This window comes from Dryobates pubescens, chromosome 7 (assembly GCF_014839835.1).
Source record: "Dryobates pubescens isolate bDryPub1 chromosome 7, bDryPub1.pri, whole genome shotgun sequence".
Classification (NCBI taxonomy): Eukaryota; Metazoa; Chordata; class Aves; order Piciformes; family Picidae; genus Dryobates; species Dryobates pubescens.
The window spans coordinates 2,645,372-2,717,460 of record NC_071618.1 but is presented as its reverse complement, the minus strand read 5'-3'; the positions used below and the strand labels follow the sequence as shown (position 1 = coordinate 2,717,460).

General features: G+C 42.5%; 2 protein-coding genes across 2 annotated transcripts; both read right to left on the bottom strand.

The window, feature by feature from the left end:
- Positions 1-15,972: 15,972 nt before the first annotated feature.
- LOC104310023 (interleukin-1 receptor type 1) lies at positions 15,973-33,776 on the bottom strand. The gene is made up of 10 exons (XM_054162966.1): positions 33,713-33,776; positions 28,177-28,420; positions 27,427-27,613; positions 26,468-26,630; positions 24,885-24,950; positions 24,225-24,345; positions 19,242-19,390; positions 18,800-18,943; positions 17,290-17,451; positions 15,973-16,824 (listed from the first exon to the last, which is right to left on the bottom strand). The coding sequence occupies exons 1-10, from the start codon at positions 33,774-33,776 to the stop codon at positions 16,433-16,435; spliced, it is 1,692 nt and encodes a 563-aa protein (XP_054018941.1). The 3' UTR covers positions 15,973-16,432.
- A 10,982-nt stretch (positions 33,777-44,758) lies between these two features.
- LOC104310045 (interleukin-1 receptor type 1) lies at positions 44,759-69,000 on the bottom strand. Its single transcript, XM_009911444.2, has 11 exons — positions 68,666-69,000; positions 66,454-66,593; positions 63,866-64,100; positions 62,508-62,697; positions 61,249-61,423; positions 59,339-59,404; positions 55,490-55,610; positions 50,275-50,420; positions 47,668-47,811; positions 46,510-46,674; positions 44,759-45,341 (listed from the first exon to the last, which is right to left on the bottom strand). Coding segments are annotated over exons 1-11 (1,761 nt in total). The 5' UTR covers positions 68,668-69,000; the 3' UTR covers positions 44,759-44,964.
- Positions 69,001-72,089: the final 3,089 nt, after the last annotated feature.

The window sequence follows — 72,089 nt, the reverse complement described above, 5'->3', positions numbered from 1 at the left end:
GCAGTTCAAGTAGGGACAGGCATCTTGAGAATAGTACATGGATGCTGCCTGATTGTGCAGCATGGCTGAAGCTGAGCTTGGCAAGGGATGAGAAGAATGACAAGAAGGGCTTCTCCAGGTTTATTGATGATCTGAACAAGGGGATTGAGTCTGTTATCACTAAGTTTGTAGATGATACCAAGCTGGGGACAGGTGTTGGTCTGTTAGAGGGTAGGAGAGCTCTGCAGAGGGACCTTGACAGGCTGGACAGATGGGCAGAGTCCAACAGCATGAAATTTAACACATCTAAGTGCCAGGTTCTACACATTGGCCACAACAACCCCATGCAGAGCTACAGGCTGGGGTCAGAGCAGCCAGGCAGGAAGGGACCTGGGGCTACTAGTTGATAGTAGGCTGAACATGAGCCTGCAGTGTGCCCAGGTGGCCAAGAAGGCCAATGGCATCCTGGTCTGCATCAGGAACAGTGTGGCCAGCAGGAGCAGGGAAGTCATTCTGCTGCTGTACTCAGCACTGGTTAGGCCACACCTTGAGTACTGTGCCCAGTTGTGGGACCCTCAATTTAAGAAGGTCATTGAGACACTTGAAGGACTACAAGACAGGAACCAGGGGCACAAAGTCCATCCGACTGTAAGTGAAGACAAGGTTTGTGATTCCCTGAGGAACATGTGCAAGCCTATGGGACCTGATGAGATGCATCCCAGAGTCACAAGGGAACTGGATAATGTCCATGATATTTGAAAATTCAGGGCAGTCAGGTGAAATCCCTGGTGGCTGGAAGGGGGAAAACATTACACCCATTTTAAGAAGGAATTACCAACCTGTCAGCCTCACTCCTGTGCCTGGAAATATCATGCAACAGATCCTCCTAGAAGGTCTGATAAGGCACATGGTGGAAGAGGAGGTGATTCAAAACAGACAGGATAACTTTGGTAAAGGCAAGTCCTGCCTGACAAATCCAGCAGCTTTTTTACAACAGAGCAATTACATCAGTGAACAAAGAAGGGCAATGGATGTCATCTATCTGGACTTCTGCACAGCCTTTGGCACAAGTCTCCCACAGCATCCTTCTCTAAGAATAATGAAGAGGTGATTATGTGCAATCAACACGGCTTCGCCAAGGGCAAATCCTGCCTGACAAACTTGGTGGCTATGGCAATGTCACAACATCAATAGACAAAGGGAGAGCAACTAACATCATTTATCTGGACCTGAGCAAAGCCTTGGCCACTGTCTCACACAACATCCTCGTCTCCAAGTTCAATATGGGTTCAATGGATGGACCACTCAGTGGATAAAGAACTGGCTTGACATCTGCACCCAACAGGTGGCTGTCAATGGGGCCATGTGTCAAGTGGAGTCCCTCAGGGATCAGTACTGGGACCAGTCTTGTTTAACATCTTTGTTGGCAACACAGACAGTGGCATTGAGTGCACCCTCAGCAAGTTTCCTGATGACACCAAGCTGTGTGGTGCAGCAGACATGCTGGAGGGAAGGGATGCCATCCAGAAGGACCTTGAAAGGCTAGAGAGGTGAGCCTGTGACAATCTCATGAGGTTCATCAGGACCAAGTGCAGGGTCCTGCATCTGGGTTGGGGCAATCCAGGCACCAATATAGGCTGGGCAGTGACTGGCTTGAGAACAACCTTGAAGAAAAGGATTTTGGGGTGCTGGCAGATAAGAAGCTCAACATGAGCCACCAGTATGCACTTGCAGTCCAGAAAGCCAAACAGATCCTGGGCTGAATGAAGAGAAGTGTGGCCAGCAGGACAAGGGAGGTGATTCTCCCCTTTTATTCCATTCTGGTGAGACCCCACCTGGAGTACTGTGTCCAGTTCTGGAGCCCTTATTACAAGAAAGATATGAACATGCTGGAACATGTCCAGAGAAGGGCCACAGGGATGATCAGAGGGCTGCAGCTCCTCTCCTACAAAGACAGGCTGAGAGAGTTGGGGTTGTTCAGTCTGGAGAAGAGAAGGTTCCCAGAAAACCTTATTGTGGCCTTCCAGTATCTGAAGGGGGCATACAAGAAAGCTGGGGAGGGACTTTTTAAGGTGTCAGGTAGTGATAGGATGAGGGGGAATGAATCCAAGCTAGAGGGGGGTAGATTTAGATTAGCTGTTAGGAAGAAGTTCTTCACCATAAAGGTGGTGAGACACTGGAACAGGTTGCCCAGGGGGGTGATGGAAGCCCTATTCCTGGAGGTTTTTGAGGCCAGGCTGGATGTGGCTCTGTGCAACCTGATCCAGTGTGAGGTGTCCCTGTCCATGGCAGGGGGGTTGGAACTGGATGATCTTTGGGATCCCTTCCAACCCTGACAATTCTGTGATTCTGTGAATTTGGAAGATATGTGGATTTGATGGGTGGACAATAATATGGACATGAGCTGGCAATGTGCACTTGCAGCCCAAAAGGCCAGTTGCATGCTGGGCTGCATCAACAGAAGTGTGGCTAGCAGATTGAGAGAGGTGATTCTACCACTCTGCTCTGGTGAGACCTCACTTGGTGTCCAGCTCTGGAGCCCCCAACACAAGAAGGACATGGGCCTGATGACGAGGGGCTAGAGGAGAGCCACAAAAATTATCAGAGATCTGGAGCACCTCTCCTGTGAGGACAGGCTGAGAGAGCTGAGGGTTGTTCAGTCTGGAGGAGAGAAAGCTGCAGTGCAACCTTATAGCATTCTGCCAGTACCTGAAGGGGGCCTACAAGAAAGCTAGGGAACAACTAGGACAAGGGGCAGTGGTTCTAAACTAGAGAAGGGTAGATTTAGATTGGACATAAGGAAAGAGTTGTTTGCTGTAAGGGTGGTGGAACACTGGTCCCATCCCTGGAGACAAATTTTAAGGTCAGGCTTGATAGGACTCTGAGCAACCTGATCTAGCCAGGGATGTTCCTGCTTCAAATAACTCAGAGCTGATGATTCCTTCCAAGAATTGCCACTTAAGGAATTAAGCCATTAATAAATGACATGAAGAAAAGATAAAAAAGATGTGAAAGAATGTCAACAGTATTAGTAATGAACTTTGATGGAATAGCTTCATCCCTGTATTGCTTTTATAGTACAGTTCATAGAAACATGACAATAGTAAGAACTATTTAAAATATTAAGTGTAAGGACACATCCAGCATATACCAACATTCATTGTAACTCCACCTTAGTACTCTCCTAAACTCCAATTTCTTTCAGCACCAGGAATTTCCTGATTTTTGCCTGTTTCTTCATCTCTTACTGGATATTTCTTCCAAACTGTGGTCTTTCCAGGCACCTGTGTGAACTCCTGCTTCTTCAGTGTCCTCTAGCTGCCATGTCTTTCATGAAGGTTTATCATGCTTTTTTATTTAATGTGCTGAATGCCCAGCACTGAGATCATACTGATGCTTGATAAACTATTGGATAAAAACATGAGAAAAGTTGGGTTGGTTGCAGAAAATGTCCCTCATCAGGAGGTGGTATCTTCAACCATGCAGCTTCTTGTAAGACATGACCTTTTTCTCTCAACAACTTGACCAGTGCAACTGAAAGTCCATCAGATGCAATGCATAGGCAAAAATAAAATCTTTAAAACCCAAACAGGTGGCCAGAGAAGAGAGACATTTTCTCAGTGTGTTCCTCACCTCGTAGTGCAGTCTACAGAAGGGTCTTCAAAGGACCATACCTGAGTGCTGGAAAGAGTACAGCCACAAAAACACAGACCATCAAACACCTTACATAACAATGCTGTGCTTCAGCAGCAGTATTTCTCACACCACCCTTATTATCTCCTATTGCCTTCCCTGCCTCTACTATTCCAGAAAAAAACATTTTGTGTTCCTAGAGGATGGACAGTTCAGAAAACATCTGGCTAAGAAATAACTGACCAAGAAAGACAACAAAAGCACAGTTACATTTCACCTGGTTTGGTTCTTGAGCAGGTTTCACAAACAGGAAGCTAAGATGGTGCAATAGAAAAGGTAGCCTTGGAGTAGACGTGGGCAGACAGAGGGAGGACAGACTTTACTAGCCAGGACAGGGAATAAGCACCTGTCAGACCATGACAGAAGAACAGCACAAAAGTATCACAACTCTCCTAATATCCAACTGTACTGGAAGGCCACACCAGCATGATGCCTACAGACATTTCTCTGGTAGCTTCATGTTGTAAGAGTGTTTGCTAACCAAGAACTAATGAAGAATGCTGTTTTCTTCAGTAGAAATGTTGACTCCAAAGTCACTTTAATAAGGAAAGACAGCTCTTCTGTTTTTCTGGAAGAGGATATGGTTAATTGTGTTCTGCAGTAACAACAGACAAATTCAGCATGATTATATCTGAACAGAAATAAACTGCTCTGTGTGGTTTTCCAAGCTTACAGAAGAGTGTTTGGGTTCTGATACTTCATTCCAGGGACTTTCATTCCCACCAGCAGCAACAGACTTCACAGCAAACGCAAAACCTTCTTTTTCACTTTCAAGAGAGAAAGCCTGGCAGAATCTATTTTCTGAGTAAGCATGATAAAAGCATCTCACTGTAAATACACAACTTCATTTGAGACCTATTGCTACAAGCAGTGGCAAAATGCTATGAAATACTGGAACCACACAGGCTAAACAAGCTACACGAAACCCAGCAGGTTTCACATGGGTTTTTATTTGTTGCTACAGAAGGGGAAAGGAAGCAAAACAGTAAAGAAAAGTTCAGGGTCAGGCACCAGAATGCTATTCTGATCCCAGGGTTCCAGTGGAGCTCATATGAAGTTCAAAAAGGCTAAGCAGAAGGTCCTGCACATGGGTCAGAATAATCCCAAGCACAAATACAGGCTGAGTAGAGAATGGATTGACAGTAGTCCTGAGAAGGACTCAGGGTTGCTGGTTGAGGAGAAGCTCAACATGACACAGCAAGGTGTATTTGCAGTTCATGACACCAAGGTATCCTGGGCTGCATTGAAAGAAGTGTGGCTAGTGCTCAGGGAGGTGATTCTTCCCCTTTGCTCTCATGTGTCCCCACTTGGGAGTACTATGTTCAGCTCTGAGGAGTAGGCCTGTCGGAGCAAGAGGGCCACAAAAATGACCAGAAGGCTGGAATACCTCTCCTATGAAGAAAGGCTGAAAGAGTTGGCATTGTTCAGTGTAAAGCAGCGAAACTTCACTTATAGTAGCACATTGCTACCTAAAGGGGGCTGACAGAAAAGATGTAGAGGGACTTTTTCTAAGGGCAAGTAGTGATAAGACAATGGGTAATGGCCTTAAACTGAAAGAAGATTTAGATTAGATGTAATGAAGGTTGTTCACATTTAGATTAGATGTAATGAAAGTGGTGAGGCACAAGAGCACCTAAGTTGCATAGAGAGGCTGTGGATGCCTCCTCCTTGGAAGTGTTCAGGACCAGATAGGATGGGGCTTTGAGCAAGCTGACTTAGTGGAAGGACTACCTGCCCATGGCAGGGGGGGTTAGGACTAGATAATCTTTAAAGTATTTTCCAACCCAGACCATTCTATGATCTTTAATGCTTGACATAAAATCCATGTAGTCTACATTAGCCACGGTCCAGCAGCTGCAAGTGTGCATGGCTCCCTGTTGACATTTGTAGGCAAACAGGCAGAGGGGAGACTAAAGCACACTGAGTGTTCAGAGCATCTCAAGATCTTACTTGGGTTTTGTTCAACTACCATGGCAGCCTAAAATTTGTGATACTCAAAAAACAACAACCAGCCAGTCTTAGCTAACAGCTAGTGGAGACAAATCCCTTTAGCCTGCCAGCACAAGGCGTCTCTGCAACCAGTGCCACAGCTTTGTAAAGCCAGATCATGCAAGTCAAGAGACTTCAAGTGGGAAAATCTCTGGTCTCCAGTAATGGTTCTTTTTATAGGCCTGCTGTTAGCTCCATTCTGTGGCCTTGGGAGAATGCATGAGGATGTACTAAAGATCACGAGCCTAAAATCAGACCTTAGACACTGCACAAGCAGCCTACAGCATGGTCGTAATACAGAAGTGATATGGCCATAGCACAGGAGCCAAGCTGGGTTAAGCTGACAGCAACAAGAGGTGCAGCTGGAACCAGCTGCTTTGGGAGGCTGTCCATGCAGGTGCACCATCAGAGCAAGGGTGGTTTCAGCTTAAATGCCCCCCTGAGCCATCAGAATGTCATCCTTTTCCCATGGCAACAGAGCATCCTGCCAGAAGTCAGAGTGCATGGAGGATGGCAGTGTGATGAGAAAGTAGTAGCAACCTACCTGGCTGCTTCAGCAATTGGAGAGCCAGGCCAGAGGCTTGGGACAGCTGTTGAGATATCAGCTGGATTTTCAGCTGCTCTTTTCACTGTTGTTGAAGACAGGACTCCCAGCTCAGTCAGCTGCTGGCCTGACTCTGCAGAGCATTTCTCTTGCTCTTCTCAAGTGTTTACTGTTCTTTTCTTTGCCAGCAGCCCTCATAAGTAAACTTGGTCCTTTGGCTGTGAGACAGCATTCAGCCCTAGGATTTGGTCAGCTGGAGCTTCTGCAGCCAGCCTGTCTCCTTCCAGCCTTTGCAAACTCCTAGTTGGAGTAACATGCAGACTCACAGCATATGTAACTAAAGTTCATTGCATGTCAAAAGCCTTGTTTTCCTCCACAAGTACATGAGATCACCTGCAGGTGTATACATCCTGCACTTGGCTTTGAAATATAGGTAACAATTAAAAGCCTCCACAACTCAGTGCTTGGAAATGCTTTGCTGACTACCAACCAGGAGCTTTTAGAGGAGAAAAAAAAAATGCATCTAAGGCAAGGAAATTTCCATGACACCATATCTTGTGAGATGAACATATTGATCCAGGAGGTGGCCTACCTTGTGAAATCGAAGATAAGTCAGGCTAATTGGAGTTATCTTGAAAGAGAAAAGCCAAGAGCAGTGAAATATACCTTTAGTAAGTACATTTGTGGTTAGAGAGAGGAATATACAAAGATAAAATAGCACTTTGCTCCTTCACATGTTCCACAAGTAGCTCAGAACACTGCAGGTGATCTTAATCAGTAATTATGTAGAGTGCTGCTGGTTTTATTCGTTCTCACCTCCTCCATTCTTCTCTCCCAGGCCAGGCCAGGCCACAAAGACTTCTTAATGTTCTGTTGCTGATTGCCTGGGAGAAGAGACAAACTCCTACATAGAATACGTAGAATACATAGAATAAACCAGATTGGAAGAGACCTTCAAGATCATCGCATCCAACCCATCAACCAATCCAACACCACCCAAACAACTAACCCACGGCACCAAGCACCCCATCAAGTCTTCTCCTGAGCACCTCCAATGATGGCGACTCCACCACCTCCTCAGGCAGCCCATTCCAATGGGCAATCACTCTTTCTGTATAGAACTTTTTCCTAACATCCAACCTAAACCTCCCCCGGCGCAGACTGAGACTGTGTCCTCTTGTTCTGGTACTGGCTGCCTGGGAGAAGAGACCAACATCTGCCTGTCTACAACCTCCCTTCAGGTAGCTGTAGAGAGTAATAAGGTCACCCCTGAGTCTCCTCTTCTCCAGGCTAAGCAACCCCAGCTCCCTCAGCCTCTCCTCACAGGGCTGTGTTCCAAACCCCTCACCAACTTTGTTGCTCTTCTCTGGACTCGTTCCAGCAAGTCAACCTCCTTCCTAAACTGAGGGGCCCAGAACTGGACACAGTACTCGAGGTGCAGCCTAACCAGTGCAGTGTACAGGGGCAGAATGACCTCCCTGCTCCTGCTGGCCACCCTGTTCCTGATGCAGGCCAGGATGCCATTGGCCATCTTGGCTGCCTGGGCACACTGCAGGCTCATGTTCAGCCTACCATCAACCAGCACCCCCCGGTCCCTCTCTGCCTGGCTGCTCTCCAGCCACTCTGACCCCAGCCTGTAGCTCTGCATGGGGTTGCTGTGGCCAATGTGCAGAACCCGGCACTTGGATGTGTTCAATCTCATGCCGTTGGACTCTGCCCATCTGTCCAGCCTGTCGAGGTCCCTCTGGAGAGCCTCTCTACCCTCCAGCAGATCAACTCCTGCCCCCAGCTTGGTGTCATCAGCAAATTTACTGATGATGTTACCAGGTCTAAACACTTTTAAAGCACTACAAGGATTTTTATTATTTTTTTCCCAGTTAGCCTCTTACTTGAGGTATTATTCACTGCCAATGAAGATGAAACACAGTTGTGGGGGGGGATTAAATGTTTTATTTGACAAAATACACACTTTGATTTAACCTCCATTATGATATGGATAAGAATTCTCTTTTTATTTCACATCAAAGACCATCTCATACTATTGTAAGAGACTAAATCTTGTCTCTCTTGATGTGACTCAACAAAGATAAAATCACCTTTCTGCTTGCCCAGACAATAGCTGATGTGTATTGGGCAGCTGCCACTGGCTAACGACTCTCTGGAAGGTGCATAAAGATTGCTCACCAGACTGCAGCTACCCTGGAAATAATGGGAAGAAGCCACTGCTATCGATACTCCCTGGAATATACATACCTAAAAAACTGTATGAAAGATCTGAGCAACTACCGGCTCGGGAGAAGGAAACCACAAGAGAAGGAAAAGCCCGGGGTAATGCTGCTCTGAAGAAAAACAGAGAGAATACCGGGAAGGAAAAAATGACAGAGACATCACCATGTAGCCTGGAAGAAGCAGACCAAGAGGAACCCTCTCTCTATGTCCTAAGTTCTGCCTGCTACAACTCATGGAGCTGAAGAGGCTGCTCAGAGGACAGCACGGCCAACAAGGACAGCATCTCCTCCACGCCAAAGCTGCAGCACCCTTCCTCCACAGACCCAAACTGTCTTGGGGGTGAGGGGTGTGGTAATATAATTCCTTTCCTCTTCTCTCTCCCTCTTCTCTCACTATTTTCTCTCTCTCTCCTTCTGATCCATCCACTTTATTCTGTTAATAAATAGCCTCACTGTTGATATTTTGGCCTTGTTTGTACCTCTAGTTTCATAACATGGGAATATTCAAAAGAACTGAGTCTCTGTCCCTCTCTGGGTCAGGACAACTATCTGCCAAGACTCTACTCCATAAATGAAAATGGCCAGCACCCTGCATTATTCACATCCTTGAGAGAAATGTGACTCCCTTTTCAAGCACTCTATCACAATTCCAGCTAGGACCTGTTGTAACTCACTAGTGTGGGGGGTGTAATTAAGGTTCTTGGGTTTTGCAAGAAACAGAACAAGAGGTAGCCTGTTTTGGTGGGTTTCAAGGAAGAGAGAGAGAGGGAGAGAGACTGGAGAAACAAGTGCATGGCCTGACTTCTAGATTCTAGACTCAATTGCCTGAGCAGCACACAGTTGGTAACAGTTCTCCAGCCGTCACACATACCTGGATCTGCTGGAATGCAAATCTCAGATCACAGATTGATTATAAAAGTCTTTTCTATCACATCCAATCATTAGTCTGACAAGTCCTCAACTAAACCATATCCCTAAGCACTGCATCTACATGACTCTCAAATACTTCCAGGGATGGGACTCATCCCAGGGCAAGCTGTCTGATAGCCATTTCAGTAAGAAATTCTTCCTAAGACCCAACCATAACTTCCCTTAGTGCAACCCAAAGCTATGTCTTTCCTCTTATTCTGTCACTTGTTACTCGGTTGAACAGACCACCCCCCACCTCTCTACAATCTCCTTTCAGGTTGTAGAGAGCATTCTCCACTTCTGAAGACTAAACAGCTCCAGTTCCCTCAACTGCTCCTCCTAGGACTTGTTTTCCAGACCCTTCATCAGCTTTGTTGCCTTTCTGTGGATGCACTGTAGTACCTCAGTGTAGTGAGGGGCCCAGAACTAAACACAATATTTGAGATGCAGCCTCACAAGAGCTGAATATAGGAGTGAAAAAAAATCACTTCTCTAACCTCACTGTTCCTGGTACAGGCCAGCATGCTATTGGCATTCTTGGCCACTTGGGCACACTGCTGGCTCATGTTTGGACAGCTAGCAATCAACGCCCTCAGGTCCCTCCCTGCTAAGCAGCTGTCCAGCCACTTCTTCCCAAGCCTGTAGCACTGCCAAGGTTGCTGTGGCCAAAGTCCAGAACCCAGAATTTGAGCTTACTGAAATTCATACAGTTGGCCTTGGCCCATACATTAGATAGTCTAGATCCCTCTTCAGAGCCTCCCTACCCTCAAGCAGATCGACACTTCCACCCAGCTTGGTGTTGCCTGCAAACTTTCTAAGAGTGAAGTGGTCTCCATCCATAGTCTTTTTCTTGGAACAATCAACAGGAAGTGTTGCTCAACATAAAGCAGTCAGAGGTAACTGATATATGCTGGAGGCTAATAAAGAAACACAGCCCAGAGGACAACTCCTCCCTGTTTGCCAAAGGCCCCAAATCTCTTTTTCTACTAAATTCCCTGCTAGTTCCTACAAAAGATGAGGAAAACACTAAAAATAATAATTACAGTATAATTCAGAGCAGCAGTTGTCAGAATATCTTTTTTTCAACTCCCTCTTGGTGTATGGTAGGTTTTTTTAGCATTGTGGCTTGGCATTATTAGCAACAGAACTTTTATGATGGTCTTATGCACACAGCATGGCTTTCTGTAAAAGGGGACAACTTTAGTCCTAGACATCACTAGGTGGAGGCATTGCACAGTGCAATGCTCACGCAGCTCACTGATGCTGCTTCAGAATCTCCACAACCACTTCCCATGCCAGATGTTATTACTCCCTCACTCAACCTTCACCCTGGGACCCCTGATCTTTTGCCATCCTCAATTGTCTGCTCTCTTGGATGTAATCCTTTCCTCAGTAACAAGCCAGTTCGTCTCTAACTTAGGTACTCAACCAAGCTTACAGCCCAGCCCTCAAAAAATGTCAAACACTCTGAAGTTAGCAGTTTGTAAAAAGTGACAGCAGACAGTGCTGGCACATCCTTGGCTCATTTAAATATGTGCACCCAGCCATTCAGATCTAGGCTGAGGAGACATAATTTTGTGAAAAACTTGGCTTTTCTTGCAGAATTCAGCATGTGGTCTATTCACTTTAGTCTCTGAGGAGGATCAAGCCCCTTTTATTCTAAAAATACAGGAATCTGAGCCAAATATCAAGCAGAACCAGATGCCACAACCCAGAAGAGAGCATACACAGATGGTAGGAGGACATATGGCACACTAGTTCTTTCCCACTGTTAAGAGTCCCTGTCAAGACAGCTCTTTAGCTTTTTCACTATTTGTTCCTGTAGGCAATATGTAGGGGAATTAACTGCCAATTTTTTGTTTTAAAGGGGCAGATAAATACTATTTTTCTGTAGCTCCCAAATACCCTGCTTACTCACCATTTCAGAAATGAGAGAATTTATAGCCTTCTTTACCTGTCTGTACATGGATATTCCTACAAAGATGCATTTGTCCTGCCGCTCCTCTCATCATAGAATCACAAAATGGTCTGGGTTGGAAAGGACCTCCAAAGGTCATCTAGCCCAACTCCCTCTACAGTAAGCAGGGCATCCTCATCTACATCTGGTTGCCCAAGCCTGGTCAAGCTTCACATTGAATATCTCCAGGGATGGGGCCCCAAGCACCTCCCTGGGCAACCTGTTTCAGTGTTCTACCACCCTCATAGTAAAGAACCTGCTCCTTACATCCAATCTAAATCTACTCTTCTCTAGCTTGAAACCATTGCCCCTTGTCCTATCATACAGGCCTTTGTAAATAGTCTCCCTCCATTCTTATAGGCCCCATTTCAGGTACTGGAAAGCCACTATTAGGACTCCCCAGAGCTTACTGTTGTCCTGGCTAAACAACCCCAGCTCCCTCAGCCTGTCCTTGTAGCAGAGGTGCTCCAACCCCCTGATCATTTTCGTAGCCCTTCTCTGGACCAGCTCCATCAGGTCCATGTCCTTCTGGTATTAAGGGCTCCAGAGCTAGACACAGTACTCCAGGCAGGATCTCACCAGAGCAAAGTGGCAGAATCACCTCTCTGGATCTGCTGGCAGATCATTTGATGCAGACCAGGATACAACTGGCCTTCTGCTCATGTCCAGCTGCTCATCCATCAGCACCCCCAAGTCCTTTTCCAGAGAGCTGCTGTCACCTCATGCCCCAGTCAGTATTGGTAGCGAGGATTGTTCCAGCCCTAATATGATCTATTTGAAATGATAGAGCTGTGTCACATCCCCCCTAGAAAGTACAGACCTAGTTGATTACAGTCTGAGTATGAAGTAGGGCAAGATGTAATTTCCCAATCCAACTGTTCAAGTCATACACTTTCAGGGCACAGAAGAAACAGTTATGCTGCTCTATTCTACCCTGATGAGACATCACCTAGAGTCCAGCTCTGGAGCCTTCAGCACAAGGACACAAACCGATTGAAGTGGCTCCAGAGAAGGGCCACAAAACTGATCAGAGGGCTGGAACATCTCTCCTATGAACAAAGATTTAGACAGTTGGAGGTGTTAAGCCTAGAGAAGAGAAAGCTCTGAGCAGACCTGATTGTGGCCTGTCAGTACTTAAAGGTGGATTATAGGAAAGATGGGAACAGTCTTTTTAACAGGACCTGTTATGATAGGCCAAGTGGTAATGGTTTTAAACTAAAGGAGGGCAAATTTATACTTGATAAAAGGAAAGATTTTTTTGAGGATGGTGAAACACTGGAACAGGTTGCTTAGAGATGTGGTGGATGCCTCACCCCCAGAAACAAGCAGGGTCACGTTGGATGAGGCTCTGAACAACTTGATTTAGTTGAAGATGCCCCTGCTCACCCAGGGATATTGGACCTTTAAAGGTCCCTTCCAACCCAAAGCATTCTATGAATCTATATTTGAAAAACAGAAAAACAAACAACAGCATGGGTATTGAAACTATATCATCAAAGAGAGAAAAAATGCTTTAAGGACTTAAATGTGGCCCTTCCCATCTTTCAGAGAATTTGTTTATATTCACAGTATATAAACTGAGGAAGAAAGTGCAAAAGATCAAAATCATCATTAGAGAATAGAGGAGAGAGGAGGTAGCACTGGAGTGTGCTACCATGGGCAGTGTTTGAAAAGGAAGCACTCTCATACTGCTGGTGAGCTAAGGGAAAGAGAACATGGATTTCAGTAACTGCCAACAGAAATATAGTCCATCAAGGAACTGCTTATTAAAATGATGATGATGATAATAATAATAATAAACAATCTACTGGGACTGTTCAAAATTCCCCTTCTACTACAGTCACTACTGTGCTCAAAAAACATGAAGGACAAGACGAAATGAGTGTCTGGGGGCAAAAAATGAACCAGAAAAATAATTTACACAACTAAGTCACCTGATCTGGAGCACCAATTAAAAAATCATCCTCTCTGGAGCAGAAAATCCACCTTAATGACTTGGTGACCTTTCTACTTTTCTTTGGGGTGAAATATCAACTTGTGATTGTCACCATCATTAGCTCCAGCTATGATGCCCCAGTGACCCAGGTGCTCTCTCAGAAGAAGTCACGCACGCACTGTAGTTTCTAACTGTGCAACCAGTGCCCAGCAGACATCAGATTCCACTGTTCAGTCAGTTTGCACATGGAAGGCAATTTGAGTGGGCCGAAGGCACAAGTGGTTGGTACTACTTTCGAGCTCACTTTTAGTGACTAATATTCAGTTTGTCTCAACAAATGCACCAAGTCCTGGTTAGCATTGTCTTTTACTTGTATTCTGAAGCTCTACAGTGGAACACATCCTCAAGTGTTTCTAGACAAAAAAAAAGTTTCTCCTTAGCTCAGATTTTGCAAACATTAATTGCATTCTGCCTGCTCCATCTTCAAACTAACTACACCTATGGAAGGAGGTATAGCAGTTAAACTCCTATAGCCTCTGAACAGAAGGCAGAATGAACTTCATCTAAAACCTCAAGACACTAAGATAAAAAACTACATTTGGATGAAATTTGGAGGTAAATTAAGATGAAAAAAAAAAAAGGTGGGGGGGGGGGAAAAAACCTCTGTCAGGGCCAATCTGGGGACATCACAGAGGTTCCACCAGGTTATAACAACTGCTTGTGGGTTTGAGCTCAGAGGATTTGCTCCTCCTCCCCCATCACATAAGCCTCTATCCATGATGCGTGCATTAAGATAAGAAACTGGCCATACCTTGGCACTAGCTGCCGTAACAGTAAGAAAGTGAGACAAAGCAGGAAAATTATGAAAGAAGAAATGTCTCCCAGAAAAAAACCAGCCTCACAGTAAGGATGGAAAGATATTGTGAGATTAGAAACTTTGAAACAAGTTAATCACAGGGCAATAAGGGAAAGGGGCAATCTGTACTGCCAAATAAAGTTAATCACAGGGCAATAAAGGAAAGGGGCTATCTGTACTGCCAAATAAATTGACATGAACAAGCCAACAGAAGAAAGAGTATGGTGGCAAGTAAAAAAAACAGTGCAGAGAATGCTTTCAATGTATCTTACATGACTTACCATTCAGACTGCTTTCTCTGTCAGCATGGATAGACAACACATTGTAATATGTCTACCATGAACAAACACTTTTTCACAGACTACTATAGACTATTTGCCATTTCATTCTGAAGCTACCAAGTTTCTAGAAGCAGGTATCTGGCCAACTAATAATTTGTGGAGATTGTTTTTAATAAAGAGCAATCAGCAAATGTCTCTATGGGATTTATTCTATTGCACCACAAAATACAGCTTTTTTTTAAAAGAAAAGTCTTTTTTTTTTTCACCAAAAAAGAAGAAAGAGTTTTCAAAGGGATGAAAACAGAGACAAAATTCAGTTTCAAAACAAAGCCCCATGACAAAAAGATATGCCACTTCGTGTCATGCTACATTTAAGTGGTTAGCTAACAATAAACCACAATAACTGAAAGCTTTCTCCCACACTCATTTTCACACAGGAATACTAGAATGCCTGCATAATTATACTAAATGTGGTTGCTTAAAGCATCATGTAGAGAAATGCTGGCTCAAAATCATCTGTTTTCACTCACAAGAGTCTTTGGGAATCTCATTTATTGAGGAAATGCGTATCTTGAATATTGTAGCAAACCTTTCCTTCAAAGATTTTGTGAGCAATTCTAAGTCTGAACACAAGGCAAAAATCTGAAATGAGTGATTACCTAAACTCTCCAGGATCCTAAATTTATTTTTCAAAGGTTCCAGCCTAAATGTTATGCATTTCCAAAGAAGGCTGATTTAACATCTGTTAGAACAACAGTAGCTCATCTGACGGACCTATCCTGTTCTGAGTTGTCATGGTGACATCTTGTAAGTCTGTAGTCAATGGAGGCTATTGAAAACAACACAGCTGTGAGCCCCACAACCAGGACAATGAGACCCTGCTCATAAGAAGTATTTGCTAGTTTTTCTGAAAGAAAAAAATACCATGAAGCAATACCAAAAAGCTTTTGCTTTAAACATACATTCAATTCCTTTCTCTTCCGTCAATACAGCCCAATGTAGAGTATATTCCACAACACGCACACTTCTGAGAACCAGCTGAAAGGAGTTCAGTGGTAGATGCTATTCTATTAATACAGGTAATCTAAGAACAAACCAAAAAAAGGCAAACCAAAACAAAAAAAGCATCCAGAGTTCACATTTGCATTCAGACGGTGCTCTTCAAGGCTGAAACATGAAAACAACTGCCACATCAGACCTCCTTGAAAAGGAGCAGCTTGCAATTTGCTCATGGTGATACACACAAAACAATGACCTTGGCTCCAGAATACCAAACTACCTCCAGGCAGCTTAAGCCTCCAATTTTCTTGTTCACAAGTAGACAAAATATTATTTCTTGCCATTAGCACTGGGTCAGGTTTCAGAACTGGCCATTTCCTGCTCTCTTCAGGATATCCAGTCCCAGCAGTTATTTGATAAATTCTCAGTGAACTTTGATGCTTGAACTTCGATGCACAGCTGAGACACCGAATGAGAACATCTCTCTTCCAAAGTAGCAGCACAGTTTACAAAGCTGAAAGCTTCCAGCTTGCAAGTCATCCGAAATATTTTCAGTTTCCCATCCATTTCAAAAGATTCAGTTTAGAAACACCCCAGACCAGATATCACAAAATTATTCAACAAGTGTAGTAAAAAGCCATGGATCCCACTCCATGTGTCCATTCTATAAACACTTTTAGTACCAACTGTTGAACTGAAACACATTTAGTGTTGTGAGGCGTTTCAAATACACCTGCTACGTCATGTATTTCCACAACCCCTTTAAGAAGCTTCATCAGCGATACTATTAAATGGTTGTGGTCCACATAAATGTAGTCTACCACCATCAGCCACGTTTACTTCTCATATCTGTGTGAAACTAACACAGCAAACTGCATTACTATTCAAAACCCAGAAGAGAAATAAAGTCGTACTGAGTTTTTCTTTTAGTGTGTAACACGGGGAAGGGATGGGTAGTGTTCACTCCTTTAATAAATAAATTACACTCCTTGTCATATAAAGAATATGTGTGAAAACCCCACATTTCAGAATTACCTCCTCAGTGTTTTATTAAGAGCCTCTCAACTTCCCTTTGCTGCAGAATTGTTCAAAGTTAGGGGCAGCAGATGCACTTCAGAATAAGATGCTTTTTTCCTAGATGGCATTCGATAGCGCACATTCTTCCAGAATCTTGTATTTGCTGAACAAGATTTCTCTGAGAATTCCCCTTTCCACTGGATAGCTCCATGTTTTTCCTTAATGTATCTGATTGATTCTGGCAGACTTGTGTAGTCTTGTATTTCATCCATTTCTATAAGAATCACTTGAATCCCATCACAGATGAGAGCATTATACACTGCTAGTTGCTGTTCAGAGGTGTCTTCTAACAGGCAACAACAAGAGGTTTCCGACCCCAAAATAATCATCAGTCTTCTGCTTTGCTTAAGGGTTTCCTCAGCAACACTGACCACAGCTGCAAGAAAAAAAAAATAATCAAAGTCTCTATAGACATTTTAAAACTTTAAAATTGCATATATAGGGAGCAGTGGCTAGCTCAGAGTGGTTTAACATCTCCATACTGTCATTCATGATCCACTGCACAAAATTCCTGATAAGAGTTGTTTTCTTCAGTCCCCAAGAGCAAATATCATTCAAAAAAACCTCAACAGTATTATTAATGCTGCTGAATCCTCATGTGTTCATCTCTAAAAAGAAAATGCAGACCCTCATAATGTCAGAACAGAATTTTCAGTAAGAAACAAAGCAAACCAACCAACCAACCATTATCTATTGGACAAATGGAAAGAAGTATCCATTAAAATAAACAAATTGATTTTCTTTACCAGAAATAGGCTTCTTAAAATTGTATTATATTATCTTCTAACCCAAGAAAAATGTGTCAAAAGACAATCTATTAACTCCATCATTTAAAACATACCTTCTCCTGGTAAATCATTCCTTCCTAATATAAAGAGATTATATCCACACTGCTGCTCTAAAACATCAGGGAGTATTCTATGAACAAATGTTTCCAGACGATAGAAGCTTCTGCCTCCTCTGCTTTTGGGGGACAGGACATAGGCATCATAGACTTTCCCATCTAAAACAAACAAATGTTTGTATTAAACTAAAAATCAGCAACATGCCTTTATTGCAAGGTTTCAGTTTGGATTGTGTAAAAATAATGAGGGTGTTGATTCACCTGACAGAACAGTGTTAAAATAGAAAATCTCTCTGCAAATCGAAAGATGGATGCAGGTCCTGGGACCTGCAGGAAGGAGCCCCCAGCCCTAGAGTTGCCAGGACACTAACAAAGTGTCCTCTCACTGCGGTCTTTTCACCACCTGTCCTGAAACAAACTTAACTCTGCTTCTGATCAACCACAAGGGAGGGTGACAAATGCTAGTTCTTGCAATCATTTTATGGGGGAAAGGCAAGCAGAAGAAAAGAGCAGAAGGCAAGTGTTGTTTTGAGAGATAAAACTGTATAACAAACACAAATGAAGAAGCGAAGCCAAGATCAGATTTGACTCAACAAGCTATGAAACAGTTTCTTTGATTACTTGTTTTTTGTTCTTTGGTTGGGACTGGTGTTTCTTAATTTGGTTTGGGGGGGGTTGTTGGTTTTATTTTGTTGTTGTTAGAACTCTATTGAAGTGTTCTGGGAAAATGGAACTTTTAAGCAGAAGTTAAAATTAGTTTCCTGTGAAAACATTTAGAACAGCCATAAGGAGACATTAAGTACCTCAATGCATGTAACTGACTTACTTTCAAGCTATGGGGAACTTCAGACAGCGTAATTCTGAGCACTGCCAAGCAAAATACCTGCAATATTGCATGTAATTGAATTTTTTCACACCTGTCCAATATATTTGTCTACACTACGGCAATCAAAACACATAAGAAGAATCACAGAACAGAAAATTATTAGTGTTTTTTCTCTTTGGCACATAAACATCATAACAGGATTTAGAAGGAAAGCATTGGGTAAAAGAGAAAAGTTGAAGAACACAAGAAGAAAACCAACTTAATTAATCTCCAAGAAAATGAGAATCAGATTTTGAATGCAAATATTTAAAGCACATCTTTAAACAGTTTACAGGATGTAGCTCTGCTGACACCTATTGACCATCATCAGAGTGACCATAAATCTACATGTAAAGACACCACAGAAAAGCAAGCATGATGATAATTTGGGGATAACCTGTTGTTCTTTCTGACCTATCTCACCATGGCTGCCTGCATATCATGCAATGTTTATTGCCTCAACTATTTCACCACTACATCTGAAAAAAATCCTCTTCCTCAATGTCTTTGTACACATCTGGAAAAATCCCCCACACAGTGTACTGATCATTCACATTATTGCTTAGAATTAATGGCAACTGAAAAAAACATTTAAAAATCAATAAGCTAGTTACACTAATGTCTCTGGTCACACTCACATACCTTCCTTACTTGCAGAAGCACATACAGAATCCCGGTACCACAGCACCAAGTCAATCTTGAAAATCTTGTAGATTATTAAAGTAATAAATGTTAACGTTAACAAAGAGACAAGGCCTCCAGTCAGCCATCTTTGTATATCAGGAACTGCACAAAAATAGAAGAAGAGTGGGTTCTTCAGTGTTGAATTTGTCCATGTCTGATCTTTCACAAATAGGCAACACAAATTTTGAGTATCGTAATTTTCACTTCCACCTACCCATTCTCTTACAATCACAAATGCACTACTACAGTGACTCCTTCCCTGTGAACAGGTACATGCATGCACATTGCTAAATATAATCCATCTGTCTTCTATCAACACAATATACGAGCATTTGCTATCAAAGTCCCTTCTGGGTATATCAAATCAAACACAGGCCTGAAAAACAACAGCATTTCTTACCTCTGCGTTTTAGTATAATGTAAGATGTGACCTGTCCGAAGGCATTTGAAGCTTGACAGACAAAGGGGTATTCAAAATCATCACTATTCACTTCTGAAATTATTAGCCTCGCAGAATACATAGGGCGTCCATCATAAGAACTTCCATCCCTATCCAAAAAGGCAACACATAGAGCCATAAAACCACAGCCCTCCCTGGAATGGCTTCATCACCTACAGCTGCAGCATGGCAATGGTGGTTTCTATCTGCAAATGTCAACCACTCTTCAGAACAGATGAGCAAATTATTTTATGAAGGAAAACCAAACATTCAGGTCTCTTACTGATCTGTAGATTAGACATGGAAAACATCAAGATATTATCTTATTTTGGGGGGAGACACAGCTGTTGTCATAACTTGTTGTATAGGCTTAAGTACAAAAATACAACATACAAATCTAAGCAAACCCCTGTCACAAGCTTCCCAGCCCCTCTAAGAGTAGGTGGGAGATGGAAAGAGAGAGAGAAACCTCACAGTGCAATATTACACAGAAAGAGGCCCTGGCACAAGGGTAGCATCTCACAGTAAATAGCTCTGGGACACGGAGGACATCACATGTGGTAACCTGCAGCAGACATCAGCTAGAGTTAAATCCAGTTGGTGGCCAGTCACTAATGACATTCCCCAGGGCTCAATATTGGGGTGAGTTCTCTTTAATACCTTTATCAATGATCTGGACAGGGGGATTGAGTACACCCTTAGTAAGTTCACAGACTGCACTAAATTGTGTGGGAGTGTTGATCTGCTCTGCAAAGGAATCTGGACAGGCTAAGGTCAAATAGAATAGAATAGAATAGACCAGACCAGACCAGGTTGGGAGAGAACTTCAAGATCATCACGTCCAACCTATCATCCAACACCATCCAACCAACTAAACCATGCAACCAAGCACCCTATCAAGTCTCCTCCTGAACACCTCCAGTGATAGTGACTCCACCACCTCCTCAGGCAGCCCATTCCAGTGGGCAATCACTCTCTCTATGTAAAACTTCCTCCTAACCTCCAGCCTAAACCTCCCCTGGTGCAGCCTGAGACAGTGTTCTCTTGTTCTGGTACTGGTTGCCTGGGAAAAAAGACCAACCTCTGCCTGACTACAACCCCCCTTCAGGTAATTGTAGACAGCAATAAGGTCACCCCTGAGTCTCCCTCTTCTCCAGGCTAAGTAACCCCAGCTCCCTCAGACTCTCCTCATAGGGCTTGTGTTCCAAACCCCTCACCAACTTTGTTGCCCTTCTCTGGACTCGTTCCAGCAAGTCAGCATCCTTCCTAAACTGAGGGGCCCAGAACTGGACACAGTATTCAAGGTATGGCCTAACCAGTGCTGAGTACAGGGGCAGAGTGACCTCCCTGTTCCTGCTGGCCACACTGTTCCTGATGCAGGCCAGGAGGCCATTGGCCCTCCTGGCTGCCTGGGCACACTGCAGGCTCATGTTCAGTCTACCATCAACCAGCACCCCCAGGTCCCTCTCTGCCTGGCCGCTCTCCAGCCACTCTGACCCCAGCCTGTAGCTCTGCATGGGGTTGCTGTGGCCAATGTGCAGCACCCAGCACTTGGTTGTGTTCAATCTCATGCCGTTGGACTCTGCCCATCTGCCCAGCCTGTCGAGGTCCCTCTGCAGAGCCTCTCTACCCTCCAGCAGATCAACTCCTGCCCCCAGCTTGGTGTTGTCAGCAAATTTACTGATGATGGACTCAATGCCCTCATCCAGATCATCAATAAAGATGTTAAAGAGCATGGGGCCCAGCACTGATCCCTGGGGCACACCACTAGTGACTGGCTGCCAGCTGGATGTGGCACCATTCACCACCACTCTCTGGGCTTTATATGACGTTTAACAAAACCAAGTGTCAGGTCTTTCACTTGGGCCAAAAAATATCTATGCACCACTACAGGCTGTACACAGCGGTTGGAAAGTTGCCCATCAGAAAAGGACCTTGGGGTGCTGGTTGACAGGCAAGAGGACATGAGCCAGCAGTGTGCTCAGGCTGCAAAAAAAGGCCAAGAGTATCCTGTCCTGTATCAGGAATAGTGTGGCCAACAGTAGTAGGGAAGTGACTGTGCTGCTGTACTTGGCACTGGTGAGGCCATACCTCAAATACTGTTCAGTTTTGAGCCACTCGCATCAGGAAGGACATTGAGTTGCTGCAGTGTGTCCAGAGAAGGCTGGCAACAAGGCTGATAAAGGGTCTAGAGAGCAATTCCTATGGGGAGCAGCTGAAGGAACATAGATTGTTTAGTCTGGAGGAGAAAGCTGAAGGGACACCTCATATTACTCTCTGCAACTACCTCATAGGAGGCTGAAATGAGGTGTGTGTCAGTCTCTTCTCCCTAGTGTCAGGTGATAGAATAAGAAGAAATGGCCTGAAATTATGCCAGTAGAGGTTTAGATTGGATATCAGGAAAAATTTCTTTATGGAATGGTCAGGCACTGGGATAGGTTGTCCAAGGAAATGATGGAGTGATTATTCCTGGAAGCGTTCAAGAAACATGAGGACATGACACTTTGGGATGTGGTTTAATGATGGTGTTAGATTGATGGTTGGACTTGATCTTAGAGGTCTTTTCCAATCTAAACAATTCTATAATTCTTTGATTCTATAACTCACAGAAGGAATGGAATCTAAACTGATGCTTCACCTAACGGATCAGAACAGACTTACAACAGCTGAAGTGTCAGGCTGCATCATAAACAGACACGCACCGTAAAGAGACACAGAACATCCCACACACCTAACACAAGAGCACAAAAATGCTCTTTATGTTGCACACTTGGTTAGTCATGTGTATCGTGATGTGACTGATGTGTTAACTAAACACTTTAACCACCAGCAAACGGAGGGATGCCACTACCTTTTTAAGAGCAGATCTCAATGCAAAGTGAACTAACTACTCTACTTAGCCAAGCACTACTCTTTCCTGAAAACATATTCTAAGTACCGCTTAAAATGCAAAACAAAAGCTTGAAATATAACATAAAGGACATATGTCAGACCACACACAACATTTCCTAGCAAAAACTTATATTTGAACATTGTAACAGGGAATGAATGAACCAACTTCACTAACCTGCACTACTAATGGTTGCAAAGTACTTAAATGCTAGTAAATATAAACAATAACATTGCTTTTATGATACCATTCCAGTCTGCTTCTGCATTATGGCCCAGCTGTTTATGGTGATGAGGTTTAACAAAACCAAGTGCCAGGTCCTGCACTTTGGTCACAATAACCCCAAGCAATGCTACAGGGCTTGGGGAAGAGTGGCTGGAAAGCGACCCAGTGAAAAAGGATCTAGGATATAAGCCAGCAGTGGACCCAGGTGGCCAAAAAGGGCAACGAGATTCTGGCCTGTATCAAAAACAGTGTGCCCAGTAAAAGCAGGGAAGTGATTGCCGCTGTACTAGGCCCTGGTGAGGCCACATTTTGAGTACTATGTTCAATTCTGGGTACCACAGTATAGGAAAGCTATTGAGGTCCTGGACACATCTAGAGAAGAGCAATGAGGCTGGGGAGGGGTTTGGAGTGCGTATCATATGAGGAACAGCTAAGGGAGCTGGGGTTGTTTAGTCTGGAGAAGAGAAAGCTAAGGGGAGATCTTACTGCTCTCTACAACCACCTGAAAGGAGGTTGCAGGGACACTGGTGCTGGTCTCTTCTCCTAAGTAACTAGTGATAGGATGAGAAGACATGGTCTTAAGTTGTACCAGGGGAGGTTCAGATTGACCATGAGGAAAAAAATTCTTTAATGAGAGAGTGGTGAGGTGAGAGAGTCATCACTCTTGGAGGTGTTCAAGAAGCATGTAGATGTGGTGCTTCAGGACATGGTTTATTGTTCATGGTAGCTGGGTTATGGTTGGACTCAATGATTTTAAAGGTCTTTTCCAGCCTTACTGATTCTATGATTATTTTTTTTTATGGCAGTACAATATATTATTTTTGCATAAATTTTTCTCTTGGTGAGCACTTAAGTCTGCATTTTATTTCTCTCTTTGTTTTATGATAAGGACTTACTTCTTACAACTACATTCTTTCTTTGAAGATAATAATTCTCATTTCTTTATCAGTTTCTCAGTCATAGATAGTACTTGAAAATTTACCAAAATAATTCAATTTTTTCTTCAGTGTACCAGCATGAAATAAGGGCTGACAAAAAACCTGCAATTTTTAATTCCCAACCCATTATACCTAAAAAATTTTCAGATTACCTTCCACTCCAATTTTAGTTGCTTTTTCAAGTCTAATTTCTTCTTGTTGAACTCTATGTAACCTGCTTTTCACTCTAAGCTTATTTCCCAGTTGCCCTTCTCATGCTTTGCTCAGTACAAGTCCATTTTCCTCCCAAAGCCTAATTCACAATTGGAAATTTGTCTCACTTTTCTCCCTGCACTAAGCTTCAGTACAAACGTCCTCAACAACATCTTCCATTAGCTCTTCAGTGACATTTCTCCAACTCAAGGCTCTTAAACATTGAAGTATCAATTTCTTCTGACCTCTTACATCTTCTCACAAGTCTGATCTCTTACAACCTTTTAGAGAGGCAGATTTGAAGGGAAAGGAAAATGCAGAAGAGACAGTTTGAAGATCATGTACCTGGGCATGCTTGATGCAACTGAAAGGGGTCTCTACTAGGCCAAAGCCTGCTCATGCTCAGTAGAACCTGACAATTATGAGGTTGCAATTCTACAAAACACTTTTTCCAAAGCTTGGAAATGAAGATAGGTTTTTTACAATGATCATAAAGAGTACAACCACATGTTAAGTCCACGTGCCTACTATGTTCAAAGTTTCTACTTCAAAGCAGAAAGTGAATAGGAGGCAAGTGTTAACAATTTTTAAAAGGAAAGCCATTTAAGCAAGTAAAAAACATTAAATATTAAACATTTTAATGCCAAAGTCTCACTTTGGTTGCCAAAATGGTATTTTCTAATGTGAAAGCATACTTACTCATAAGGACTTTCAAAAATTCTGTTCATAGAAAATCCATTAGTACACATACCATGGCATGTCCAAAACACATTAAACCCATCAGCACCTGTTGTATTGCAATCCACTGTAACCTGTGAGCCTAAAAAATCGTGTTAAAGTGAAAAGTTATTTTCCATACTATAATTAAAGTTTATAAAGTTCTGTTCAAAAACTCCTACACAGACTAGATAAGGATGGTCCCACAACCTTTCAGAAAAACTATTTTAACAAAGGGTCTATGTACAGAGTGATCTGCAGTTTTGGAAAGATACTGGTAGGACGGAAGGCGCTTCTGTCTGGAGCATCACTTTCCCTGCAGATTCAAAGATGGATCTATTCTCAGAATCTCTTTCAGAATGGAAATCTCTTTTCAGAACGGAAAGCAACATATGTGACAGAGAATCACTTGAGTTCCCTACCATTTTCTTCCCACCACAGAAATTTCCCTAGGACTTTGTAAGCAACATATCTTGTTTCTTTCCCTCTCTCATTCTCCAACACTCCTTGAGATCAACATAGAGCAATTGAGCTGATCACTGAACTAGGTTTTTTGGGGGGAAAAATACAGAATATGGCACGCTGCAAGTATAAATTCTCACTAGGGTACAAAATCGTATTTTTATAAAGAAAAATGCTCACCAAGTTCCACTTCAATGGAGTTGTTTCTTGGATAAGATATTTCTGGTGGCTTTTTCGGTGGGTTCACTAATCAAAAGAAAGAAAGTGCTTTTCAGAAAACACACCAGCCTGTTCTATGTTCTGTAACCCAAGTACAACCTGAAAACCCCTGTACTGTGGGCAAGGTTGTCAGTAATTTTATAAAAGACATCACTCAGTACTGAAAGTGTCATATCTCAGACAGTCATAGCTTCTGACTTAAAACTAAACTCTCCTTCTCCCCACCGGTTTCAAAATTTCCACACACTTGCTGTGGCCTGGCTGTCCCACGGCATAAAAATCTTTTAATATTGCATGCACAGGTGCTGAGAAGGACATGGGTAAATATACCCTCTCCAGTCTGGATAACCTGTCACCCAGCAGCTCAGATGTATAAACTGGAGCCTAATACTTTCAGAGTACAATTAATGTATTTCAGGCTCTTACTACTGTAAAAGGGAAATATAATTTCCTGTACTCTAGTTCAAGGCCCTACAATTCTTCCCACAACACTATCCATAAGGAAGTACAACACCAGTGGCACCTTTCACGTTTACATTAGGACTAGATATACGACACACAGGAGAGCCTATTTCTTCCTACTGGCTACAAAGGGAGAGTAGAGAGAGATCTAGATGTCTAGACTAGAAATATCTCAGTACAGCTATGGCCATTTAACCTGATCTGATCTTATGGTCCTCATATTTTGCTTATCCATGTCATATACATACAACATTTAATCAATATGATACACAGTCCTGAGATACATGTACACACACAGGCAAAACAGGCAAGCACACAAAAAAGACCATTAAATGGTAATGTAATCTATTAGTAAAGCTGAAAACATCCTTTATCACCTGGAATGTAAAAGCGTTATTGGTATTTCATACCTCAATACAGCACAGCTTTTTCAGTGATCCAGTATCAACCTCATAATGCTGTGCTAGCAAAGGCGTTCGAGTTTTACAGCTAGGTCTTCTCTTTTGTTTTGGTTGTGCTAGTAGCCCCCCAACATAAATCAGACTCCACTGAGTTAGACATGGAATAACAGAGATCAGCAGTTCTTGTACTAAGGAGATTAAAACCAAAAATAGAAGAGAAAGAAGTTTGAAGGAGTCATATTAGACACAAAGAGTCAAGATACTGCAATAACTTGGACTTGGTTAGATCACTGTTATTGCATCAAGAGGACCATGCAAAACAGAAGAAAGCAGGACAGGCAGTACAGAGGGTGCAGCTAAAGCAGAAGGTAATTGTGTCTATCAAGCCTTACAGGCCACCTCTTTAGGGACCTTGGTAGATGGTCTGGGCAGCAGGCCTTTGACATTCTGCAACTTTGAACAGGAGAATGAATCTTCAACACAGCAGCAACAACAGAAAAAAGAAAAATATATATATAACCTCTCAGTCAGTATTTCTTCCCCTTATATATTTAGGTAAAAGCTAGGAGCCCTTAGCATGCATATCCTCAAATTGGGTCTTTTAGCTTTTACCTTTAGAAACCTGCACAGAAATTTAGAGTCCCTGTTATGAACACAAACACAGTGAAATTACCTGCTTACCTTCTACAGTCAGAATGACATCTCGTGAAATGTTGTATTGTTTTCCATTGTAGGTATATGTTGTTTCACAGGTATAGTTTCCTCGATCATGTACAGTCACATTGGAAATTATAAGATCACTGTTTGAGAAGGCAAACCTCTTCCCTTCCAGCAGCTGGCACTCCTAAATATGTGCAGAGAACTCTGTTAATTCATACCACTCTCTCTCCACAGTTTGTCTCTCTTTAATGCAATCTGAATGTTCAACAGATTATACAGCATAAGAATGGATGCTTTGCCAAGGCTGAAGAATCAAGAGAGAAGCGGGATAAAGAGCAAAATATACATTATTTTGGCTCTTTAAATTCAAAGACACTCCAGTATATTTCCTATAGAAAACAACTTTCAATATTAGAAAATGAAGTAGACATTTTCAATAAGAAATTGAAATGCAAGTGTCAAGATTCATAAAAATATTCATTTATGAAGAATCTATTAATAATTATTTAAATACTCTTGGTACCATATGGACTGCATGGCCATGAGGCAGGAATGCTGCAGAAGACACTACATTCTTACAAAGAATATGATAATAAATAAGTATGAACAACACAACGTGGTGTTTATTAATTAATTAATGTTGAGCGTGCCACGGATACGTCATCTCCTACAAACGCCATACGAAGTGCTTTTGCACAGAAGAAATACGCAGCAGCATGCCTCTAGCAGGTAAGGAGATGCCACCTGGTGGATACATGCATCAACATCTTTCCTACATTGAAGCTAGATTTCTATACCACTAATCAAAACATCTGTATGCACTTTTAAAAGATAAGAAGTCTTAAATCATCTTCCAATTTATTGTAAAAGCATTTTTCTCTCATTTACAACAAAGCCTTAGTTTTCCTCCTACAGTTCACAAACATCAATGATTACTTTAAGTAATGGAGTTGTAACAGTACAGAGCACAGTATTCTCACCTTATACCACTGAACAGGCTGAATATGCTTCCCATTCCTGAAAAAATCCAAGTGGGGACACACAACCCTTGCAGATGATGATGTGAATATTACCTCTGCTACAGCAAATTTTTCATTTAAGCATAAACCATCGATCCTCTCAAAGACTGTTACTTTTGTACGCAGTTTCCTGATGCCTGTAAGATTCCTGCAATTAATATAACATAATTAAATTAACCTATTTGGCATATTTTCCAACTGAAAAATATATTGCATTCATTTTAGGAGAAGAAGTTTTGTTTCTCTAGTATGTTTCCTTTTGCCTACTAGGAAAAAAAAAAAAAGAAAGAAAGAAAGAAAAAAAAGAACCCCAAAATAGACTTACTTTTCACAATTTCAGCTTAGTTACAGTACCACAGTATCACTAAGGTTGGAAGAGACCTCAAAGATCATCGAGTCCAACCTGTCACCACAGACCTCATGACTAGACCATGGCACCAAGTGCCACGTCCAATCCCCTCTTGAACACCTCCAGGGATGGTGACTCCACCACCTCCCTGGGCAGCACATCCCAATGACCAATGACTCTCTCAGTGAAGAACTTTCTCCTCACCTCCAGCCTAAACTTCCCCTGGCGCAGCTTGCACAGTTTTGTGAACACACTCTCCCATCTTCATTTACTTCTCTTACCCCCAAAATTCTACTTGCTTTATAAAAGTTTTTCCCACTGGAATTCATTTCTGTAGCAACATAAATTTTTTCAACTTTCACCTTATGACACATTCATAATCTCCAGAATCTTCTAACATTGCAGGAAGAAACCAAATTAAATTCTTCTGCTGATGAATTCTAGAAAGTTTGTCTCTAGGCACAGCTGTCTGGTTACCAACTTTATACCATGTTAAGTTGTAGTCTCCATTTTTGAAGGTCTTCTCCACTGAACATGTAATAGCCAGAGGCTGCCCATCAGGCACAAGACTTTCCCTCAACATCACATCATAGGCTTCACATTTTTCTAGACAAAAGAGATAAACATTAAAGAGAAGCTCAAATGCTGTAAAAGGATATACCAAGCTCACTTCTTGATTACATTTTAATAGTTCATTGGAGTTTTTACCTCTGTTCTCAAGTGATCTACTAAAAATATATTTATAACCCATTTTCTTTACAGTTTTAAGTACAGATGCAGTTATGCCACTACATGGTTTCTTGAATGCAACCTATACTCAGTAGAATCTCTTCATTTGCAGCAGGCTGTCATTTGTAGTTTTTTAGTTCAGAAGCCAAATTACCAAAGTACTTGTATTGCTCCAGTCTGTTGCATGCATATGTACACAGACACACCCAGACAAATTTCACATTTAATGTCTCTATTCACTAACTTTACCTAACAGTAGTCAATCTTCAAGACAGGCCATGCTTTCAGTACTCAAATGTCCTAAGAGGACACTGAAATAAAAGTCATTGTTGCAATAATACTAAGTTTGCCATGGAAACTGCAACTCATCCATCCTTTTATGAGCATTTAGAAAGGAATTATTACAAGCACTTACCAATAAGCTCATTTTGTTTACTCCCGAGCCAGCAAGAGTCAAACAGGAAAAGAGTAACACCATGACTTTTTTTTTTACTGTCTTTTCACAGTATCACAGTATAACTAAGGTTGGAAGAGACCCCAAGGATCATCAAGTCCAACCTGTCCCAACAGACCTCACGACTAGACCATGGCACCATGTGCCACATCCAATCTCCTCTTGAACACCTCCAGGGACGGTGACTCCACCACCTCCCTGGGCAGCACATTCCAATGACGAACGACTCGCTCAGTGAAGAACTTTTTCCTCACTTCAAGTCTAAACCTTCCCTGGCACAGCTTGAGACTGTGTCCCCTTGTTCTGGTGCTGGTTGCCTGGGAGAAGAGACCAACCCCTTCCTGTCTACAACCACCTTTCAGGTAGTTGTAGAGGGCAATGAGGTCACCCCTGATCCTTCTCTTTTCCAGGCATTTCCTTTTTTTCCCCTTCAATGTGACAAAAAGGCACCAACTCTGGATACCATGATCAGATTACTGTTTCCTTAGAACACAAGAACAGCTCATAGAGTCATGTGTCTGCCCAAAACTTTGTCTCTGATAACAGCAGTGGCAAATGTGTAAAAAAAGAGAGTAGGGCATAAAAAGGAGAGTAATACTTTGCTTTGGGTCCTGTTCTTTCCTCTTACGTTCTGCATGAAAAACCATTCACTGAATTTTACAATTTCTTTGGGTATCACATATTCCTTGTTACAAGAAACACCAAACTAAACTTTCCCTCATCTGCCTAGCATACAGCAATCACAATTCTATAGAATTCCAACACATCTTGCCTCAGTTGTCTCTTTCCTTTACCTCAGAGTCCTCATTCATTTAATGACTTCTTATATGGAAGACATCCTATATTGGACAACACTGTCACTCATCTCTCTACCTCTTCTGATGCAGTCTTTCCAAGACAGAATGAGCAGAATTGCAGAGTTCAATTGATGCACACTCACCAAAAGGACACAGAGTAACATAATGAAGTTTGCAGTTTTCTGCCTTAGTGTTTTCCCAAGATTCTGCTTTTCTGACCACTGCTGATGGAAAGAGCTAATGCTTCCAGAAAGCATTCAGAGATGTCCAAGTAGCAGTTTTCCCAAGCGGCTATTAACTAACCTCATGCTAACACCACACACATACAACGCACGTGTTTCTGCTACATGTGTGTTGCCTTTCCATGCCCTTCCACAACTATTTGATTTTATTTATCGACACTATCACTCAACCATTTAATGTCCAGACGAGCTCTAAACAGTGAGCATCCCTTAACCAGCAAGGGATAATTTTGCATCATTCACAGCTCTCACCACCTCACTATATACCTTTTACAAATTACTTATCAAAACATCAAATTGATCATCTATTTGTACTGATTGCCCCACAACAACTTTTGATGGTTATGAAATGCTATGGTCACAGGAACTGATAAGATATTTTTTTGCTGCTCCTAAATGCTACTATTCTGAAACAGTGTCTTTTTTCTTTGAATTTTGGAATTTTTTTTGGTGTGGGTTTTGGGGGTTTTGCTTGTTTGTTTGTTTCATTTGGTTTTGTTGGGTTTTTTTTCCCCACACATTTCTTGTCTCATTTTCTCTAAAACCCCCTCCCCCAATGCCATCCATAAAGCATGCATAACTAAACAGACGATAAAAATGTTACTGGGCAGATGGGCAGCCAACTAATCACCTCTTTGTATGGTTATTCAAATAGCCAAAAACCAGACTGTGCAATGGATTGATGAACCCTGCACTGCAGCTTGTCCACGGGCACAAAAACCTAAATCAAACCAAACCCAAATCATTTCCAATCAAATAGCCTACTAGAAATTTAAGCAAATTCATTATTTTTCCCCCTCTTGCTAGAAATTCAATGGCCAATCTCTCTCTCTATGAAGAACTTCTTCCTAAGATTCAGCCTAAACTTCCCCTGGCACAGCTTGAGACTGTGCCCTCTTGTTCTGGTGCTGGGTGCCTGGCAGAAGAGACCAACCCCCACCTGGCTACAACCTCCCTTCAGGGAGTTGTAGAGAGCAAGAAGGTCTCCCCTGAGCCTCCTCTTCTCCAGGCTAAGCAACCCCAGCTCCCTCAGCCTCTCCTCACAGGGCTGTGCTCCAAACCCCTCCCCAGCTGTGCTGCCCTTCTCTGGCCACCTTCCAGCATCTCAACATCTTTCCCACTAGCTGTAGAAAGTGTGATTTAAATCCCCCAGCTGCAAGCTCCAGGACAGGGGGAACAGGAAACCATTTTAACTTCTATACTAAGTAGAATCATAGAATCAGTGAGGGTTGGAAGGGACCACAAGGATCAGCTAGTTCCAACCCCCCTGCCATGAGTAGATGCAACAAACCTTCAGTAGCAAAGCACAGCAAAGAAATAGCAATCACAAATACAAGTAGTTTTACAGCATTAAGAAGACTGGAATGGAAATTCATTGTATTTTTCTTTTAACAGTATGGCACTGCTGCAAGATTCCAGGTGGAAAGACAAGATGGGCAGCATCCAACAGGATGGCATTCAACAAGTCCAAGTGCTGGGTGCTGCACTTTGGTCACAACAACCCCATGCAGTGCTACGGGCTGGGGTTGGAGTGGCTGGAGAGCAGCCAGGCAGAAAGGGACCGGGGGGTACTGATTGACAGCTGGCTGAACATGAGCCAGCAGTGTGCCCAGGCGGCCAAGAAGGCCAATGGCATCCTGGCCTGCATCAGAAATAGCGTGGCCAGCAGGAGCAGGGAAGTCCTTGTGCCCCTGTACTCAGCACTGGTTAGGCCATGCCTTGAGTCCTGTGTCCAGTTCTGGGCCCCTCAATTTAAGAAGGACATTGAGACTCTTGAACATGTCCAGAGAAGGGCAATGAGGCTGGGGAGAGGCCTCGAGCACAAGCCCTATGAGGAGAGGCTGAGGGAGCAGGGGTTGTTTAGCCTGGAGAAGAGAAGGCTCAGGGGAGACCTTTTTGCTCTCTACAACTACCTGAAGGGAGTTGTAGCCAGATGCATGGTTGTTAATGTTTTTTTAGTTATTGCATTTGAAAACAGGATCACAGAATCTGCTTGGTTTCAGAATCATAGAATCAAACAGGTTGGAAAAGACCTCAGAGATCAAGTCCAACCTAATACCTAACACCTCCTGACAACTAAAGCATGGCCCCAAGTGCCACATCCAAGCCTCCCCTGAACACCTGCAGGGATGGTGACTCCACCACCTCCCCGGGCAGCACACTCCAATGGCCAATTACCCTTTCTGGGAAGAGCTTTCTCCTCACCTCCAGCCCAAGCCTCCCCTGGCGCAGCCCAAGACTGCGTCCTCCTGCTCCGGCACTGGCAGCCCAGGAGAAGAGACCAACCCCACCCGGCCACAACCTCCCCCCAGGTAGCTGTAGACAGCAATAAGGTCTCCACCGAGCCCCCCCCACCTCCAGGCCAAGCAACCCCAGCTCCCTCTGCCTCCCCCAACAGGGCTGCGCTCCAGACCCCTCCCCAGCCTTGCCACCCCTCCCCGGACACCCTCAAGTGTCTCAATGTCCTTCTCCAACAGAACAAGAGGAAACAGTCTCAAACTGTGCCAGGGAAAGTTTAGGCTCAAGGTGAGGAGAAAGTTCTTCGCAGAAAGAGAGATTGGCCATTGGAATGTGCTGCCCAGGGAGGTGGTGGAGTCACCGTCCCTGGAGGTGTTCAAAAAAGGATTGGATGTAGCACTTGGTGCCATGGTTTAGTTAGTCATGAGCTGTTGGGTAAAGGTTTGACTGGATGATCTCTGAGGTCTTTTCCAACCTTTTTAATTCTGTGGTTCTATGATTATGACAGTAACCCATACAAATCATCTGAAAAGTTTTAAGCATGGATTGTATTGTTGGTTGATGACTGAAAGGCAAAACCAAACAGTAGCGACTAAGGTCAGGCAGACTGGATTAGATGATCTCAAGAGCTCCCTTCCAAACTAAATGCTTCTGTAGTAAGTCAGTACACAAAATGTAGAATTGTAGAATTTTTAAGGCTGGAAAAGTCCTATAAGATAATCAAGCCCAACTATTAACCTAACCAAGCCTGCTGCTGAACCACAGATTCACAGATTGCATTGGGTTGGAAGGAACCCTCAGAGGTCATTTTGTCCAAACCCTCTGCAGTGAGCACAGACAACTCCAACTAGATCAAGGTGCCCAGGGACACATCAAGTCTGATCTTGAATGTCTCCAGGGATGAGGCCTCAACCACATCCCTGAGAAACCTGTTCCAGCTTTTCACAACTCTCATTGTAAAGAGCTGCTGCTTTATGTCCAACCTAAACCTACCCTGCTCTAGCTTAAAACCATTGCCCCTCATCCTAACACTACAAGCCCTCTAAACAGTCCTTCTCCAGCCTTCTTGTTAGTCCCCCTCAGATAGTGAAATATAGCTATAAGGTCTCCCTGGAGACTTCTTTTCTCCAGGATGAACAGCCCCAATTCTTGCAGCCTGTCTTAAACTATGACCTTAGGCACCACATTTATACATCTTTTAAATACCTCCATGACTGAGCAGCTCCCCTGGGCAGCTTTTGCCAGTGCTTGACAACCCTTCCAATAAATAATTTTCTCCTCACGTTCCAATGTATGTCTTACAGGTTCCTGCTCTTAGGACTGTTTAAAAGAATTCATTGGCAAGAACATAAATTTGACTTTGACAACAAATTAGTATTACTTGTGTGAAAAAAAAAAGTGTCAGAACAAGACCTTTCATAGCCATCCATGAACTTACCTACAATAATTAAAAACAGAAGTGCTGTTGTGATATTACACAAAACCAACATTTTTGCTGTCATGTTTCCCTGCAGAAGTGAAAATAAAACCTTTGGTTAGTGGTTTCCAGTATAAACTTCCATAATTTAAAGTCATAATTCGCATTTGTTACAAGTTAATATAGGAATTACACAAGCTAATAGAGAACATAGGAAATACAGGAATTTTCTTTAGCTTGTTCTGATTTTGTAAACTGCTTGTTCAACCAGACAGCTCCTAATTATCATACCAAAAGGGGGCGGGGGGGGGGGGGGGCGGAGAGGGGAAAAGTGACCCTTTCATGTTCAGTTTGTCAAGCACCAGGGATTTTTTACATCTCTAACACACTCCTCCCCAGTTCCTGCTTTCCCAAGCTACAGTCTCAGTGACTCTAAGCATCCCCTAGATGGAATCTGATTTCATATTTCTGACCATCTTTGCCACCCTTATCCTGTACTATCTCCAGTGATGCTACAGCCTTTCTGAGGTGGGGAGGGGAGAACAGAACTTACATATAATCATCAAAATATACGTGCTCTACAGATTTATAAACTAAAACATTTCTGTTCTTTTTCATGTTATTAATTTCCTAATAATTTCTAACAACCTATTTGTTCTTTGAGTGCTACTGACCTGATATTTTCCATGGGCCTATGCAGTAAAATCCCAAGATCTTATCATTGAGTGTTAAAAATCAGGTAAACCCAGTCCAACCAAGCACACACTATTTTCATTTTAATATTTCTTCACACTTATCTACCACAAATTTCTTCCATGCTTATTACCCAGACATTCACTATCACAACATCCTTCTGCTACTCTTTGCAATTAACATCTCTATGTTCTAGCCTGAGTAGCTTTGTATTGTTGGCAAATTCTGCTGCTGCACCAGTTTCCCTCTGCCCAGATAAATACATATATACACTGAGCAGAAGACAGTGTGGGACTACAGTAGCTATCTTCCTCCACCTGAAAAACAGAGCATTTCTCTTCTACCTATTTACTTACACATGTGAGAATAAATACATTACAGCAGATTTGCTTCATCAAGAGCCTCTGCTGAATGCCTTTTGGAAACTAAATCAGATGGCATCCAACCGTGTCTCCTGTGTCCGGCATGCCCACATACACACATACAACTCTAGCACACTTCCAGTATCTGAGAGGTATGACTGCTCTTCACAAAAGTCACTGTTGACTCTTTTCCTGCATAATTTATCTTCCACTGACTCAATTTTTTTAAAGCAGTTTCTACTCAGCTGCCTGCTGCAGATACCAGGTTCACTGGTCTTTAGTTCTGGGCTTTCTTGTGATCTCCTGGGGAGGATAAAAGAAACATTCATCACTTTCTGGTCCTTTGGTCCCAAATGAGACATTTACAACAAAAGAAAACATACCAGCCAGATGTGGTCTATTTTGTTCCTTTAACTGCCTTTTTTACTGAGTTTAGTTGATTAGGTGGGTTGGATTGGTTGATGGGTTGGATGCGATGATCTTGAAGGTCTCTTCCAACCTGGTGTATTCTATGTATTCTATTCTATGTATTCAATTTGAGACAGACCCTTCCACAGAAGGTCAGTCGTTAGAAAGGGTACTAGCACTGAAATCCATGCTCTTTCAGGATAAACAAAAATGCAAAAATTAACTTTCATTTTTCCCTTGCTACGTTTGTGCCTACCCACACCCCATCTCATAGTGGGTTTTATACCTGAATGATCTATTGACTATCAGGGCTCTGTGGTACGATTCTTCACCCTAATATGTTTGGAGAAGGATCTACCTGTTGCATGCCCCTAGCAAGTTGTTCTTACACTTTATCTCCCTTACTTCTTTCTTTCTGTTCAACCTACCACAGTTTTTACAGCACTGTGGAAGGACAAATGGAATTATTTAAACTAAAGAATGAGCAGGAGTACCCCATCCTATTGTGAAGGATCTTTAAGTGATCACCAGTTTCTACAATAGTCAAAGATGGCACTTCCGGCTGCTGTGTCTTACTTCACCAAACTGACTCAGAAGCCTGCCATATATTGAGTCATCTACACTGCTGCATGCACTGCCTGCTTTCTTCCTTCTTCCTTTTCTCTCTCCTCCTCCCTCAATGCAAATTTCTGCTCAAATGACCAGGCAGGCCAATTCTTGCCCAGCTGTAAGAAGGAACAAGTCCCTGCAAGAATGCTAAGCATGTGAAGAAGTACACAAGGTGTTTATGTGGTTCCACAAAAGCTCTAACTTCCTTCACTAATTCTGACAGACAGCAACTCTTAAAATTTCTAGGTTTTAACGTTGAAGAAAATGAAAATATTATAACTTAAAGAGAAAATGGGACTGAATAGACTCCACTCAGAACCAGGTGTTTTTCTGGCTTTTCTGAACTGCTGTTTTTTCATACAGCCTGTTCTATTAGAGTGCTACTTCTAGTGCTCTGTGTCACACATAGTCTCTCAGGAGCAGATTCAGTAGACGCAGTAGCATTTTGACATGTTCTGAAGGAAAGTCTTAACAGAAAGCTACTTCTCTCTAAACTCAATGTTCAATTTAAGTCTATAATTGGATCTTTTGCCAACAGGGAAGGCCTGAAAATATATGTAGCTCTGTGTAAAACCATACACATGAACTGCTCAGAGGATATTTCTTCATGTCTCTTTCACTATGAAGAAGCTTCCATTTCTGTGGAGTGCTGCTATGTGCATGCACTCACGTAATTCATGATACAAATAAATGTAGTCAGGTGCAATGGTTTTCTTACCATATTGCACCATGACAAACAGCTACATTTCTCTCTTTTCTCAGACATTTTGTCCACATCTTGAGCCTGTCATTGGTCTATGGAGCTTTACAACTCAGGACAGAATTTAACTAGAGTTATCTTTGCCCAAATTTTCCAGAAAGGAAAACAGTCCCTGCTTCACTCTTGAAAGGAAACACTTGTATCAATTTCAGATTTAAAAAACAAAATAAATCTGAAAGAGGATTTCATTGACATACACCTAAATTACAACTACACCATCCATATCATACAGTAAAGCATAATTCTCACATGGCTCTCACTAATTTGTGCAGGCTTGTGGCATTTTTTCTCTGAATCATTTATTCAAAAACACAGATTAAACCATTCAGTGGTCCCAGAATTGAGAGAATTAACAAGTCAGAGCATCTCACCATCCTTTTTACATTAGACCAGAAACATTTTAAATCATCAACAAATATATTATCATACTACCTGAAACGCTTCTGTTAACTGCAAGGCACAGCATGGCTCTTCAAGAGAGTGGAACTGTCTCACTTCCAAACTAGGAAAAATGATTACAACAAATGCTTGAATTCTTCGATACTGAGCCATCCCTAAACTGCTGCTGAAAGGGCGACGGGAGGTATTTCCCCTGTGTTCACATGTTGTCACAGCACTGCGACTCTCGATAGCTTTTTTTTTTCCCCCGACATCCCTCACCAGGTGTGGCAGGAAATCACCTGTCAATATTCTTCCTGTAAGTTCTTACGTTTTCTTCTAACCATTAACCAGAAAGGAAGGGGCTGTATCTCGTTAGTGGTGCTTCGAGTCTCCGGTCCGGGCGCACTGACGGGCCCTTCGGCAGGCTAGGGCTTGCCGTGTGCTCCTGGAGGACCCAACAGACCCGGGGGGCACGACTTAACTTCCAGAAGTTAAATCTGACGCTTTCTCGCAGAAAGCGAGCCACGCCGCACGCTCAAACTCGTAGATGAAAATGCTTTCCAAACAGATCTCACTCCCGCTCCTCAACTGTCCCCAGACCTCAGCTTCCTCAGGAGGAACCACCTCGGGCTGAGCCATCTCCCGGGTGCTCCTGTTCAACTAAGGGCGCATCTCTTCAGATTCCCCCCACCGGATTATTCTAAACTGGCTGACATCGCCCATTCCGCTACACCTGACCGTTCCCCGCCGTCCTCTACTCGCTGTGACACCGTCAGCCACCAGCGCAGCCCCTCACTCCCCAGCCGGCACTGCCGACCCTCCGTCGCATCGCTTCGGGGTGAGCCGTGCCGTCCCCATCACGGGCAGGCGAATTTCCTCTGCCGGACGGGCCATTGTCCACGGGAATGCCAGGCGGAACGTACCTGCTGTGCGACTGCCCGCCCGGCCGTGGGGCGGCGGAGCGAGGAGAGCGCTGCCCTCGCTGCCGTCTCTGCCGGCCCTCCCCCTCTGGCTGAGGCAGCTCCTGGCGTCCGAGCTTCGGCCTCCCTTCCCGAGCCACCGCTCGCAAACCTAGGTGCAGTGAAGTAGACTCGAGTCAAGGCTGGGATGGCCGGAGCTGGCAGGCGGTGCTGATTAAACCCAGCTGCGCAAAATAAGGAACCGCCGCGCTGCCGTCCCCCGCCCGGCCCTGCTGCCTGAGCCGCCATCCCCGCACAGCGGAAATCCTCCACGCGTTGCATGGTTTGGGTGACTCGCCCTCCTTTTTTTTTTTGGGGGGGGGGGGGGGGGAGAGAAGGCGGGGAAAGGGAGGGAGTGTGGGCGTCGGTTTGTTTGTTTGTTTGTGGGGGCTATGTTGTCGGGTTGGGGGGGGGGGAGGAGTGACAACTGTGATTGGTTAGTTGGGGGGGGTTTGTTCGCGTTGGTTTTGTAGCATGTGCAGCTGCAAATCGCCCTGGTCCAACAGGCTGTGCCACTGTGGAAGAGAAAGATGCTGTCCGGACTGTTGGCAGGAGCATCTCAGGGATGTCACTCCTTTTATTTGCTTCTTCGCCAGGCTACTCTGACAGCTTGGTCTAAGTTCCCCGGACTACCACCTGTCACTGAGATATTTGGAGCTGAAGCTTAAACATAAAAGTTTGGTCCCATTTAGCCTGTCAGTTTTTGCCTACAATCTTAACAGCTGCTAAGCATCCCCGATATCATTTAGATGTTATTTAATTTGTGGCTGTTTTGGTGTTTCTTAGTTCTTTGTTTCACTAGGATACCACAGCTGGAGTCGAGTTCTTCAAAGCAGAAGCTCTTGACATGTATCCTGATGAATAAATAATCTGATATGGGCATTTTTTAAGGCTGCACTGTTTTGTTGACTAACAACTAAAATGGATACCAAGATAGAAGAGAGCAGACAGCTCAAAGCAGACAACAATCATGGACCTTCTAGAATTACCAAGGCAGGCACTGATGGTTTTTTTTTACAATACATTATAAATACATTTGCTAAGCAAATTACAAACATTCTGCAAAAACTGTGGAGAATGATCCAAAAGTCCTACTCCTTCCGCCCAGATTTCTCATTTACTTCTGGTAAAACTTTCATACTCTATCCCTGTACAGTACTTAAAATACATTCAATGTTTTGGTGCTGTATTTACAAACCATCCTGCCCCCCATGTGGTAGCCACAGGTAAGCAAAGAGAGGAGATTACATCCCAGAATACCTGCACATGTTGTCCTCTATCAATGCAGGGTATGTAGCGCTGGTTGGAGGCATGTTGTAACAGCTCCAGGTGTTGTGCTGTTGGGAGGAACACAGAGAATGAATTCATTCCTGGCTCAGCAGGATTTGTGCAGTCAGCTAGTCTCTCTTCAATCAGCAATTATGTCTATATCTCATTTTGGAAATGGTTTTTATTTTCTCCATTAGGTCAAATAATTTTTATGCAAGATTTCTAGTTTCTGTCTAGTTATTTTGCACCACCAATAAACTTCTATGAGTTAAATCTGATTAACTTAAAGGCTAGTGAGGTGCTCCCTAATCTGCTTGACAATGTTTATCTAGAAGCACTCATATAAAAAAAAAATAAATCATTTTTTGAAGAATTCTGAGACATACATAGTGGATGTTCTGCTGTATACAGTTTGGGGTTCTTTTTTCTTCATATATTCATTATATGTTTCTGGTATAAAGGACACAGAAATGGACAGGTAAAATAAGAACAATCATTCAACTCCTCAGTGTTTGGTATGGAATTTGGGAAAAAATCCAGATGGTAAGGCTGAACAAATAATAGAAATGGCTGGATTCCATGAGACAGAAACATACAGAACATGGCAGCCACGAGGCAGAAATTGCAGGGAAGAGCAGAGAAATCGGTTGTCTAAGAAAAGCAGACATTGGCAACAGTCTGCACAAATTTTTCATGTGGTTGCCAGGAACACTTCAAAGCAGACCAACAACCACCAGCTCCAGCAGTGAAGATGATGCTAAGCAAAGAGTTTTCTAAACATCCACCTGGTCCAATCTGTGCAGAGGAAGTTACTTCTTTTTTTTGGGGGGTGTGTGTGTGCATCAAAAAGCTCCAAGCTAGGAAGATGTGTTGTAATTAGCACAGGGAGGGCTCTGACTCAACTCCCCAATGCCATCTTTGAAATTGGATTGCATCAGAACAATGATCATGTCATGGCTTATTTTTCTGCAACTGATGAGGTGTTGAAAGAAAGCCACTTCTCTCCAAATGAGGACTGGACTTGGGTGTACCATTTGATATATTGCATTTTTCCAAAGTGTCATAGAATAGCATCATTTGGAAGGGACCTTAAAGACCATCCATTTCTGACTCCCATGCCAAGGACAGGGACATCTTCCACTAGGTCAGATTTAAGGCTCAATGTCCCATCCAAACTGCTATCTCTGTAAAGTCCATCTTCTTCCATTGGATGGCCCCACCACTCTCCTTTATTTGTTTGATAAATGTTATAAGACCAGTGAAGGGAGAAATATACCTGCAACAAATAATTCAATCCTTTTTTAATTAGAAGGAATTTGCCTGGAATGAATTGAAACTGTTACTTTCATTACCACCAAATTGTTTTTCTGCACCCTTCGGTAGTGACCACCCGTATTTCCCAATTTAGAATACTGACAACTTGCCCTTTTCACCTATATTTATCTCCTCCTGGCCTATGCATGCGACTGCATTAGCATTTTAATTTGGAGTGGGGAAGTGCATTTAGAGTCAATCTCTCTCTCAACCCCCTACTTTACATCACTAGGCAAGCATGGAGCTCATGGAACTGATGCCTTTTAGAAGAGACAAAACTTGAAGACAAGCTCCAAACACTTGAGCCACATGGGTAGACTTTTCTCACTCATGCCCTGTGATATGACAGCAGGCAATGGATGCAAACTACAGCACAAGAAGTTCCACCTCAACATGAAGAACAACTTCTTTACTGTAAGGGTCACGAAGCACCGGAACATGCTCCCCAGAGAGGTTGTGGAGTCTCCTTCTCTGCAGACTTTCAAGGCCCATCTTGAAAGAAACTTAGTTGAAAGGTGCTGTATCTTGGAAGAGGTCAGGAATAAAGAGCCCCTTAGCAGAAGCAAATCATCCACCATATCCCATTTAAAAAGAATTTGTGCTGTGCTGCTGTGAGCATGAAAACAATGCCTATAGTGATCTCCTTCCTAAGGGGGAAGCAACAAATACACAGGACCTTCAAACATACATTATTTTACAGCCTGAACCCTTGCCTGGGCTGTAGACAGGTGTATAGTATAGATTAGGCCACAAAACAAGCAAAAGCATTATCAATATAGGTCTTGAAAATACTTCATCTGGAAAATTTCACATGAAAATGCGGATATAAAATACAGAATTAGACTTAATGCTGCTGGTTATAATGACGTTAACAGAAATTCTTGGTTCAGCAGCTACTGCAAGAGTTATACAGGTATTTAAAAACTCATTTCAGAGAACTCCTCAAATGGCTTTCTTACCTACTTATCTATCTTGCATGGAACAATAAGCCCAGGATTAAACCAGCAAGTAAGCAGAGCAGGAACTACATGTGCTAGAAAGCCAGAAATGGTATTCAGTAACAATTTTCAAGAAGCTCAAAACAATCAAAATGTGGAAAGTAAGGACCAGATTAAAAACCCTTTAATAAGCTGCTTTTATCTATTAGGATTGAAATTTATTCCATAAACCCTATGATGAGCACATTAGCCCCTCCGTAATCAACTTGAGGTCTTGTGCAATACTCAACCCCACTGCCAAGGCCATTGCTTTCCTTGAGCAAATTAGCAAGTCAGGGCTTGCCCAAGGAGACAAGCAGAGAAGGCAGCCTCTTCTCTTCTGCTGAGAAGCCCTTCACACATCCCCAGTTTGAGCTCTCCTGCATTTCCTCCAGCTCTTGAGGAGCTGCAGTAGGTTGCTCAGAGAGGCACTGCTGGGGACCATTCAGGTCCCAGAGAGAAAGGCAGCAAGCAGCCTTGGGGCTGCCCTAGCTAGCTTCACCTCACTGCAAAGAGAGTGCAGAACAGAGCTCACAGCTCTCATTTGTCCAAGCAGGGCAAAGTGGCTAGGGCTAAGGTTGAGCCAAGACCAGATTAACACAGTAGTTAATGAGGCCCTTTTCCCCACACACATTCAGCAGTCAGAATGAATACAGCAGTCTGAATACACTTCAAGTCAGGGCTGCTGTTTGCTGTTGTTCACTCTCCACCTGCTTTAGTGGAGTAGTAAGTTAACAAACCATCAGTGACTTAAGAAAAAAAAAATGTAGTGCCTTTATTGAATTAAAAAATGGAGCTTTCTACAAAGTGCCTTTACATAATACACAGGAAAACTTTGCTATCACTTATATAAATATAAAAGGAACAATTTTAATTTATTTTTAAACAGTATTTTGGCTCAGTAAAATAACTTTTCTATCCCTAAAGGTAGGGATAACAAGTAGCAGTTTTTCATTCAGTCTATTCCAGTCAGCAAAAACAATTCAGGAGGCCTAAAGTCACTGAAACTCTGTTGGCTGGCTTGTATACTGTGAGCTGTCAAGGTGGAAGCCCCAAGTCAGTATTATACCCAGGTCTCAGATTACAAATACTGTAATTCTGGTGTCTAGTCTTCACATTTGATACAGGGCTCTTGATCACAGAAGAGTTGTGTGATCAAACTGTACAGCTTCCATCCTACTCAAATCTTCTATTGATGTGAACTGTAACAATTAGCCTTGCTCAGATGGGTCTCAAGGCACTTTTACCCTAAAATGGGTTGTCACTGAAACACACCACATTTAAAAGCAGACTCTGCAACAGCTAAGCGAACATGGCAATTCATGAGCAAAACTGATCTTCCCTTGAGACTCGTGTCTAAAACACAGAATGAGAACACAATGTAACCACATGCCTTGGTTTATGCATACAGGATACAGAGTCATCAATAAAACACCCCAGTACCATGACAGTTTGAAACAGTCTGATGTTTCAAATTCACTTTGTTTCCCTTCTCATCCTAAGATTAAGAGATTCTTATTCCATCCTGGCCAAGAACACACTCAACTCACAAAGTTGAGAAGGTATTGTCTCTCTGAGCAGAGTTTCACATTTCCAGCATACACCAAGGTAACCAAAGCACTTTAGCTAGGAGAGTAACCCATTTCCATTGGTTTTGTCACTTAGCAGGAAGAACACAAGGGTCACACCATCCCACATTCCCTGGGCAGTTCTTCCACAGGATGGTATCTCACATTCAATTTTGTTTGGTTGAGGACGGAGGCATAAGAAGATAAATACTTGAGCCACAAAAGAAGAAAAAGACAACACTGCATTGTCAAAACAAGTAGACAAATTTGGAAGGATGTAGAACACGAGTTGTTTTTCAGAAGAAAAAGTGGAGACATCAAAAGAGCAACTCAAAGGAAAAATTTCTACCTAACACTGTACTAGCAACAGCCTTCAAGGACAGCTCAGAAAGTGATGGAGCTTGATACAGTAGCAAATTGCTTGTTCCAAGATAAGAGAGCTGCTTGGGAAATGACAGACTGAAGTCTGAATTGGGAGAGAAAAAAGTGCTGCAATAGAGAAGCTGATAGGACACACATTGGAACTCAGAACTGCAAGCAGCAGTGAAAGGTAGTAACAGTCAAATCCTGAAGCTTCCGTATACAACTAGATCTCATAAGTTTAAAATATAGTTTTCAAGGACACACTGAAACATACAGGAAATTTGGCTCTTGCATCTCCTGCTCCTATAAAATTCAGAGCTATAAACCTGGCATTATACAGATTTGATGTTATGTGTTTTTTTAAATCAATCAAATCCATTCCCTCACAACAACTAATTGATCACTGCAAACTATATTGCTGCCTACATACAAGTCAAACACAACTTCAGAGTTAATAATTGTGATATACATAATATTGTTAAAAAAGGGAAAGAATTCAACACACTCAGCAAGTTTTAACAACTTCCCTTCCCAAAGAGCTGTTTGAAAGCTGCCACTCCCGCCTCCCATTGGATTCTCCGGGAACCAGATAAACTCAATCTGTGAGGAAACTATACCAAGGAAATTACTTCTGTCACATTAGTCTGTCAGCCAGCTTCAGCTTTAAGAGCTGACAAATGCTAGAGCCAGCACTGCGGCTGGGAACAGAAGGAAAGACCTGCTCTCCTTCAGCAACAGCGACTCACAAGAAGTGCCTCAAAGCCACTTGATCTGGAGGCAGATGAAGCCAGCCATCCTGTGCTCTTCATCATAGAGTCTGTGTCACTAGCTAATTGTTCCACTTAGGTAAAATATAAGCAAATCCACTAAGCCACTTAACTGGACAACAAAACTCCTCTGGAGATTCATTTTTTTTACTCAGTACAGCATTACACTGATATTTTTATGATGTCTCTATGGGATAGGTGACTAAAAATTGTACAGTTCTTTAAAACGTACAAAAGATCAGGGAAGAGTATTTATGCTTTCAGTTCAATTGCAGTTTTGAGAGGCTGGGATTCTCTCTTACCTTTTCTCTTGGGACAATAACAGACTGATGCAGTAACACAGAGGGATTCATCTTTCAGAACACTGAACAAGATAAATAACAAACTGGTAACAAAAGTTTTGTGTCATTTCATTTAAAAAAAAGAAAGGCATTCATGGGCATCAACCATGCCCATTACATAATATCACCATTATAATTCATAGATTTCCCTTCATATTCAACCTTTAATTGCAAAGACTCAGGTTTTACCCTCCCCCCCCCCCCTTTTTTTTTCCCCCTTCTTCCATTTTTAATACCAAAAGAATTCCACCAAATGATAGTGCAATTATTGGAAAAGGCCTCCTGTACTTCCTTCATGTCATCACTGACAACATTTCAAGGCATTCTGTTGTTCTGGCCAGAAGAAACAAGTAATTCACGTCTGTAGACAAAGTTGTAGTACCTTCAATCCAGAACATTTGGATGAGATTGGCTGCAAAGAACAGATGCATGTGACCTGCAGTCAACCCCATCACTGACTCTGAACAGAACTAGTCATTGCATGTCATGTTTCTTTTGTTCTTTATGGAGAACTGAAGTGTTTTGGTAACAGATGCAATCCTGGTGAGGTTCCATTTTTTCTGGATGGCATCTGGTAGCGCACTTTCTTCCAGAATCTGGTACTTGCTGAGTGAGACCTTTCGGAGAAGTCCCCTTTCCAGCGGATAGCCCCATGCTTTTGCTTAACATATTGGATGGATTCTGGCATGGTTGCATAATCTTGTATTTTTTCAAGTTCAATGAGAATTACTTTAATACCATCTTGAATAAGAGCATTGTACATGGCTAGCTGCTTTTCAGACACGTCTTCCAGAATACTGTAAGAGGAAGGTTCTGGAACTAAAACAATTATCACTCTTCGACTTTGATGGATTTTTTCATCAGCAGTACTGATCACAGCTAAGAAAAACACAAGTGCAAAATTAAGGCTGTATGGGGTTGTTTGGGATTCTTTTTTGGGTGTTATTGTTTTGGGGGGGGAAGGGGCAGTTTGGTTTGGTGGCCTTTTTTTGGTTTTGTTTTTTTTTACCAAAATGTTGCGGCCGGTTCATTCATTGTTTGCCATTTCATCCACCACACTCTACCTCACATACAGGGCCAGGAAAAAAGCATGCAAGCAATTACACTGGGTTAGGCAAGAAAAGATTTGTCCAAAGCAACACAGCTCGACCCCATTGGACTGCATGTCTCTCTTCTGTTTTTACATGAACAGAGAAGAGCTGCCAACCATTTCCTACTTATCTCACCAATGCCATTTTGTTAGCATCTTAGGCACAATTTCAAAGAAATAAACAAGTTCCAAAACCATAGGCCTAGATAAAACTAAAACATTGTTTCTTTAACAGTTTGTTCTGCTATGGGGTGGGTTTTTTTGTTGTTGCTGTAACAAATTTTTGTCGTGTGTAGGTGAAAGAGAAAGCAAAGAATTCTCCCTTCCACGGCATTCCAGACAATGCCTTTTTTTCAAGGTGGAAAAAGAAAGCAGCACTTTAGATTCTACTTCTCAGGGAACTCTTTCTTCTTAAACCACTACCTAAAGCCTCCAGATGTAAAAAAAGTGATCTATGAACCACCCCACATAGGTTACTTCACACACGGCCCCCTTTTTTTTTGGGGGGGGGGAACAAAAAACAAACACCAAAATCTTCTAATTGAGGCCTACTCTGCAAATGTATTCAGTTTCAGCCTTGTCTTTTCAAAGTTGTAAGACCAGGAAAGATTCAAAAGACTTTCACTATTTCACCTCATATAAGCAGTAACTGGGACAGACTTGCACTTTTTATTGCAAGTCAGGCAATGGTTTGCAAGAGCTTTCACTAAGGAAAAGTGGTCTTTGATACAGCTGATTGTTCCTGATAACTTAGTGTTGCTCTGTATGGTTTTCCCCCACCTGTAATATCTAAGATCTAAGGCATTAGAACATGCCACTGGTCTGACTGCAATTTTCAAAGCAGATATAAAAGCAGAGCAGTCACCCTGCACCTCAAAGCAACAGGCTCTAACACCACTCAGAAAGCACACTTTTCCAAGTTTTCTGCCATTAGTCATCACTCATCAGATAGCTTACCTTCTCCTGGTAAATCATCCCTCCCAAATATGAAGAGGTTATATCCACACTGCCTTTCTAAGACCTCTGGCAGTATCTTCAGAGCAAAAATATCTGATGAATACAAGCAACTCTCTCTGTTCTTTGGATATAGAACATAAGCATCATAGATCTTCCCATCTGAAACTAAAGAATAAGCAATAGGAGTGATATAAAAACAGACTCTAAAGACACAAAAGCAAGCAAGCAAACAATCTCTAAACTCCATTTTCCTCCCACTTATATCATTGGTTTAGGCCCTGTTCCTGCTTTTAGAATAGAATAGAATTAACCAGGTTGGAAATGCATTCAAACTGGATCATTTACCTCATGCTTTTTACCTCCTTCTCTTTAACTCTCTAAGCAGACAGGTAAAGTAATGCACAGAGACATAAATCAGATTGTAAGATACAAATCAATATTATTATGGATTGCCCCTTACACTCTCTTACACCTTCCCAGAAAATATTAGCTAAAACTTTTATTTTATTGCTCATTCCAGCAAAGCCAACATATTTCAGACAACAAATCCTCTTAGAATAGAATAGAACTAACCAGGTTGGAAAAGACCTTTGAGATGATCAAGTCCAACCTATCACCCAACACTATCTAATCAACTAAACCATGGCTCCAAGCACCCCATCCAGTCAGTCTCTTCTTAAACACCTCCAGTGATGGTGACTCCACCACCTCCCTGGGCAGCCCATTCCAATGGCCAATCACTCTTTTTGGGAAGAACTTCTTCCTAACACCCAGCCTAAACCTCCCCTGGTGCAGCTTGAGACTGTGTCCTCTTGGTGCTGGTTCCCTGGGAGAAGAGACCAACCCCCACCTGTCTACAACCTCCCTTCAGGTAACTGTAGACAGCAATAAGGTCTCCTCTGAGCCTCCTTCTTTCCAGGCTAAGCAACCCCAACTCTCCCAGCCTCTCCTCACAGGGCTTGTGTCCAAACCCCTCACCAGCTTTTTTTTTTTCCAGGTCCTATTCCTGCTAATTTTTCATATACTTTCATTCTCTGAACTAATTCTAAACATCCTAAAAACATATTACCCTTCCTTCCAAGGAAGACCAAGCACACTCCATAGGATTAACTCACTGTTTTGCAAGTGGAAGCTCATTACAACAGACAGCACTGTTACCTTTTTTACTCAGGAAAGTATGGCAGGAATCCCGATACCAAAGCACAATATCAACTTTGAAAATCTTGTAGATAAAGAGAGTAAAAAATACTAAAAACACCAAAGAAACTCCTCCTCCAATTAAGTAACCCTGAATGTTCCAAGCTGTGGGAGAGTGGAATAAGAAGAGAGAAAACACACAAAACACAGTTATACACTAGGACCAAAGAAAGACAAAAGTGAAATTAAAAATTCTTGTCATTATTATTTTTACAAAGGAGTAATGAATAGGACTGAAAGTATTTCTATATGGGTATTCTGCAAATACTATTACTTGACACACCTAATCTTTCAGAGAAATGTTACCTTAGCAGTGTGACAAATGAGGCTACTCTTCAGCCAAAACATCAAAGTACTGACATCTATCCCACTATAGAAGTGAAGTGAGAATCCTTGTATAAAATTTTATCAGACAGAAAGCAAGAAAAACAGGGGTAGGGAGGTGATTTAATGACTATGCTCTTCTCCCCAGACTAACCAGGTTTCCACTATCTCTAGCCTCTTTGAAGATGTGTCATTGAACTTGCTTGTCTTAACAGATTTGTGGTTCTTAAATACCCTCCAGAAACTGCTTTTTTTACTTCATGCATATTACAGAACTAAGGATTTTCAAATCGTGCCCTGAAAATATTTATAATGAACTTACAGTTACATAATAAGCTAAAGCTCAGATCCACTTTCAGTCAATTATTTGTTTACAATGTGGCCAGTTAAAAGCAAGTTTGAGAATAGCATTTGTTCAACTAGGCTCACACAGGACAAAGCCAGCTCAACGCAAGATCATAGAATCAATACGGTTGGAAAAGACCTCAAAGATCATTAAGTCCAACCGGTCACCCAAGACCTCATGACTACTAAACCATGGCTTCAAGTGCCACGTCCAATCCCTTTTTGAACACCTCCAGGGACCACCTCTGGGGCAGCACATTCCAATGGCCAATCACTCTTTCCGGGAAGAGCTTTCTTCTCACCTTGAGCCTAAACCTCCCCTGGTGCGGCTTAAGACTGTGTCCTCTTGTTCTGGTTGCCTGGGAGAAGAGACCAACCCCCACCTGGCTACAAACTCCTTTCAGGTAGTTGTAGAGAGCAATGAGGTCTCCCCTGAGCCTCCTCTTCTCCAGGCTAAACAACCCCTGCTCCCTCAGCCTCTCCTCATAGGGCTCGTGCTTGAGGCCTCTCCCCAGCCTTGTTGCCCTTCTCTGGACATGTTCAAGAGTCTCAATGTCCTTCTTAAATTGAGGGGCCCACAACTGGATGCAGGACTCAAGGTGTGGCCTAACCAGTGCAGAGTACAGGGGCAGAATGACTTTCCTGCTCCTGCTGGCCACACTATTCCTAATACAGGCCAGGATGCCATTGGCCTTCTTGGCCACCTGGGCACACTGCTGGCTCATGTTCAGACGGCTGTCAATCAGTACCCCCAGGGCCCTTGCTGCCTGGCTGCTCTCCAGCCACTCTGTCCCCAGCCTGTAGCTCTGCATGGGGTTGTTGTGGCCAAAGTGCAGCACCCAGCACTTGGACTTGTTGAATGCCATCACGTTGGACCCCACCCATCTGTCCAGCCTGTGCTCTGCTGCAATTAAATTATAAAAAAAGGCACCTAAAATATCTTGTGATTTGCTTTTATGTGGATCTGCTTTTACATAAAAATAACTAATTTCTTCAGCCTTCTATGTGAGTTTTTCAAGCTAACTTTACCTTCAAATTAGCCTACTAAAATTTCATGCTGATCAGCAAGAGATTAAACTTATCCTTGTCTCTGAAGTGCAACACTGGGATCTCCAACAAGTGCAGCATGCTCCCAAACAGCATGCATGAGCTTATCTAGAAGGTGGTAAACACAGCACATGCACCAGCAAAGGAAACTCAATAGCCTTCCTAAGCAATTTATTTCATTCCTTCACTATCATCATTATATAGTAGGAGAAACTCTAACAAATAGTTTGTTGGGTATTTTTCTTTCATATGGTAACCTGAGCCTGTTAGTTGTTACTGAAGGGCAGGACAAACAGGTCCACATAGATAGTTATGTCCTTCTAACAGTCTGTTCTACGCTTAGTTATGTCTTTCCCCAAGTTCTTTAAATGAACTAATTGTTTTCACTGCTCTTCTATACACACAATCTCCTCTGATCCACATTCAAGTAGAAATGTATAAATGAAGCAGAGTATCACAGAAGTGTATCACAGAATCACCAAGGTTGGAAGAGACCTCAAAGATCATAAGAGTCCAACCTGTCACCACAGACCTCATGACTAAACCATGGCACCAAGTGCCACATCCCCTCTTGAACACCTCCAGGGACGGTGACTCCACTGAAGTCTCGTATTTTCTTCAGTTAAAATGAAGTCTTTCATTAATATCTCCTAAATCACTGAATGAGAGTAGACAAAGCAAAATACATGTGTTTCCTTTAATTTTGCCCAGAACATTAAAAAAAAACAGTTAGAGAAATGTATTGAGCAGCATTGCCTACTTTGCACAGTGCTCTATCACACAGGTTTAGCTCTGAGTAGGGGCCTGACAAACTAACTGTGAAATACGCATCCTCGGGACGAGATCTCTTACCTGGGGGTTCCAGTTTGATGTAGGCTGTAAACTGTTGAGAACCATATGTGAAATGACAGAAAAATTTATGAGCATAATCCTTCATTTCCACTTTTGAAATGTTAAACTTTGTTCCAGATACTGCAAGTCCATGAGGCAACCCATTTCTGTCATTAAAAAAAGGGTAAAGAGGAATTATCTATAGAGAAACTTAAGTATCAGTGCTTAATATGGGATAGATTCACTTATCCACACATATAACAACTTCTTTTTTTTTAAACCTCTATAAACCTAAAAAGCTAGTGGAACACAGTAACTGTCACCCCTGTTGTTGAGGAATGGCTTGAATTGCAGGGACATGGTTCTATGGAACAGCTGCTTGAACAACGTGTGTAGGCCGGACTCCATCTTGTTTACTGCTCACAGTTAGCTGGTGTGCTGATGCAGCAAGGCCACCATAGCCTTGTGGCTGTGCTTGCAGCTGCTTGCAAGATAACAGTATGTGAAACAAAGTATATGTGAAAACAAAGGACTACTGAGAAAGGAGCTTGTGAAGTTGCACGTAGACCTAACCGCAAGGAGGCTGGATATTATAATGTAACCCTGGACTAATAGCCAATAGAATAATGACATTTGTGCATATTGAGCTGAGATGCTTTATAAGCCGTGCTTTTGAACAGTAAAGTTGAAGCTTTCTTATCAATCATATTGATTGCTGCGAGTCTTTCCCTCACCCATCTCGCCGTTGGGTATTTCTTCACAACACCCTGTAGCACACCACTTCGTGACCAGAGGTGACTTGGGAGTTTTCCACATACTTTGGGTTGTTGGTTGTTTTATTTTGCTGGGTGGGACAGAGTGTACCATTAGCAGTTTGCAGATGATACAAAACTCAAAGCGATGGCTGATACACCAGGAGTTCATGCTGCCATCCAAAGGAACCTTGGCTGGCTGGAGAGATGAAATGGGCTGAAACAAACCTCATGACGTTCAAAGGAAAATGCATATCCTGCATCCAAGGAAGAATAATCAGTCCCTAGGCATCTTGAACTGCATTAAGAATAGCACTGCCAGCAGGTGGAGGGAGAACATCCTTGCCCTCTACTCAGCATTGGTGAAGTCACACGTGGAGCACCAGGGCCAGTTTGATGTGTGCAAATACCCAGTGGCAGAGCATGGAGAAGAGGGAGAAGTGCCCACTAACAGGACAAGAGAACAAACTGAAAGACTTCCCCATCTGAAATTCCATCTGGACACGTTTTTTACTGTCAACAGTGGTCAAACACTGGAACAGGCCGGCCAGAGAAGTTATTAAGTCTCCACCTCTGGAGATATTGAAAACTCAGATGGACACAGCTCTCAGCAACCTGCTCTGACTGTGCTTTAGCAGGGAAGCTGAACTAAACAATCTCAATAGGACCTTTACAAGCTAAATGATTTTGTGAATGAAAGACTATTGAAACCAGTAATAACTAGTATCACAGTACATCAGAGGTTGGAAGAGACCTCAAGAGATCAAGTCCAACCCCTCTGCCAAAGCAGAATCACTTAAGGTAGTTTGCACAGGAATGCATCCAGGTGGGTTTTGAAAGCCTCCAGAGAAGGAGACTCCACAACCTCCCTGGGCAGCCTGTTCCAGTGCTCCATCACCCTCACTGTAAAGAAGTTTCTCCTCATGTTGAGGTGAAATCTTCTATGTTCAAGTTTGAACCTGTTGTTTCTTGTCCTATTACTGTGCACCACCAAAAAGAGCTTGGCCCCCCCCACTTGACATACAACCATAGAATCAGTCAGGGTTGGAAGGGACCACAAGAATCATCTAGTTCCAACCCCCCTGCCACAGGCAGGGACACCTCACACTAGATCAGGCTGGCCAGAGCCTCATCCAGCCTGGTCTTAAACACCTCCAGGGATGGGGCCCCAACCACCTCCCTGGACAACCCATTCCAGGGCTTCACCACTCTCATGGTGACGAACTTCTTCCTCACAACCAGTCTGAATCTCCCCACCTCCAGCTTCATTCCATTCCCCCTAGTCCAATCACTACCTGATATCCTAAGAAGTTCCTCCTCAGCCTTCTTGTAGGCCCCCTTCAGATACTGGAAGGCCACAATAAGGTCACCTTGGAGCCGCCTTTGCACCTGTGCTGGGTTACACCAATCCTGGGGGGGGGTGGGGGGTGAGGGGGGGTGGAGAGAGAGGGTTGCAAGAGCCCTGCTTTTCCCAGGGGACAAAAGAAACCTGATCCAGGTGGACTTGGCTTCCCCCTCCCAGGAGGAAGGGTCCCCTGGGTCTGAGTTGGTCTGTTCCTCTCCCCCTAGACTATAAAGGGGGGGGGGGGCATGGCAGCCATCTTTTCTTTGCTCCTGCCTCGCCTGTTTGAAAGGACCCACACATGCTGTTGGCCTCCTGGTTCTGCCACATGGTCTGGTCTGACCTCCCTGCCGCATCCACGCTTCTCTAAAGGACTGAAATCCACATACATCAAGGGAGCTACAAGGCCATGCAAATTTGGTTTTGTATATTTTCTTATTCATCCTTATTCCTTACCTTTGTAAACCCTCCCTGTTATTGCTGTGTATCTATTTTGTTTAAAAAATTTACTTCTCCTACTTCCAAACCAACTCCAGATTATTTTTTGGTAGCTTTAACTCCAGTCGAGGCTTAAACCACTACAACTCCCCTCAGATATTTATACACATTGATGAGATCCTCCCTCAGTCTTCTCTTCTCAAGACCAAACAGCCCAAGGGATCTCAGTCTCCACTCATGGGGGAGATGCTCAAGTCCCCTGATCACCCTCATGGCTCTCCATTGGATTGTCTTCAGCGGTTCTCTGTGTTTTTTGACCTGGGGAGCCTAGTTCAAGACCTGGACCACACCAGGACAGAGTAGAGGGGTTCCATGGAGAACTTGCTGTCCTGTCCATCAGCACGCCAAGGTCTTTCTCCGTGGAGCTGCTTTCCAGCAGGACACCTGTACTGGTGCATGTTGTTATTCCTCCCCAGATGCAGGACTCTGCACTTGTCCTTACTGAACTTCATGAGGTTTGCCTGCATCCAGATCTCACTGGATGGCAGCACTGCCTGACGGAGTGTCAGCCACCCTCCCACCAGCTTTGTAACATCAGTCAACTTCCTGAGGGTACTCTCAATCCCCTCATCCAGGTCACTGATAAAGATCGAACAAAACTGGACCCAGTACTGATCCCTGGGGAACATCACAGACCTCCAGGTTGACTCTGTGCCACTGATGACAATCCTTTGAATAGAAATATAAGTGTCAAGAGAAAAACACCTTCTAGGATTCTTTATACTGGTGATGAAGCAGAGCCCGTACCAAGCACACTAACAGACTCCCCAAGCCTGTATTGTCCACAGTCAGTAGAGACAACCAACTTGGGAAATAACAACAATCAAAATTCTGGGTGACTCTGGTGTCAAATGACAACAAACATGGTGATACTGCCTTTATGCCTGGTATCTATTGCCAGAAGAAAATTTGGGATATAATGTGTTCTCCTGCTAAATACCATCCTGCATTAAGGTAGATGTACAAGTATAAGGTGGGAGGGACAGCAGTAGCAAGGTACCAACAAACTGGTATCCTACTCTATATGAATCTATGTATAAGTGACATCATCTTATATACTCAAGGAAGAAAACTCATTTTGCAGAACATCCCAAAGAATGAGTTTCTATTATATATATTAAAAAATATATATAAATAAATATATATAAAAATAAATATATAAATATATATATAAAATAAATAAATATATAAACATATATATATAAAATTGCCAGCAACATCTGTCATGGGATGCCAATACAAACCTCATCATGTTCAGATTTGTTCAAGTCAGTTTTAACTTTCCCTCCAGCAGAAGAATTGCCCCATAGGTGTAAGACCTCAAGTCTGTAATCCTGGCTCTGCCTACAGTGCCCTTTGCTACTAGCAAATGATCCACAGATTTAATTGCTGAGAAATTGCTACTAATTTTTTGAGATAAAACATTATTATTGTAATTAGATACATTAGATCATTTTTTCTGATACTGAATAACTTGGTTTGAACTATTAATCCTAATTAGAACTTGCACAAGTTATATTTTGCACATTTCCATCTCTGGCATAGGAAAATTATCAGGCAAGGTAGCAATTAGAAATAGACAATCACTTCCAAACAGCCAAAAAAAAATCTTAACAGAGCATTGCTTTATGATAAGTCCATTAAATGCTCTTCATAAAAATATGTTTAATAGCAGCACCATGTTAGTTTCAGCTGCAGTTATTTTAACTTTAAACATAGCTACACAGAGATGCACTTCTGTCTTAACTGGGGAAGCTGAGAAACTTCATGCCTCAAAGAATAAAAGACTTATTTGTGCTTTGGAGATCAAAAGCTGGGGCTCCAATATTTATAGGCTAACACCCAAGTATGCAGATCTAAAATGAAAGTCATCATTTCCTCTAAAGGAACATAGGGACAAAGTAGAAGTAAAATTCTGCAGTCTGCAACCTAACTCTCTAGCCAGGCATTGCACTGCTGATGGCTCGTGGTGGTGATGGCAATGCTCCTGTATAAGTATGAACTGATCACCTGAGATTTTTCTTTTTCATTTGCACTATATTTTAAGGGTCATATTCAACAGCAGTGAATTATGCAATGAGAAAGCAAACAGTACATCCACACTCTGTTAGAGCACAGACCAGTCGCTGAGCAACACAGTCCTGCTCTCTCTAAAGTATTTCTGGTTTTATAATCTTTGTGTTTTATTTTTCTGAACATAAAGTAAACCCCTCTGCTTTGAGCTCTTAAGGATTATCAGCTGTGCCTGTACCTTGGAAAGGATCAACCTCACAAATAAGCTGGGGGATTTTTTGCTTTGGAACAATCTACCCTTCACATATTAAAAGGATGACTTTAATTTATTCACAAAAAGGTTTGCCTAAGAGCAAAAACACTAATAAACCTTACAACATTATGTTTCACAATACCATATAAAAACCTACATATGACTGCTTCATTGCAACTGTATCAGGTACAGATGTATTTATAATAAAATATTTGGGGGTTGTTTTGTTTAAACCAAGCAATAAGAATATAATGGACTTGATACAGACTTCTAATCAGAAGTTGACTAGTAGTCAGCTTCATAGTGGATTCACTGCAAATTACTGCAGATTACTTCACCTCCAAATGCATTTACAATTTTGTATATGAGGATACTTACTCATAGAACTGTTCCCTATAGGTGCTATCAAAATAATCAACATCCTCATCATTAACTTGCCAGAATGGAATCAAGCCATTTATGCCACTTGATATATTACATTCCATCACCACATGAGAACCTACAAAAAAACACAAGTAAATACAGCAATTCAGGGCCTTGTAATAGAAGAAGGATCAGGTGATTGGGGATGACCTGGGATATCAAAAAAACCACTTACCTTATAAAAAGAAGAGTCCTTAAAACTCATCCAATCATTATCCACATTTGGATGTCTCTGATCTGGATATAAATTCTACCCTAAAGTAGATGTCTAAATTTTATGTCTACATGTAATGAGATATCTAAGCCAGAAATGGAGTTCAGTTCTACTGAAGTCTACTCACTTTAAAGCAGACATCTGGACCTTATCAACTGTCTGGTTGTCCAGATTCCACTGACAGATTTCCAGGGCTCAAATCAGTTGCATGTACTCATGTACCTATGACATCTGAGATATTCTCCAGCATCCAAATCATCTGAAGGAATTGGCAGATTGGACCTTCAGATCTCCAAGACACCTGCACTGCCTGAGTAGCCAGACCAGCCATAACAGCACATCCACATGTAGACAACTGAACTGAGTCCCCACTGATAACAGCATGAATTAAGGACCCTTGGTGATATGCAGATGCCCACATGTAGGTAACTAAACCCTGAAGCTGAATCCCATTCTTAGTAAATACATATCTTTAACTCCAGATGAGAGTCTTTTGGCCAATACTGTCCACTGGGATGGTTTCTGAATATTCTCACACTGCTCCCAGAGCAAGCTCACCTGACACTCCGCTCCTTTGCCACCAGGAGTCCAGATCTTACAGAATGCCTTAGCAGTATTAAGAAAGCAAGACAAGTTGCAGAATATATTAATTGCCAATGTACCTCAGAGAGCTCCATTTACAGGAAGGTAAGCAGCTTTCCTGGAGTCCTTTCCTTGTGCATTTTACGCATGGAAGTTATGATTTGATAGAAGGTGGGCTCTCAATTCACCTATGTAAAGATCTCAGTGTTTAGTTTTCCTACAACCGCATCAGATCTAGATGCTTCCACCAAGTATGGAATAAACCTTTGTCTCACATGCAAAGCAGTTACTTCAACAACAGTAGTATATACAGAAATCACAGATACTCCCAAGTCTCTTCCCTCATGCCCTTCCACCACAATGCTGATTTTTTTCTAAAGATGTAGTTCATGCATTGCACAACTCTTGGAAAGGAAGAAAATCCCTCAAGTGTTCCATGCCCTCCCTTTCCATACATTAAGGCATACAATTTTAAGCTTCTACATAACTTTCTCCTGCCATTTTTCATTCAAAAAGCAATTGTATTAATGGAGGTGTTTCCAGGTTCTGCCCCATAGCCAAGCATTTAATAGGAGCAAAGACTGTATGTTTTTTTCCAGCATCCCATTAAAGGTGCCAGACAGAGAATACTACTTTAGAATGGCAGTGCTTTTAAAAAAGAAAAAAACAAACCACCACACCAAACTCCCACAACCCCCCAACAAAAAACCAAACAACCAGACAAGAACAATGCTAAAACTTCCTCACCTTCCTTTAAGGGGTACCCCTATAGTAGAGAATCATTTGTAGTTCAGTAGCCACAATAAACCCACTTTGAAGGTGGAGGCATTGTGTCTCCTTTTACTCTCATGTGTGACTCCCTTCCTAATGCCTGTAAGGCACTCAAGGTTTGTTCATCTTAGCTGGTCTGAGGCATCCAATAATACATCAGAAACCGTTAATTAATGGAGGGTCCAAGTCATAACAAATATGGACCAATGCTGTTCTAAAATAGGGAGTCTAAGCAAGTGGTCCCATAACACATCTTTGCATAGGCTGAGAGGCACAGGCATCCCCTGGGCTAATAAATGCTCAATTCTCCATTTTCTTAGAAAATATTATCAAGGATTAAGAAAATCCTAAAGAATGTCTTCAATAAAATCAAAGAGCCTTTTAAGGTCGTGTGCACAACAGATGACTTCTGAGTAGTGATTGCATTGGAAAGAATCTTTCTTAATTAAATGGGAAGTCGTAACTTATTACCAGTCACAACTAGGGAAGAGACCTGCATAATATTTTAATGGGTGGGAGGTACAGTTCAGGGAAGCCCCACCATAATTTTGCTTCATTTTTTTCCCCACAGTTACAAAGGAAAAGCAAATTTTTCACACATAAAGATTTGGGTTATGTAATGCTATACTACTGTTTAATCCCATGAACAAATTTCCTTATTAGTTGAAGAGCACAAATAAGGGTTTTCAGGCATCTAATCATAATGAAGACAGACATTATAATGAATTACCAGAAAAGAAGATGCTGTTGAGCCATTTCAGAGTATTTCCAAACAGAACTAAATAACCATCTGAAGACTTCAGAACTGTAAGTCTATAAAGTAGTACTGTTTGTATCAGATTCTCAGCATCCCCGCTGTTTAAAACAAAGCCTACTAGACTTTGGAAGAACATAATTTCTATTAAAACTCATTCATTATTGTAGTCAAAATCTAACTAAAACCAACCCAAACGAAACAAGATAAACCACAAAACCCACCAATGTTGCAAGTGTTTGGTGACTTCAGTTTAGTACTATACACCTAAAGTTAGAATTTGGGCCAGAAAAAAATAGTTCACATGATGTGAAAAGAACCATGAAACATCAGCATGAGAAAAGAACACACGATACACATAGTATCTGTAAGCAGAATATCAGAAAAAGCAGCAGCAAAAGTAGCTGGCTTGTGTGGGACTACCATCAGAGTGACATATGCAAGAAAAATCCACAAAGCTCTAGTCTCAGCTCCCATGCACTGCCAGAGCTCTAACACGACCTTTCCTCAGAGCTCCTACAGTGATCTAATAATCCTTCCTCAAAAGATTACAAAACAGCTTAGATTCTGTACTAGGAAATTCTAGTAAATGGCCAATCACACTTCTCCAAAATCAGCTAATACCCTTTTAAATCATGTATTTTGTTTAAAGAGTTTCAATTAGTGCAAAACAAGACAAACAAAAATTAAAATGACAGTCCAATAGAACAAGCAGCTCAAAACCTCATTCTTCTGGACTACATTGACTCTGTCCAATATATGATGCAATCTAAACAGAATATTTGAGGTTGGAAGGGACTTCACAGATCAAAGCAGGGCCAGCTCTGAGGTCAGAGCATGCTGCTCAGAGCTTTAACCAGTCAAGTTCCAAAACATCCAAGGACAGAAACTACCTGACTTCTCTGGTTAGCCTGCTGCACTGCCTGGATGCCCTCTCTGGGAAAAAGTTCCTCCTTATATCCAAAATCTCTTTTTTAATACATTTCTAAGATAAACAAAACCTGAGATATCCACTAACTAGCAGCTCACTGCTTCACAGAAGATCACTACTGGAAACCTTTTAACACCCTAAAGTGAGGAATGAAATCCAAGAAATACACAAGAGGAAGACAAACTACTGAACTGATAAGCCGGTAACTAACATGTTACATATATGTAACCTTATTTCCAAAGATACTGAGGATATGTCAAGACAGACTCTTCAAAGTGATCCAGAGAATGGATGGCAAGAATAATAGTAAAAAAAAAAATGCATCCCACCCAACACTGCTGGTCAAGAGGCTCCAATCTTAGGCAAAGAATTATTTCACCTGCAAATTACTTGTGGGAATTATGTCCTACCATCTGTCTTCCAGATCTCCTTGACCTATGTGCCTATATCCCTTGCTGATGTCAGTGGAACTGTTTACATGCTGTTTCAGAAAGACCAGGAGTTTATTTGCTTGACTGAATGTTAATGACTTCTTAACTAGTTACTACTTACCAAGTTCTACTTCAATGGTATTGTTCTGCGGATAAATAAACACTGGTCTTATCTGTAGTGGTCGTTCTAAACAGAAACAAACAAACAAATCTTCAGGCAAGAAAGGTTCCACAACTTACTTCAACTGACAGTTTTACAATATTTTTGTTTTATTGTTTGGTACTACTCTAGTGCCATACTTACTACCATTTTCAAACTCCCAACAGAAAATCTCCTGAAAATCTCCTGAACATGAGCCTGCAGTGTGCCCAGGCAGCCAAGAGGGCCAATGGCATCCTGGCCTGCATCAGGAACAGCGTGGCCAGCAGGAGCAGGGAGGTCATTCTGCCCCTGTACACTGCACTGGTTAGGCCACACCTTGAGTCCTGTGTCCTGTTCTGGGCCCCTCAGTTTAGGAAGGAGATTGACTTGCTGGAACGAGTCCAGAGAAGAGCAACAAAGTTGGTGAGGGGTTTGGAACATAAACCCTACGAGGAGAGGCTGAGGGAGCTGGGGTTGCTTAGCCTGGAGAAGAGGAGACTCAGGGGTGACCTTATTACTCTCTACAACTACCTGAAGGGAGGTTGTAGACAGGCAGAGGTTGGTCTTTTTTCCCAGGCAGCCAGTACCAGAACAAGAGGACACAGTCTCAGGCTGCTCCAGGGGAAGTTTAGGTTGGATGTTAGGAAAAAGTTCTATACAGAGAGAGTGATTGCCCATTGGAATGGGCTGCTGGGGAGGTGGTGGAGTCACCATCACTGGAGGTTTTCAGGAGAAGACTTGATGGGGTGCTTGGTGCCATGGGTTAGTTGTTTAGGTGGTGTTGGATTGGTTGATGGGTTGGACGCGATGATCTTGAAGGTCTCTTCCAACCTGGTTTATTCTATGTATTCTATTCTACGTATTCACTGTCCAAATCATTCTACTTTAGGTTCCAAGTTAACAGAAGTCTTTAGCTCACCTTACAAATACTTTAAAAAATTCTCAAATTTACTGACAGTCAAAATGAAAGTCATAGAAAACCAGAAACCTCAAAACCAACAATTGTGATTATATTTGTCAGAGAGATAGATAAGGAAGAGAAAGAGGGATTTTATTAATGACCTCCTAGATCAGGTGAATACATTTAAGTAAAAAAGTAAACAAGCAGTGTACAGACTTGTTGTCAACAACCCACTGTTCTTGTATCCATCTACCTAAAGTCATCATATCTATTTTAATCTTAAAACAAAAACAAACAAAAAAACCCAAAAACAAACACCACCACAAAACCCACACTTCTGTCTCCAGTCAGCTTTTCTGATAGAACTACTATCATGGCACTGGTCAGGTCATCATCAATAAATGACGCTATGGGGAGAGTGAGACAGCCAGTTCTGACTCTGGTGTACAGAAAAACACAACCAAATGCCAACAGTACCCCAATCCTCTCCAGAGGAAGATTTATTAACTTTATGGTATTTATACAGCTCGTTGAATCTCCTTTCCCATCAGTTGAGAGTCTAGGGAACTTTGTGAGCAAGCTCACTAAAAGGGACAGGACCAGATGTTTTGCTGTGATGACCTCAGCAAAAATTACTCCTCTTTTTAAAAAAAAAAGAATAAAAAAGTGAAATGACTTTAACGGTGTGTTCTTTGACAAAAAACAACCCACGCACGAACCCGAATAACCGCCACTTCCTTCTCATTCTCATTCCTAAAACCACTTTTCTCACTTCCCCATGACATTCTCCCTCAGGAGCAATGCTCACGGGTAGCAACACACATTACTGTATTTTAAATGTACGGTCAGGGACAAAAAATAATTATAGAAAATTTGCAACTCCACGTTCTTCACAGAACTGAAAAGTAACATGCCAAGTGGCTCACAGGCTCAGCATGCAAACATCCACAGCAGAGCCAAGGGAAGAGAATAACCTCACTGCACTCACCTTTAACCTCCAGATTGATGGTTCGTGAAACATTGTATTGTTTTCCCATATATGTGTACACCATACGACAGGTGTAGTTTCCTCTGTCTTGCACGGTTACATTGCGAATCAAGACAGCATTCTCACCCTCAGCCAAAAGAAGTCTCCTGTCTTCAAGAAATCCAGACTTACACTCCTAAATATATCAGAAGTACCTGTGATTTAAGGAAACTAATCATCTGATAATTCAATAACTTACTGAACATCAGTGATTATTAAAACATGTGCCAAATGTTTGGAGGTTTTTTGAAAGCCACAATGTGGGTTCTTATCCAAGCATCACTACACTCTCAACACGAAGCCTGATGGTATCTTGCCGCAAGTGCACTGTTTAAAAATCACTGTGGTCAATACAATGAAGTTTTCAAATGCTGTGGCTTAGTTCACTGCCTTCATTTAATAGCTTAACAATACTCTCACCCAAGAGTAATGGTAGTTGTTACAGACGTAGCAGAGTTTAGGAGAACAATTCACGGCAATGAACAAGCTGCTGCAGCAGTGCCTCATGCTGTTAGGTGTGCTGCCACTGCCGTGGCAATGCAAACACATTGAAACCTCCTTCTCTTCCTCAGCATGGAATCGGTGCACAATCTCTTTATCTCAAAAGTAGGTCTATATGTGCAGCACCAAGGTTTACCCATACAGGCCCATGTAGCTACTTTAACACCAGCATCAAAATTAAGAGCTGAACCACTTTAAAATTCTACCTTAACACAGACAAAATACACTTTTCTAGGCATGCACAGTCACAGAGTATTTTGGCAAAACCAGAGCAAATAGGCATAAGAACACCACACTGTGATCAAGAGATAGGATAAGCCTAATATTCAGTAAAACTGAAGTCATCATGCAGAGCCTTATATTTAAGGAAACAAGCTTTTAAATACAAGTCTTAAAATTTATCATCTATATAGGTTGGACATGATGATCTCGAAGGTCTCTTCAAACCTGGTTTATTCTATTCTATTCTATAAACTAATCTAAACTAGATTTTCACAAACCAACAAACCAAAACACAGTTTCTATCCTGAAAAAATCTGCAATCCAGAAGCGGACACCTTCCTTACACCTCCCCAAGAGCATAAGAAGTTAAGTGCCTTACTCAAAAAGTAAAGATAATAAACCTGTCCTTCCAAAAGCTGCTTTTCACAGCTGCATCATAACACATTTTAAATGGACTGTTTCGTATCTTGCATATCTGAAATACATGTGCACAATACCTTATACCAGTGTACTTCAGGTTGATTATTATCTTCATCTTTAAAATGTTCTAGATCAGGGCACATAATCTTTCCAGTATTTGTGCTCATCACTCTTTGTTCAAACTTCATTCTTCCATTAAAACACAAACCATTGTCGTTCTTAAAAACCGTTAAATTTATGGTTCTTTTGTTAGAGTGGTTAAGGCTCCTGTAATTAGAACAGCAGACAAGTCAGGTCATTAACAATAAGTTTCTTTGCTTCTAGCAGGTCGGAATGTTTACAGAGGACTTCAGCATCTCCACCCACCTTGCCTCTAACACACCTGTTACATCCCCTTAGCTCTTAAATACTACCTTCAGCTCCTCATTCCCTTTTTCAGACCAAGAGATGGGAATAAGCTCTGATTTTGTATTGTGAGCAGATGTGGGATCTTCTCTGGAAGCACCAGAGGGAATGCCAGGATTTCTCCAAGCTGAAGCTCCCACCACTAATTTAGCTTTGCCATTTTCAACACTGTTTGCCAACACACAGCAGTACACAGTAACCCAAAATATATATGCACTGGAACACTCTCAGTGCCAAATGAACAGGAGAAGCAGGTGTATCAAGAAGAGCAGAGTGTAACTCTTAGCAGAAGAGAGACAGAGCTTTTCACTAATAAATATCAAGGTTCAGTATCGGTGTGAAACTACTTCACACCAAGAGCTCACAAGAATCCATGGTACAGTAGCTCTGCAGAGAAAACATCAGAAAACAGAAGCCTACCCCATAAGTAAAGGAATACTCTCGATTAATTCATTTCTCAACTCTTAATTTCTCAACACTATGCTAAAGGAGAAGTTTTCAGAAGAGTGAACTGCATGTCTGACAGTCCTTTCAACTTCCACGTACTGCACCTCGACAAGCTCTGTAATTAAGGTTGAGGTGACTGATGCACAAAATGTAGACTACAGTTAACATAACTAAACTTTATCAAGTTTTTTTCTCCTGCTGACACTATGCAAGCTAGGAATGTGAGGTGCCCAGAGGGACATGTCACACAGCTAGACTAACTAGAAACACAGCAGGAAAGACTATAATTTAAATTCTTTCACTAAGTAGTTTTGAAACTATTATAGCTCTTCTGACTTCTAGTGTTAGCTTCATTATCAACACTGGGGCAGTGTACTTTTCCACATGTGGAAATTAAAAAGAAAAAAAAAAAGGCAGTTTGCAGAAACAAAAGGCATGACCAAAACAGTGCTTTTAACTCATCTCACCTCTCTATCTAAACAAAAAAAATCAGTTCCATGAATCAATCCAGTTCTTTCCCTCCACTCTCCCCTTCCTTACAACACATGAATCAATCCAGTTGTTTCCCTCCCCTCTCCCCTACCTTACAACACATTCATAAGGTCCAGAATCTTCCAACATTGCAGGAATAAACCAAAGCAAGCCCTCTCGCTGATGGATCCTGGAGTCTCTCCCTGTGGTTACTGGTGTAGCACTGCCATTTTTATACCATGTCAGTTTGTAATCAAAGTGAAGTGCTGGCAATGTAATTACTGGGCAACTAATAGCTGTAGGCTCTCCAACAAGCACAAAGTAATCACAAATAGCACATTCTTCTCCTACACAAAAAAACAAAAGAGAGAGAGAAAGAAAAAGAAACAGTGTCTTTAATCTGTATACATTTGAAGTATTAATATCAACTCCAAATGACACGGTATTAGAAAATAAAATCTGTAACAATTCACCATTAAAACATTGCAAGGCAACTATATTGCTTCTGGCTGAGGATCTAAACCACACCTTTTACAAAGCTTCAGTCACAACTTCCCTCTATTAAGGCAGTCAGCGACGAGCATATGTACATCAAATAGCCTCAGTGCAAACCAGGGTATAAGATGATTCATGGGATTCACCAGGTTCACAAGCTTCACAACTCACCTGTTGCATCCTCGTTATTTGAGCATGCGAGCACTTTTGCAGAAATACGAGATTCTTACTGTGGATACTATCTACTAAAAGCATGGTGCAAACAATGACATTGCAGAGCTCCTCACAGTACCCTGCCCGTTATCACTATGAGAAAATGTTTTTTGACCTGAAGCACAGAACAGCATGGAATGAGATCAAGACTTCAACACATCAAAGAAGGATGTATCACAGTATAACCAAGGTTGGAAGAGACCCCAAGGATCATCAAGTCCAACCTGTCCCAACAGACCTCACAACTAGACCATGGCACCAAGTGCCACGTCCAATCTCCCCTTGAACACCTCCAGGGACGGCGACTCCACCACCTCCCTGGGCAGCACATTCCAATGACGAACGACTCGCTCAGTGAAGAACTTTTTCCTCACCTTGAGTCTAAACCTCCCCTGGCACAGCCTGAGACTGTGTCCCCTTGTTCTGGTGCTGGTTGCCTGGGAGAAGAGACCAACCCCTTCCTGTCTACAACCACTTTTCAGGTAGTTGTAGAGGGCAATGAGGTCTCCCCTGAGCCTCCTCTTCTCCAGGATAAACAATCCCAGTTCCAGTTCAGCACAAAGAGAGCAGGTCACATGGCTGCCTTCAAAGCTTCCTAACTTTTGCACACATGCGCAACACACAATTCCTTAGAAACTGCAAAGCACCTGACCGAAGTGACTTTACACATCTTGATGAATCCCTGTATAAATACAAAACTAACGTATTTCATGTCAAAAAGTCTTCAATAATCTTTGCAGTCCCACCACCTTCCTATCACCATACTCAAATAATAGAATAGAATAGAATAGACCAGGTTGGAAGAGACCTTCGAGATCATCGTGTCCAACCTATCATCCAACACCACCCAATCAACTAAACCATGCAACCAAGCATCCTGTCAAGCCTCGCCCTGAACACCCCCAGCGATGGCGACCCCACCACCTCCTCAGGCAGCCCATTCCAGTGGGCAATCACTCTCTCTGTGTAAAACTTCCTCCTAACCTCCAGCCTAAACCTCCCCTGACACAGCCTGAGACTGTGTCCTCTTGTTCTGGTACTGGTTGCCTGGGAGAAGCGACCAACCTCCGCCTCACTACAACCCCCCTTCAGGTAGTTGTAGAGAGCAATAAGGTCACCCCTGAGTCTCCTCCTCTCCAGGCTAAGCAACCCCAGCTACCTCAGTCTCTCCTCATAGGGCTTGTGCTCCAAGCCCCTCACCAACCTTGTTGCCCTTCTCTGGACACGCTCCTCAACATCCTTCCTAAACTGAGGGGCCCAGAACTGGACACAGTATTCAAGGTGCAGCCTAACCAGTGCAGTGTACAGGGGCAGAATGACCTCCCTGCTCCTGCTGGCCACACTGTTCCTGATGCAGGCCAGGATGCCATTGGCCCTCCTAGCTGCCTGGGCACACTGCAGGCTCATGTTCAGCCTACCATCAACCAGCACCCCCAGGTCCCTTTCCACCTGACTGCTCTCCAGCCACTCAGACCCCAGCCAGTAAGTCCCTGTGGAGCTTAAACAAATGCAGAGACATTAGTATTAGACTGCTTATGTCAAGAGCAGCAAGACAAGCATCATTATTTATGTCATCTTAAATGTTACTGAAAATTTTGATCTACTATTAAAAATATTATTAATGGTAATGGAAACTGAACCTTATTGCTTTGTGGACTAGAGCTACAGCACATATCTTAAGGATGGCATTCAACAGCTAACTAAGTCAAGGAAGCCAATCTCTTCCAGCTTTCATCACAGGAATCAGAGAGAAGCTAATCAAAGCCTCAGTTACCCTAAATTTATTTGGCTAGATTTAAACATAGTTATGTCAATTTATCCATTCCATCCTTAGAGCAACTTCAGTCCAAAAAGAGGTATTCATTATGCTGAAGCAACGACAAGCACCAAATTTACTATTTGCTCTCAATAAGTCTTTTCTACTAAATACAACTTCCTCTTGTAGGTTTGGGGGATTTTTAAACCGTAATTTCAGCAGTGCATTTAACTTACCAGTGCTGAACAGAGGTATCAGTAGAATGAGATGAGCAATAAGCAGAAATGTAGATGTCATCTTTTGCTGCAGAGAAGAAATTTTTCCATTAGTGTGGCAAGTGTTCAAGCTGCACTGTCCTCTGCACCCTGCATTACTCCTTTAAAAAACAACAACGACAAAAAAAAGAACAAACTAAAATCAGGAGAAGTATTAATCATCCTGGGGAAGTCAAGCCCTAGGCTTTGAAGATTTCAGATACAGGAATTGTTGGCCTTCACAGAACACTGCTCAGTTTTCAACTTTCTACTGAATTTTTTCCAGATTTTGCTTGGAATAACTCTTGCACAAAGCGAAGTTTTCTTTTGCCAGCAAAGTCAAGCCAAAAGAACCCAAACCCAATCCTTGAGCACAGGTAAATTTTGCTAGCATACAGTGATCTAAGCTATACCGTGGAATTCAGAAACTAAGCTTGATTAAGGCACTCCCCTTTCCACATGTTTACAAGAGACACAATCACAGAGATATATGAGGTTTTGTTCCTTGAACCATTCTTGTACAAGTACTTTTAAGCACAGGTGAACTTGAAGTTCTTTGCAGGAAGACAGAATCATAGAAAACATCTAGTTGGAAAAGACCTCAAAGATCATCCACTCATTCAACCCAATTTAGGGTCAATCCTAAACCATGTCCCTAAGTGCCAGGTCTACATGATGCTTAAACACTTCGAGGGATGGCAACTCCACCACTGCACTGGGGAGACCATTCCCTCTCTGTGAAGCAGTATTTCCTAGCGTCTGGCCTGAACTTCCACTGGCACAGCATGAAACCATTTCCTCTAGTCCTGTCGCTTGACAGGCCTTGTTTGGCCTTGTTAAATTTCACACAGTTAGCCTTGGCCCATCCATCCAACCTGTCCAGGTGCCACTGTTAGACACACTAACTTCAGTGTGATCTCACACTTAAATTGTGTCTGAAGTCTAACACATGGAAACCACAGCTAACAGCAATTTCTGTGGCCAGACATAAACAAGTCCAAGTGCCGGGTGCTGCACTTTGGCCACAATAACCCCATGCAGTGCTACAGGCTGGGGTCAGAGTGGCTGCAAAGCAGCCAAACAGAAAGAGACCTGGGGGTAGTGTTTGACAGCTGGCTGAACATGAGCCAGCAGTGTGCCCAGGTGGCCAAGAAGGCCAATGGCATCCTGGCCTGCATCAGAAATAGTGTGGCCAGCAGGAGCAGGAAAGCCATTGTGCCCCTGTACTCAGTACTGATTAGGCCATGCCTTGAGTCCTGCATCCAGTTGTGGGCCCCTCAATTTAAGGACATTGAGACTCTTGAATGTGTCCAGAGGAGAGCAACAAAGCTGGTGAGATGCCTCGAGCACAAGCCCTATTTAGGAGAGGCTGAGGGAGCTGGGATTGCTTAGCCTGGAGAAGAGGAGGCACAGGGGAGACCTCATTGCTCTCTACAACTACCTGAAAGGAGTTTGTAGCCAGGTGGGGGTTGGTCTCTTCTCCCAGGCAACCTGAACAAGAGGACACAGTCTCAAACCGCGCCAGGGGAAGTTTAGGCTCAAGGTGAGAAGAAAGCTCTTCCCAGAAAGAGTGATTGGCCATTGGAATGTGCTGCCCAGGGAGGTGGCGGAGCCACCGTCCCTGGAGGTGTTCAAAAAGGGATTGGATGTGGCACTTGAAGCCATGGTTTAGTAGTCATGAGGTCTTGAGTGATAGGTTGGACCTGATGAACTTTGAGGTCTTTTCCAACCTTACTGATTCTATGAAAGAGACTCCTTGAAGTTCTATGATTCTATAAACCAAATCATTCAACTTCCCACCCCTGGTTCTTCTTTTCAGCATTCTCCAACAAAGGCACAACTGAACAGACAGACATCACCCTCATGGCCAGCAAGTGGCTTCCATGAAAGCTCTCAGTCTTAAACAGGTCCTTCTTCCCTCTCAGATGTCCCTGCCCTTTCTCAGCAAGATGTCATCAGAGCCCCTAAGGTGGTCTGCACTTAGTTGTCTGGCCTTTCTTCAAATCCAGACTATTTTGCACACTGCTTCTCCTTACTCTAAAGCAATCTGGTTTCCCACATATCAGTCCATTGCAAAACACTCGTTGCTCAGGGTCTAGTTAATATTTGTCTTCCACTCAGCTAGAAATGGCTGGAAAAAGAGACAGTATTCCCTGAAAAAAAAAACCAACAACCCCATGTGGCCTTGACTTACATACAACGTAGTTCACTTTAGTAACAAGTAAGTCACACTAGGTCCTTCTTTTGAAACATTTCAAATGCAGAAGTGTTGAGGTAGTAGGAAGAGAAATCATACTTTATTTAGTTGCCTTGTGCATATTTTTCCTGTAAGTTTCCAATCAGCTGATCATTATTCTTGGAGTTACAGTCTACCTGCAAAGAGTGAAGAAGGGGAGTGGAGAAGGGGTTTAACAAAACATATGACTTTAACAGGAGCATACATACAGAAACCCAAAATTTCCACAAACACCCTAAATTAAAGGGAAGACAGGGGAAGGCAATGTTACTGTAGGGGTCTACTACAGGCCACCTGACCAGCAGAACTAAGCAGATGAGGCCCTCCACAGGCAAATAGAAGTGGCTTCGTGTTCACAAGCCTGGGTCCTTGTGGGGGACTTCAACCACCCTGACATCTACTGGAGGGACAACACAGCTAGGTACCAGCATTCCAAGATGTTCCTGGAATGCATAGATGACAACTTCCTCCTCCAAATGGTAGAGGAAACACATGAAAAGGTGCTGTTGCTGAACCTTGTTCTCACCAATAGAGAAGGGCTGGTGATCAATGTGAGGCTCAGGGATAACCTTGGCTGCAGTGACCGTGACCTCAGGGCAACTAGGAGGATGTATCCCAAGCTTACAGCCCTGGACTTTTGGCATGCAGACTTTGATCACTTCAGGGATCTGCTGGCCAAAGTATCGTGGGACTAAGCCCCAGAGGGAAGAAGGGCCCAGGACAGCTGGTCAGTGTTCAAGAACACCTTCTCCATGCCCAAGAGCAAAGAATACCCTCAAAGAAGAAAACAGGAAAGAATGCTAAGAGACCTGCCTGGATGAGCAAGGAGCTCCTGGACATGCTGGCACACAAAAGTAAACGGTACAAGGAGTGGAAGAAAGAACAGCTGGAATGGGGGGCATATAAGGAAGCTACCCAAGCAGCAGGAGACCTGGTTAGAAAAGCTAAAGACCATAACTGGTCTCTAGTACCAAAGGTTGATACTTTTCCAATACTTCCTGCTAAAGCTCAACTTTTAAAACATCCTATTCTTTCAAAATTCACACCCACACACCCCTTCAAAGCTTAAAACCTCTTGAAAGAAGGGCAGAAGTCTCTAGCTTTTGTTGCAATACCTCAAAGTCTATGGAGCATTTCTGTTCTGGTCAGTATGGTTTCAAGTGATCACACAAGATTTTTACATTTTTCCTTAAGCAGAATAGTCAGAGAAATGCTACCCAAAATCCACAAATGAGAAACAGCAACCTTTGTTTAAAAAGCAAATGCTTGTCTGCATACCTAACAACTTCATCTTTGTACTGCCCTCTACCTCAGTCTCAGCAATATGAAATGCCCCTGGGATCAAACCACAAAAGCTCAGAATCTTGTTTATGTAGAGGAAATGTCAAGTCCATTGAGGAAGCTGTGCAAAACATGTAATTGTGTTCTCCAAATTTTCTGTCTCGAATTTTTCATTCATGGACATAACAGATCCCTGCAAGGTCAACACAATGAGACAAGCAGCATAGAAAGCATCCAAGTCCCTCAAATGTTTATCAGGACATCTCTGCTAATTTATGTCCGTTTCAAAATTATCATTCTCTATGCAGACTCTGTCCTGCATGACATCTTTGTCTTTAAATTGCAGAGACATGGATTTGATGGATTGACTTGATGGACAAGGAATTGGCTGGACAATCAGACTCGGAGTTGCAGTCAGTGCTCAGCGTCCAAGAGGAGACTACTAACAAGTGGCATCCATCAGTCTACAGAAGACAAGACTTCAGGGAGACCTTATACTGGCCTTTCAGTACTTTAAAGGAAAGAACAGGACAAATGGCTCAGGACTCTTTATCAGGGAGTACAGCAATGGGATAAGGGGTAATGGTTTAAAACTGTAAGAGGTTAGCATAGATAGAGTAAATTAGAGATTAGATACCAGGATTCTCTACTGGTGAGGCATTGGAATAGGTTGCCCAGACAGGTTGTGTATGCCCCCTCCCTGGTAGTGTTCACAGCCAGGTTGGTGTGGCTTTTAGCAACCTGGTCTAGGTGGCAAGGTGGTTAGAACTAGATGACCTTTAAAGTGCCTTCCAACCCAAATCATTCTATAGTTCTATGAATCTTTACAGCAAGGGCAACCAATAGAAACTTAGCCATACAGAAGACAGAAAATGTGATTCTAAAGCATCTCATTATCATGTCTACAAACAAAATAAGAGCATAAAGTGTCCCAATTTAGTGGTGTTCCTATATGAATGAAGCACATTAATTTTTTAAGTACAAGTTCAATGCCTTTTCACTGAAATGAGGGGATAGGCAGTGGAGAACTTGTTCCATAGTAGAACCACGACAAGATTCAACCTATCACAATTCATATAGCTCACATTGTTCCTCATTGTTCTTACTCCTGTAAACAAGAGTAAGCTGTCAACAGGTGTAAGCTGTTGCCTACCACAGTTACACCACAAGAGCAAAGCAAGATAAAAATCTCTAAAAGTCTATATCCTGTTTCCAGTCTACACTTTCCTGAGGTCCCAAGTTTCCTGCCTAACATGCTCAATATATAAACAAATTGGAGGTGATCATTTCACAAGGGCATGCATGAACACTGAGTCACACAAAACTCTACACAAGCACCCTCTAAAAGTAGATCTGGTTATCCAGTGTGGTATTCTGACACTGAAGTGATGACCACACATTTTATCCCTTAAATGCCACCTTTCCAGAGAAGCCTGTGAGCTGCAGGACTGCAGAGAAGTATTTTTAAGGAAAACCCATTCTCCAAAACATTCTGTTGAAGCTGAATCAAAATGAAGTCACATAAAACAAAGAATAACATTCATTAAGAAGCCTGCAATAGTTTAATCTTTGTAAGATAAACTCCAGTTCAACTTTGCAACAAAGTATTAACTGTTCTAAATCCGAATTAAGCATTGTTACAGGTACTGCGCCAACTTTCAGCAAAACACAGAAAAGCAAAGAAAAAAGTAACTGGCCATCACTGGCTGATTCTAGTACAGTGGAAAACTACCTATCTACCTACTTCCACCTCATGTCAAAACCATCTTAAAAGGAGTGATCTCCTCAGTACTCAAATGAAGGGAAAAGAGGACCTCCTTTCAGCATCAGTTGGAGGGAGCTCATTTCACAGTCAGCTCTTGGAAGACTTTTCTATATGATTTCAAATCCTGATACCTGTTAATATAAAGTAATGCATACTTTAGTGTAGAATATTTCTTAAGTCTAAAGTAAGTTACCACTTTTCCACTAGTGTTTTGAAAAATGCAGTTAAGAGCCGTTTAAAAAGAACAGATACCAGAATTACAGATTCTGCATTATAAACCAAGTTTTGTGCAAGAGTTTTTATGTCATTTTCTCCAGCTTTCACAGCCCTGCAGTT

What these genes read in the sequence shown, in the direction of transcription:
- LOC104310045 (XM_009911444.2), bottom strand. An exon ending in GATACCTCTGTTCAGCACTG is followed by an intron (nt 64,101 to 66,453) that starts GTAAGTTAAATG and finishes TTTTTTGTGTAG; the next exon opens with GAGAAGAATGTGCTATTTGT. An exon ending in CATCAATCTGGAGGTTAAAG is followed by an intron (nt 59,405 to 61,248) that starts GTGAGTGCAGTG and finishes GTTTCTGTTTAG; the next exon opens with AACGACCACTACAGATAAGA.
- LOC104310023 (XM_054162966.1), bottom strand. Translation starts at nt 33,776, where the DNA reads ATGACAGCAAAAATGTTGGTTTTGTGTAATATCACAACAGCACTTCTG. An exon ending in TCTGTTTTTAATTATTGTAG is followed by an intron (nt 28,421 to 33,712) that starts GTAAGTTCATGG and finishes TCTTTTGTCTAG; the next exon opens with AAAAATGTGAAGCCTATGAT. An exon ending in GAATGATTTACCAGGAGAAG is followed by an intron (nt 16,825 to 17,289) that starts GTATGTTTTAAA and finishes TTTTTCTTGCAG; the next exon opens with CTGTGGTCAGTGTTGCTGAG.